The following is a 72,089-nucleotide window of genomic DNA, read 5'->3' on the forward strand; positions in this document are numbered from 1 at the left end:
CTCGAACTAAAATTAATTCGCTTAGTTATACGCCGGGAGAAGATTTTAAGACTGCAGTTTGATGTACTTTAATTCCCTGATAAATACCTAAGTTAACATCACCGTTTCCTGTCACAATCTGTTATTTATTTTAGCAACATTCTCAGCCCTTGGGTCTTCATCGATAGTGTTACTCGCCGTGGATTTGCACTCAGAATTGACCAAATACCTTTTGCCACTGAAATAAAGAAAAATAATTGAAATTATATTTGGTCTTCTTTATTGCCTACAAATAGAAATCCAACAATGAGTAGCCTATTTCTATCGGCTATTGTTCCTACAATTTACATGATTCATATGATTCCTACAATTTACATGATGTAGGCTACCATCCTGTAACTGTTATTTCAGCAAATCTATTTCAACATTGTTGGGGGTCGATATATTGGCCAAACAACCGAAACTAATTCCCCTATGGTTTGAAGGAAGATGGGAAACTGAACAGTGTATTAACATTAACCAAATAATGCCAATACCAATGGAATTACAGTTATTTGACTCTTTGGGTTAAATCAGAGCAAGAATGGTCAAATGAAGGTTAAATAATATAATCATTTTATCATATTGCAAATGAATGCAATCAATTAAGTTAACGCTTATGCCTACTTTACCATGATTATTGTAAACCAGAGATAGAAAGCATGAGGTGAGGAAGAAGGAGTAGGCCTAGGCCAAGCCAGAGCTGAGGAGAAGGTCTCAGGAGATCAAGAATCCACAGAACAAAGCTTCACAATTCAAGAACAACTACAATCACACCAGAATCTTGACCCTTACTTACCAACATGTCTAGCAATGCTACAGTAAGTTACAAAGATGTGAGAGCCATCAAGTTGAGACTCCATCCAGTAACTCCGTATTTTACCATATGAGAGGTGGGGGCAGGTGGATAGCCTTACAAGATCAGCCTTTATTCTTCTGCCCTATGTACAACATCTCTTGGTCAAAATAGAAAGTTCAGCAAATTCAACAACTCATTTACTTGTAACTGGGTATACATGAGATTACATTAGCTACATTTCACAGTTCCACATGCAAAATTCACTTGCCATTAAATGAACATCTCACTGTATACAGCATCCATGCTCTGTTCAACAGGATCAGAATGTGTAAATCGTTTTTTTAATATTAATTTTTCTCACAATGTCAGTGTAACTGACAATTCTGTACAAGCCTGTAAATAAAAGTGGATGTTGAGAGAACTACCAGTAGCTACATAAATAATTCTCTGCATCCATTTCTGCGGCAGCAGTCAATGTCTCTTCGTCATCTTAATCATCATCATCTTTTGATGAAAAACATTCTGTTGGGGGAAACTGCTACAACAAATTGAAATAGGCACCAATTGATATTTACTCAGTATCATGTCGAATATGATTAAAACTAAGGTGACATCGAGGCTACAATCACAAGCGTATAGCCTAATCAAAATGCATTACCAGTTCGTAGTATGTTTTTACATTTAATAAAACATTGAACACTTTTTCTCCTGTAATATTAACAAACAGTGGGGTTAAATGTTCAATTTATGGACTGGCTATTGCCTTCAAATGTATGCATTGACTCGGCAGCAATTGTCTCCCACGCCACTTGTATATGCTGCTACAGCCGTGTTGCTTTTTTCCTGGAATATGTGCTCGACCATAAACACGAAATACAACTTTTATCTGGAGTTTGGTGGAGTATGCAACGTTTTTTTCGCCGTGTGCCATGGTGAATCCTAGAATCGGAGCTCCATTGATGTTGGCTTTCAATAGTTCTCATGCCCGCGCTTAACTCTGAGTTGACGTACTCCGAGTTGAGTTAACAAACTCATATCAGCTTTTCTGGAACCAAATTTTCTGAGTTTCCCATGTTAGACTAACTCAACTCTGAGTTCAGGGTTAATCTTAGAGTTTTTTAAACCCGCTACCTGGAATACCCCCCTGCACTGTCTGCACTGGATTTCTGAGTTTCCTGAATGGATTTTATTTATTTGTAGGTAATTTGTTCAGGTTTTATGGAGCTGTACTGGGCCTACATCATCTGGACTGGACCTCTGAGCAACAAAAAATGTGTTCATTATATGATGCATACATTTGGGAATCCCAATTTTTAACCCCTTTTTACTACCTACAAGTATAAGTGTGAATGATAACAACTGTAGCTAACGTTTTGGGCCATGTTCCTGTACTCTGAATTGGGTTATCTACAAGGGTGTAGGTTTGGTCTCAGCTTTGGTAGGGGATTTTTTTAAAATCTAGATTAATCTCACTGTAATCTTGGAATTAATCTAGATTAAAATGGCTCATTTGAATTCCGGCGAAGGCATTCAGAATAGGTGTGCTACCCAAATAATGACTAAAGGTAAATCTTTGAGAACGGGTTTCTCAAGCCAGGTGAGCGAGGAAATTAGTTAACTTGGCTCAAAGAGCTGTGCCGACGGGCTTGAATCGGTTGCACTCAAACATTCAATTCAATTCCTTTTCATTTTCTGGTCAACTATAATTCAATGACTTTTTAACATGTTGTTTACCCGGTCAACTACAAATCGATGTTTGATCAATTAATCAGGACAACTATAAATCAATGTTATTCCAATGTACCCTATGTTTTCATCGATATTGCAATAGTGATTCAACGTTTATTTAGCATTGAGATTTCTATCTCAACCATTCTGATGATTTAGATGGAAAATCAATATTAATTCAATGTCGTCTTCCTATCTGGGGCCAACTCTCTTTCTGCAAGTCACTGTGCCACTTCAGCGAATTAAATGACATCATCTTGTCTCGTAGCATCGAGGGCGCATTGGTTAACTTGGAAATGTATTTTTCACTTTTGTGGGCGACGAACATAGTATAGATACGAATGAGTTTTGCAAATATATTGTGCCCTAGTAATAGTAGTGTTTTGGATTTAAGTCTAGCCTACAACACAGTTGAGTAGCTAGACTAGGTTTTAGTGTCATTTACAGTAGCTAGTAAGGCTGACCATCAACAACAATCACAACGCATTTATTGGCAGGTGAGAGTAGCCTACACTGCCAGGGGGGTGTTCCATCCATAGATATATATATAAACACTAGCTCCCCTATTTTGACGATCTGAAACGCAAGTATCCAAACGCAAAGCGCAAGTAACTTTGTGGGCGTGACTTCAGCTTGGTTGTTATTTTGCCGGCGGGATAAATGACTTTGCGCCTGGCGCAAATCTAATAAGGGTTGGTCTGAAGTAACTACATTACTAATGGGTGTGGTTTGGGCGTAACGTGCAATAAACCAATCAGAGCATCATCTCGCATTCCCTTTAAGAGCAGCGCTTGTTCCATGGTAGTTTGCTATTATAACGGCGGATTTGCCAGGCGCACGCCTGCGGTTCACATCCGAGGAGACCAACATTCTCGTCAGGGCCGTAAAAGATAGAGAAGTGACATTGTATGGGAAAGGCAGAGCAGTTTTGACATTGCACTAGGTTGCCCACTCACACTGCTCATTCAAATTCTTATTCTTATTTTTACATAGGCCTATATTATATTTTTTAATTGTTTAGTTCTTAGAATTAGAAGAAAAAACCTAACCAAATTAGCTTCGGTTAAATAGTCATGGAAGGAAATTGCCACAGTTGTTACAAATCAAGTTCACATACATAGACATTTCTTATGAAAATCTTTTTATAATCATTGAAGAAGTTCAACATGCCATAAATCAAAACAATGTAACGTAGCTTCGCAGATAGAAGACCCTGGCCTCGCCAGCAGTGGGCACGGACCAAGCTTGCGCCCTTAAAATAGCATCTCAACAATACGCCATTGACTTTAGACCACGTTTTTCCTGATCAGTAGCGGAATTGTTTTTCGGAAACTGCAAGATGGCACCAGGGAACGTTTGCGCCAGAACACGCCTCCTTTCTCGCTGAACCGCCCACGGGAGGGCAAAGTCATTTCGACGTGCGTCTGTGGAGGGAAAAGTCGGCTTTGCGTCGAGTACAAACTAGGATGTCGTTGACTAAGTCAATTGCGCTGGGTGCAAGATAGGGCCCTAGATGTCTTACGGCGGAGTCTAGTATGTCTTCACATGGCGGCTATCTTGCTACAGTGAACTCGCTCACCCATAACATTGGGTTGGTGCTACATGTACTTTTTAAATAGCCATAACTTGCTACATTTTCAAACGATTTTTTTACGGTTTGGTTTTTTATCAACGTCAGAGCTGTAGCTATGCCACTGCATACTTCTATTGTATTTTTGTATTACATAATTATTCATAAGTATGCAGTGGCATAGCTACAGCTCTGACGTTGATAACAAACCAAACCGTTTAGACTGTGCAGCCCAGATCAAGCGATCGTCGAAAAGAGTAGTTATGTTGCAAAAAGTAAAGCGTAAAGCAGCAGAGGGGTGTTATTTCAGCAGCGTAACTAGATTTTTGGGAGTTGTCCCCAAAAAGGGCAATGTTGCCGCAATTAACATGGCGGTCACCTGCTGTTCTAGTTCCTCTTTGTACGTTGGTGCCCTCCGCTCAACAGGCTCCACCCTTCCCATTCTGGTGGTCCTGCTCTCTCTATAGGGAGGTCCACCCTCCTCAGCCCAGGGACCCCTGCCCTCGGCCGGGTGGTGGCCCATGTACACCCCTCTCCCCCCTTCAGTCAGAGTGGAGGGATCTCTTCTGAGGGAGGCACCGTACTCTTAGGGAAGAGAGAAAAGGCTTCATGCTATGAGCTGTGATCCATTTAAAATGACATTTACTCGCTACAAATGAGGTGCCATTCACAGATGAGTATTCCTCTCACACCATTTTTTAAATAAAGCCAGTCAGCTGTCTATACTCTACTGAATAAAGAGAAACTCACCCTTGTTTCCATGTAAGGACCATCTTGTTTAAAGTTAGGGTTAAGCTTCATTCTTCAGTGAACACAAGACTGTGTTTACCTACTAGTATTTGGCAACTGGTAAGGCACACAGGTAGCCTACTTAAGGCTTCTCTTCCAACTAAAGCACACCAAAAGTTCTCACACATGATGTAACTCCCATATTTCTGACAGTGCTTGTTCTTAACTGTGCAATGACACTAATATTAGTGGTTCGCATTAAGACCTTAATTATCTCTGTACTGAGTTTCTGTTTGTGTCAGTCTTAGGTAATATCGGCTGCCAAAACGCGTCAGGCGTGACATCATAATGCAAAATAAATCAGTGATTTTCCTTCCCAAACAGTCCTTTTGATGATTGTCCGACTGCAGTCTCAGTATCAAAAATAAATACATGCACTCTAGGCCTAGTGTATCAACAGAATGATATCATCACAATGTCTAATATGTCGGCTAAGGGATAATGTTAAAATAATATCATTAGGCTACAAAATAACAGTGTGTGAATCGCGCATGGTCATTTACTTTTGTTTGTATGTTAAGTAAACATTTGTATCCCGCCTACGCAATTCATTCATTATTTAAGTAATGAATTATTTAAGTTACATCGGAAAGTCATCAATAGGCCTACTAAGTAGCTTGATTAGATCAGTAACTCTCCTGAAGCTTTAATGTATTTAAATGGTTATTATGAAGATTTTGATCTCATTAGGCCTACATCTTACAATTCTTTGTCAAGAATGGTCTGAAATAAAATCCTGTATTTACCACAGTGTATTCCCTAAATGCTTTGAGGTGTGTGTGTCATCCAAAAATACTACCAGTGGAACTATTTCTGGTGTCATGCCGTATTAATATTACAAGGGCGAAATATGTCATTAATGGTTTAACCAAAAGAAAGAATTTGCTGGAAGGAAAATAATGGAAGAAATGTGGGAAAGTTAGAGTAGAAAGTTGTGTCCAGTCAATCTTGAGTCTTATGTAATGAGTTTGTGTGACAAAGACAATTGGTTCCGTTACACCAACTAATAAGTATCCACAGTGGACCTTTTTTTATTCAGTCCAATACGTTTTCAACCAAAACGTACAACCGCAATTTAAAGGGGCAATTGACTGTGTTTTTTGGGTATTTCACACTGTTCCTTAAGGTCTCCGAATAGGGTATGTAACATTGGTTGGGTTGAAAATGGCCCGTGTGCTGTTCTATGCCCTCTGACAGATCCTCTGAAATGTTCCCGGGAAAAAACACTGGCTTTTCTCCTTTTATGGTATGCTCATTAATATTTAGATCAGCTGCAAGCTGATTGGTTGGTTATCAACGAGTGAAGCTGGGAGCAAAAACACAACACGGCCAACAGCAACACCGAAGTTGGAGACTTGAAATAAAAATGCGCAAATAAATCTATTGTGTCTACACAACACTGTTTTCAACAGATTGACTATATATCATTTGAAATGATAACATTACTTGTTTCCACTTCTGTTGTTGAAGCAAACTGGATTGATTCAGGTGGGTAGAACGTTAGGCTACAGCTTAGCAACCAAACCATATCCTGATTCTACTCGGCTTCAGTTAGTTAGCTAGGCTAGCTCTAGATATCTTGCTGTAAAATAACATGACAAAGATCTGGACAAACATGCATCGTGAATTGTAGATTTTCATTACACAGGTTATTTATTTGAATGAAACACAGTCAGGAACATGAATCAACGTTAGCCCCATTGCCAATAAACTAGGCTAAATTATCACACATTCTACCTATGCTCTTGCATTAACTAGCAAGCTAAACTTGTTTACATGCCTACAGTCTAAGTGTTACTAGTAACAGTTAATAGCAATGCTAACTATCCTGTATCTAGAACCTGCCTTTCTCCAGTTCTTTCAAATAGATTATCTAGACAGGCGTTAGCAATAAGCCAGACTGCAGTTTGTTTTCTGGCTATTTTTCGGAAGCTTCCCTTCTAATGCCGACTACAGCTAGTCTAGCTAGAGTCATTTGATGTGTGTAGAAACGTATTTAGCATTCTACCTGGTATGCTATATACAGGAAACGTTAGCATTGCTAATAACTGTTAGCACAACATCATACTGTCCTTAGCTTGCGGTTGCAATGAGCATACGGTTGGAACAGCACCTCTTTCCAGGTTCAGCTTCCTAGCATATCCTGCTTGAAATTTTCCAAGGTTGTCAAAACTGTCTTGGGTGAAATGTTCAGAGCAAATGAATGATTGAGTGTCGAACTTCGCCGGGATCTTCTCATAGACAACAGCAGCCATGCCTGTTGAATGTTTGGCTCCTTGGGAAGACTGTGAGTGTTAGCCTTCCCTGTACAGCCTGGAACACAGCATTTACGACCGTGGTCCATTTTCAATATCCTTGTTATAATTCAAAACCTTCTTCTTTGTAATTCCTTATAAGTAGCCTACACAGAGCAGCGCGCAGCTAAACTAGTATCGGAGATAGACGCTACCTCGGGCTGGTCTGGATGTAAATTCTGGGGCGTGACAAAGATACAGACCAGAGCCAATAAGAGGGCGATCACCGGTCCTACGTAGGACCGGTGGCTTTGTTGAAAAGCTAGCGTTTTACAGCCAAATTTTTGCTTTTTGAGATTTGAATAGGAAAGAGGTGTCAATGGACTTTGATATTCACGGTACGTTCAGTTTACCCTCCGAACTGTCGTTTTTCAACAATGACAAGGTAAAATCGGTTTTGAAGTCAATTGCCCCTTTAAGTAAAATGGACATTCAAATGCAAATAGGCTAATACAGACGTCAAATGATGCAGTTCTAATCAGGGCCGGATATAGCCTGCTTTGACTGGGGGGGCAGTGAACTTTTCTGGGGGGGCATCATGATTATGGAAGGGGGTGTATCATTTTTTATATAACCATTGTTATCATTTTTGAGTCTGCTTAACGATCCGAGTGTTTATCAGGCATGGAGCCGGACGTTATACACATTCGGGGCTTAACCCAAACCCATGACATTTCCTGGGTTTGATGTGATGCTGGATAGGATCCTCCACAGTGCGAGCGTGCGCAGCGCACGAGTGAAATTTTTGGCCATTCAATTGAGCACAAAATACGTTGCCCATTATCAACCAGACAATCACTGGGGAATCTTTTAAAAAGATTGGTTGAAAAAAATGCATATTACTGAAAGCACTAACAGACTTTTTCATAGATTCAACATGTAACTATTTGGGCTGAAGTCAGAAGGAGCTTGGGGGGGGGGGGGGGGGGGGGCGGCAGAAATCTGGGGGGGTGCAGCCCACCCCAGCCCCCCCCTGGATCCGGCTCTGCTGCCCGCTCATACGTGGGCCATCAGATCGCCTGCTTTCTCTTTGTTTTTTCACACACCGAATAAAACGCTACTTACCCGGCGTCATGGAGCCGACCAGTTTAATAGTTATTTAGCATTAGCGTTGTGTAACGGAGTTAGAACCTTGAAACTCGCTCCTCAGGTATGTAACAGGCCACCCGAGTCACAAAGAGCTAGCTTTTCTTTGGCATAGCTGGTAGTGGTCACGCTTGGAAAGTCTGAGGTTGTGTGTTCGAGCCCAGTGAGTGGCGAACGAGCCTTGTCGTGACGGAGCGTGGCTACAGCTGTTACATACCCGTCACAGTTGCTACCTGCATATGCAGAAATTATTTGTTTGTTGTTGTTGATTTTGTGAAGGTGTGAATTACATTTACATTTATGCATTTAGCAGATGCTTTTAACCAAAGCGACTTCCAAGAGAGAGCTTTACAAAAGAGCATAGGTCACTGATCCTAACAACGAGGTAGCCCCAAACATTGCAAGCAGCCAAAACATGAGGCATACATTGTGAAAAACCAACTAAGTGCCAAAGGGAAGAACCACAAGAGCATGCAGTTAAACAAGTTACAACAACAACATGAAACTCAAAAAAGTGCAAGTACAGTTAAACATCATGAAACCTAAAAAGTGCAAGAGTGTACCTGTAGAAGAACAATCAACAGTAAAATATTTCACAGCGAGTTCAAAAGTTTAAATCCATTATAACTAACCAACAAGAGCAACAAGTCTCTCAATAAGAGTCATTGTGAACCTGGAGGAAACTAACATCAGGTCCAGCCAGGCATTCCTAAGTGCCGTTGTACTCCCGGAAAAAGTGTGTCTTGAGCCTTTTCTTTAAGGTGGGGAGACAGTCAGTGGCCCTGATGGAGGTGGGGAGTTGATTCCACCACTGGGAGGCCAGACAGGAGAAGAGCTTGTGTTGAGACCGGGCGCTCTTGAGTGGTGGGACCACCAGACGGTTGTCAGAAGAAGACCGTAGGTGGCGGGTGGGGGTGTAATGCTGGAGGAGAGACTTGATGTAGTCGGGTGCAGTCCCGTTCACTGCTCGGAAGGTCAGTACCAGAGTCTTGAATCTGATATGGGCCGTGATGGGAAGCCAGTGGAGGGAGATGAGGAGCGGGGTAACATGGGAGCGTCTGGGTAGATTGAAGACCAGACGGGCCGCCGCGTTCTGAATCCTCTGGAGAGGCCGGGTTGCGCATGCTGGGAGACCGGCGAGCAGCGAGTTGCAGTAGTCCAACTTTGAGAGGACAAGTGCTTGGACAAGCAGCTGGGTGGAATGCTCAGACAAGTATCTCCTGATCTTCCGGATGTTGTAGAGTGTGAATCTACACGACCGGGAGACCGCAGCAATGTGGGCAGTGAGGGAAAGCTCGTCATCCACGGTCCCCCCGAGGTTCCTGGCTGGTCCCTGAATAATTTTTTATTCATATTTAACATAATAAAGTTCTGTGTAATGAATTATTAACAATGGAATTATTTAATCCCCCCCCCCCCCCCCCCCCCCCCGATCTGACATGATACAACTCCCCCCCGCCACAAATTGCTTTCTAATCTGTGGGAAACACTGAAGTTACTATGTGACTGATAAGTAAGCTAATACGCTACACTACGTTTTAATCTAAATAAACGCATGATCAGGCCGTGCATTAAAAAGTGCCATTTTCAGTTGTCGCGCATGCTCTCTTTCTCAAACACAAGTGCGTGTACAGGTTGTTTTCATGGACACAACCCTAAATCATCATTTATTGTTGTGAAGGGAGTTAACAAGATTAAGCTGATGCGAAAATAATAAAATGGATGGGAAAAAGATGCCAGGAGGAACTGAAAAAGCCAGGTAAAAAAAGAAATATCTGTCACTTCATAAATCTGGGTTCAGGGCTCTCAAGTGTCACGCATTGAGCGTGACAGTCACTAATTTCGGTCTTTTGTCACTCACTCACGCCACACGTTGTATTTCTCACGCGGAAAAACTATTTATGTTTAATATGCCGCACGGCCGCCCAACCAAAATGTCTCTGGCCGCGCCGCTCTCACTTAGCCTGGTCCTAACCAGACCCTCGTACATTTCATTTGTACAGAGGGTCTGGGATCGCTCCATTGACAAGCGTTAACTTCCTTGAAGGCGGGTACTCTGTTGAAGTTTTACTATTGGATCTGCCCAGAGCCACTCTGATCTGCCATAACCAATCGCTAGCGTTTGCCTTAGCCAACTCCTTCACCACGGAGCTAGCTGCCGTAGCTGGAAAATCAAACTTTTCCCGAACCCCGTGGGGAGTAAGTAAGTAAGACTTTATTTATATAGCACATTTCATACAGGAATTGCAGCTCAAGGTGCTTTACATCAAATCAACAAAAACAATAATACAAGTGATAAAAGTAATAGATCTAAAACATATAACAAACCAGACTAGCCGCACTCTATCTGCGGTCTCTCGAATCCATCTTGGATCCGAACTGCCTCGTGCAGTTTCCACACATATAACAAACCAGACTAGCCGCACTCTATCTGCGGTCTCTCGAATCCGTCTTGGATCCGAGCTGCCTCGTGCAGTTTCCACACATATAACAACCCAGACAAGGCGCACTCTATCTGCGGTCTCTCAAATCCGTCTTAGATCAGAGCTGCCATTTGCAGTTTCCACACATATAACAATCCAGACAAGTCGCACTCTATCTGCGGTCTCTCGAATCCGTCTTAGATCCGAGCTGCACTTGCAGTTTCCAACCACATAACAAAACACATGCACTCTTGCACAGTCTTTGTGGTTTCTCAAAAAAAAAAAAAAAAAAAAAAAGGAAAATTATAATAATAATAATAAAAACTACAGAATAACAAAATACAATAACTCAACAAAATTGATCAAATGTAACACATAAGCAATAGTGCAAGTCAAACACAAGCCGCAATCTTTGCGGGAATACAAAGAAAATCTATAAAAACAATAATATAACTACTACCAGTTGTAAGGCCCTTCTGAGATAAAAATGTGTCAAATGCTTTGGTAAAAAGGTAGGTTTTAAGCTGTCTTTTAAAAATGTCTAGCGTATTTGCTTCTCTGATATTTATGGGTAATTTGTTCCATAGTTTTGGGGCATAATTGGCAAAGCCAGCATCGCAGTGTTCTAGCTGGTGTGTAGTTTATAAGAGAGTTAGCAATGTAGCTAGGTCCTTGTCCGTGTAGAGCTTTGTATGTGAGGAATAGGACCTTAAAGTCAATTCTGAAAGTAACAGGGAGCCAGTGTAAAGTAGCTAGGACAGTAGTAATGTGTTCTCTCCTTTTAGTTTTGGTTGATAATCTAGCTGCAGAATTTTGAATGAGCTGTAGTCTTTCAGTGGTTTTTTTGGGAAGACGAGCGAAAAGTGCGTTACAGTAGTCCAGCCGGCTGGATATAAAAGCATGAATTAACTTCTCTGCATCATTTTGGTTTATGAATGGTCGTACCTTTGCTACATTCCTCAGGTGAAAGAAAGCAGTTTTGGTCACTTTATTAATGTGGGAGTTGAAATTCAAATCTGAGTCCAGGATTACACCAAGACTTGTCACCTCTGGTTTAAGCCAGGGGGTTAAACTTCCTAGATTCTTAGTAAGCATCTCTCTTTTGGATTTGGGGCCACATAGTAGGACTTCAGTTTTGTCTTCATTGAATTTAAGAAAGTTATCATTCATCCATTTGTTTATTGCCAACAGGCAGCTGGTAATGGAATTGATGGCCGTTGCATCGTTGGGTTCAGTGGATATATATAGTTGTGTGTCGTCCGCATAGCTATGGAAATTCATGTTATGTTCTCTCATTATGTCACCGAGTGGTAACATATAAAGAGAAAAAAGTAATGGACCTAGGCAGCTTCCTTGAGCAACCCCGTAGCAGTTCTCGTTTCTTAGACCTATGGTCTCCTAAACTAACATAAAACTTCCTTCCTGTGATATATGATTTCATCCAGTTCAATACACTATCCGTGAACCCAATAAGCTTTTCCAGTCTATTGATTAGGATGTTGTGATCAATGGTATCAAAGACTGCACTGAGATCTAAAAGGATAAGGATAGAGACTTTATTTGCATCAGAGTTTAGTCTGAGGTCGCTAATTATTTTGGTGAGAGCAGTCTCAGTACTGTGATATTTCCTGAAACCTGACTGCGAGACTTCCAGAATGTTATTTTCTTCAAGAAAATAATTTAGTTGGACTGAAACTATCTTTTCCAGTACTTTACTAATAAATGGAAGGTTTGATATTGGTCTGTAATTTGCAAGTAGACTGTTATCCAATTTGGGTTTCTTTAATAGGGGCTTTACAACAGCTGTTTTGAAGGCATCTGGGAAGACGCCAGTTCTAAGGGATGTGTTTATAATCTCTAGCACCGGACCTGAGACACTATCAAACACTCGCTTAAAGAATGTTGTGGGTATAGGATCAATATCTGAGGTTGTGGAGTTAGATTCACTGACAATATTTGAAAGTTCACTAACTGTGATACAGGTAAATGTGCTCATGGTTATGTTGCAGAATCTACTGATGTCAGTTTCGACCCCACTATTACTAGTACTAGCTCTGATCAAAGTTATTTTGTTCTTGAAGAACAAAGCAAGCTCTTCACATTTAAATGCTGAGGATGGCGGGGGGGCAGGGACAGTGGTTAGCAGCTGGTCAATGGTGGAGAAAAGAACTCTGGAGTTTCTGGTATTTTCTGTAATAATGTTGGAGAAATATTCTCTCCTCGCTAGACGGATGGTTTTGTTGTAGGTGGTTAGTGTATCTTTATAGATATTGTAGTGACTAGTGATCTTTGTTTTCCTCCATTTTCTCTCTGCTGCACAGCATTTTCTTTTAGTTTCACTAACATTTTTATTTCTCAGCCATGGGGAGGTTCTGCTTGTGGACTTCTTTTTGGTTTTCAGTGGTGCAACAGAGTCTAAAACAGATAATAGTGCATCATTGAGGTTCTCTACCATTTCATTCAGAGAGCAATCAAGATTAGTTGGTTCATATAGAGCAAATTGTTCAGAAAATGTCATCATAGCTGTATCATCTAAATATCTTCTTTGGACTAAGAATTCTTTTGTGGTTTTTGTTGGGATAATTTCCACATTAAAAAGTATACAATGATGGTCTGAGAGGGGTAGATCGTCCAGTCCACTAGTCCAGTTGTTATCACTATCTAGTGTGTTTCCGTGCCGGTGTGTTTCGTCTGTTATGTGTTGAGTTAGATTGAGACTGTCTAGGAGATTTAAGAGCTCAACAGTTCTTGGGTCGGCTTTTTTATTTACTTGGATATTTAAGTCTCCGTTTAAAACTACTTTGTCATATCTAGTGACACATAGTGATAATAATTCAGAGAATTCTTGTATGAATATTGGCGAGTGCTTGGGTGGCCGATATATAATGACAAAAAGTATTGATTCGGTTTTGAGCTCTATAGCAAGATATTCATATGAGGTGAATTCACCTAGCTCAGTGATTTTGAACAATAGTTCAGAGGAGAAAATAGCTGCGACTGCTCCACCTTTTTTGGATTTCCTAGAAACTTGGTGGAAGCTGTAATCTGGCGGACACGCTTCTATCAAAGTTGCTGTTGCCGTGTCGTTGTTTAGCCAGGTTTCTGTTAAACAGATGCAGTCTAATTTGTTTTCTTTGACCACATCATTAGCTAGAAATGTTTTGTTATTTAGTGATCTAACATTTAGAAGGGCCAGTTTTATCTGTGGGGTATTAACAGATAAAACAGGGGTTGATAAATCTGTTTGAAGAATATGGATAGTTCTGTGACTTCTAACACTAGTTTCAGGTTTGTAACCATGCATTTTACCATGCCATTTTCTGTTTGTGATGATGACCAGTATGTCTAATGAAATAGCATGGTGGCTGTCCTAGCGTAGCTTTTCTTTGGGAAAGTCTATGTCACTGAGCTGTTCCATCACAAGGGAATTCATCCGGGGGGTGCAGATCTGTGCAAGGCCCATGTCCTTGCAGGAGGCTGTTTGAATGTTCTGTTCGATGGGAGGTTGTTTGGGATGTGTCAGTCATCTTAGACACAACAGGGATAGGGGGAGCAACTTGATTTGTGGTCAGGAGCACGTGACTGATGTTTGCTGTTAGTAGTCGAGATCCTCTACGGTTTGGGTGGAGTCCGTCAGCTTGAAAACGGTCTGCACAGTTCCAGAACACATTGAAATTATCGATAAATCTCAGTTTGTGTGCCAGACAGACAGATGCCAACCATGTGTTGAAAGATAGTAGTCGACTGAAGGCTTCTTTTCCTCTTCAAAAGCATGCAATTGGTCCACTGATGAATACATCTTGATATCTGTTGAGTGTGTTCAGTAGCTGGGTGAAACGTTTTTTAAGTATCTCAGTGCCAGTTTTCTTGTGTAGGATATCAAACGAGCCAGTGTGGATGATAATCTTAGGGTTGTTTGGTTTATTGTTGAGGATTGTTAGTACCTCTGACGACAGTTCCTTGACAGATGTGTTGCAAAGACAAATATTTTCTGTCTTTGCCAGTTTAACACGTGCTGTCATGGCATCTCCAATCAAGATAGTGGCAATGTGTGGTGTTGTGTTTGCATTTCTAACGTTTGCCTTATTTGTAGCTGCGGAGCCAGTTCTTCGTCGTAGCAGACGATGATATGTTGGATTTGCATGTGTGTAGTAGCTACCATCATGGTGTGTCGGTAATCCGGGCTCTTCATGTTGGTTAGCTGCGTGGCTAGCACGCTAGAAGGTGAGGTGATGCGGGAAGAGTTTCTGCCTCGCTTTTTTGGCTTTTTATCCTTGGCGCCAGTCCCATCTCCGATGAAGGTAGAAGCAGCGCTAGGCCTCTTTGGTTTAGCGCCGAGAGCAGGCCATGACTCATCTGGTCGATCGGCCGGTGGAGAGAAAGCTGGTTCCAAGGGTGGCTCATTAGCCGGTAGCTTAGCCTCCGGGCAAGGTAGCATGGAATCTATAAAGTCTTCGGTCTCTCTGATATCTAAAAGGGTTCTGACTCTTAACTCCAGTTCGACTATCCTCTGAGTAAGTTGTTTGCAGTCGTTGCAAGCCATAGTTCTACAGGGAACACGCTTTACCTTGCTTGCCTGTGGTCAGTCTGGGAGAGCAGCCCAAAATACTTGTTTCCCTTGTTCTTCAGTCCCTCAGGTTGTTCCTTTTTGTGGTTGTAGTCAATTCACTTGATTTTGAATAATATCATCGAAAACTATCCAAATTACTGAAACTTCAGAGCATTTCTCCGTGAAGCCAAGCAGGGAAGCAAGCAGGGAAGGTCAGGGGGAGGAGAGGGAACGAAAATGCGACTGCCTTCGTTGAGAGTCAAGTTGAATGAGGAGGAAGGCCACAATCATGACCACCAACAAAACTCAGCAAGGATTGTTCTTGCTCCGGCTTTAACTTATGGATATTCGACAGCGTTGCCACAACCGCAGAATAGCTTCGCTCGCATCGTTCTCCGCTGCCATTACTGAACTACTACTCAAACTAGTGCACAACATCAACGTCATCGTTCTCAGCCACTCCCTCTGTTCGCTGATTGGACCTACAAAAAATGTGTTTCTGAAAACCGACTGATGCACTGAAATCCCAGACCTAGTACAGAAGCAAAATCAAAATTGAGCGGAAGTATCAGAAAATAGCACTATTGTATCTGGGTAAGATTTAACGCAATAACCAATGAAAAAAAAGCATCCTGGAATTGTTCATGTGATTCTGCTACAACGTCTTCAGAAAGTTTCGTTCATCCACAGAGCAAACCACTGGAGCTCAAGCATCACTTTGAGCACAGAGTAAGTCATGATCTCCTGTTTTAATGTTCCAACTAATTCACAACTTGTTTGACACAAACATAAAACTGTAACTAATAACCAGGATCCAGTTCCTACGGTGTGTGTTTACCTTCTAGGATGGCTGTTAGTTTAACAGACCGGTAAGAGATTAAACACAGCTGGAGAGCATATATGCTAGGCATATATCTACAAAATAAGTCAATTTTACAAGCTCAAACACAGACTCTCTCTCTCTCTCTTACCCCCCCCCCCCCCCACACACACACACACACACACACACACAAACACACAGAAATTGAATAGATACTTTGTATTTGGTTGAATTGTCAGTGCCATGTGTCAAATATGTTGTTCTGCAAGTCAGAGCAATTATTAATAACAACAACACAAACACTAATAATAACACAATTAATGAAACACCCCCAGTCCCTCGACCCATACAACCCCCCCTCCCCCCCTTTTTGACCTCCTGACGGGAAAGGAGGGGGTGTCACTCTTGCATGATGGGGCATGCAGGGCGAGAGATTTTCCTCATATCGGTCTATATAATGGGGCGTCCAAGATATTATTGCTTATTGTGTGTCTACATGTATTGCTGCTGCCGTGCTGAATAAACATCAAGCCATCTTGAGCTGAAAGATATTCTGTCTCCAAAGACTTGATCTAAATCCTTCTGAACAAAACTCCTACACGTTCGATCTACTGAGAAACCAGATACACCAATAACTACCACAGCCAGCCTGACTGAGTGACCATCACAAGGCCCTCTGGAGAAATAAACATGGTAAGAAATGTTATCTTTATGTTTGAGTTATTCCAATACATCTTACTCTGTTGAACGCTGAACAGTGGATATGTGTATTTGGGCACCAAAACTAGTTGTATTACGAGACAGTGTGTGTTTTTGTTAATAGTTTGTCATTTGTCTGCTTTGTCTTGGAAGAGTGTCTGCAGTGACAAGGTTGCTGGTATTCTCATGCTTTGCTTCTTTGGCCTGTGTTCAGCCAGTAAAGGTATGATTTTGAGCATTATGTGAAAAAGGATGATGTCGATCGGTGCCTGTGACAGTTGTAAAGGAAAACAAGTGTGTGCGTGTGTGCTAATGGCCTGTACAGTGGGTCTGGGTGGCAAGGTCCTGGTCTTCCCTTCCGAGACAGACTTCAGCTTTGTGACCCTGATCACCCAGAAGAAGATGGAGCTGCGCTCGTTCACGCTGTGCATGCGCGTTGCCACGGAGCTGCAGGGCGAGCGCGAGATCATCCTCTTCGCCTACCGCACCTCAGCCTACGACGAGCTCAACGTGTGGCGCGATATCCTTTTACATGAGCGAGGGCGGCGTCCTCTTCCACCTGCCACCCCTCTCCACCATCCGCACCAGCCTCTGCGTCACCTGGGAGTCCAGCTCTGGGCTGTCGGCCTTCTGGGTGGACGGCCGGCGCAGCACCTACCAGGTGTACAAGCCCGGCCACAAAGTGAGGCCCAAGGGCACCGTCCTCCTTGGGCAGGACCCAGACAAGCACCTGGGGAACTTCGAAGCTGCGCAGAGCTTCGTGGGGGAGGTGATCGATGTCAACATGTGGGACTACGTGCGCCACAGGAGCCAGGTCCAAGCCTGGCACCACGGCCACCTTGTCCCCAAGGGCAACATCTTTGACTGGGCCACCATAGAGTACCAGCTGAATGAGAAAGTGATGGTGGTGGATGATGTCTGACCTGGGGGCAGGGGTGGGGGGGGAGAAAGGTGTAGTGTTTGATTCCGCTATGTCCTTGGGGCATCACTCTAAACAAGTAGTTAGAAACTGTTTTTTCCAACTGAGGAATATTTCCTAATTAAGAAAAGTAGTGTCCAAGGGTGAACTGGAGATGATTATTCATGCTTTTATTTCTTCTCGATTATATTATTGTAATAGTCTTTAACCTATTCTCATGTATATGAATAAATGGTGAAATCAATCGTGTGTGTGTTGACTGAACTAATGGTTTCCCTCAGTTCAAGTGTTGGTGTTCCCTCAGACATGTTGACCCTGTAGGGGGTTAAATATTGTCCAAACAACCAAAACGAATTCCCCTACGGTTTAAAGGAAGATGGGAAACTGACACCAATTCCACTGTCCACTGTGTCTGAACACTCAGTAGTAGAATGTGAGCCAGCATGGCTGGTCTCTTCACTGCTTATGTTAGCGGTGTGTTGCCTTGTTGGACAAAAAGGGGTCGCTGCTTTGAGGACAGAGTTGAGAAGACATTTGCCAATTAAATGTACAGTAATCTTCAATGTTTGTTTCTTTTCAGCTTTTTTTAATGAACTACTACAGTTCGCCAATGTTCAATTATTTCAGCTAGCGTAAAATCAGTTTTAAGACCGTTCTTGTCTTTCTTGCTCAATTCAGATAACATTCGGTTAACGCTAACTTCTTCCCATAGGTCAAGTAATTTGTTAACTTCAGTTTCCCATTACATTTTTGTTCATTTCATGCAGGAGTTAATATCAGAAACTAGTAATAGGCTACTACCAACTTGAGCTGTGTGTGTCATCCAAAAATACTACCAGTGTAACTATTTCTTTTGTCATGCCGTATTAATATTACAAGGGCGAAATCTGTCATTAATGGTTTAACCAAAAGAAAGAATTTGCTGGAAAGGAAATGATGGTAGAAATGTGTGAAAGTTAGAATAGAAAGTTGTGTCCAGTCAACCTTGAGTCTTATGTAATGAGTTTGTGTGACAAAGACAATTGGTTCAGTTACACCAAATAATAAGTATCCACAGTGGACCTTTTTTTATTCAGTCCACTACGTTTTCGACTGAAACATACAATCGCAATTCATATGAAATGGACATTCAAATGTAAATATCCTAATACAGACGTCAAATGATGCAGTTCTAATGATGATGCTATACAAGCTAGTTTTAATTAACTCAACAAGCAATTAATTTCCAGATGTGATAAGTTGCCATTTATTCTCCACTTTTTTCTGGACCTTTTTATGATCTAATGTATTCGTAGGGTAAAGAAGGTTGCAGTCTAGAAGACAGTCTACTCTCAGAAAGCCAACGAGAGAGGGAGAAAGAGAGAGAGTGAGATGTGAGATAGAGAGAGAGTGAGAGAGTGAGAGAGTGAGAGAATGAGAGAGAGAGAGAGAGAGAGAGAGAGAGAGAGAGAGAGAGAGAGAGAGAGAGAGAAAGAAAGTGAGTAAGAGAGTGAGAGAAATAGAGAGAGATTGAGTAAGAGAGTGAGAGATAGAGAGAGAGAGAGAGAGAGAGAGAGAGAGAGAGAGAGAGAGAGAGAGAGAGTAAGAGAAAGTGAGTAAGAGAGTGAGAAAAATAGAGAGAGAGAGAGAGAGAGACAGAGAGAGATAGAGAGAGAGAGAGAGAGAGAGAGAGAGAGAGAGAGAGAGAGAGAGAGAGAGAGAGAGAGAAAGAAAGTGAGTCAGTATTTCTTCATGTTCTTTGGGTCCACCCTCTTTGACAGGATGTAGTCATCTGGCAGTCTGATAAACTCCCTGGAAGCCTCCATCCTAAGCCACATAGAGAAATTTAGCATTTCATACTTCATGACCAAACTCTGTTCTATTCTCCCCTAAACTTTGCAGTAGTGCCCCAGTCGCGAAGGGTGTTACCTGTCAAGTGAGTCCAGCTCCTCTCACTCTGAGCGCATCATCTGGCCCTCCGCCCGTTTCTGCTCTCTGAGCAGCTTTTTACGGATTGCAGACAACTTACAGAGGACTTCCCTCTCGTACTCTGGTAGGCAGCCTGACACACGTACACACACAATCACATACCAACATACCAACTAATCCACAATGTGTTGGTTCTAGCTATTTGGAACATTTAGTGTTTTTGTGTGTGTGTTACCTGCAGCTCTCAACTCCTTCCTAACAGCTGGGACAGAAGCTGTCTGGGATTGGAGCCCTGAAAGAGAACCCTTCTAAAAGGTGTGTGGGGGGGGAGAGAGACATCAGTTTATACCTGTTTTCAGACAATGCTCTCCATACTACGTTTATGGTTTATACAAGCGGTAACTTACAGACATGGGGGTGGTGGGGCATTTGCTGTCCATGCTGGGGGGACTGGGGGTGGACTGGGGGGCCCTGTGTCTCTTCTGGAGGGTGGGGATGGGGGGCGAGATCTCCCTTCGCATCTGCAGATAGACAGTAAGATGGGGATCATACTGATATTTCTGTTTGTTCAAATCTTTCTAATCAAGTTGTGTGGTCCTCTCACCTCTTGAATGCGCGCCTGTCTCTCTTTCTCGTAGCGCGTCCTCCCAGCAGCAATCTCCTCTTCCTCTACCCTTTTCTTCTTCTTGTCCTTTGCGAGACGGACCAGCTCCTTGTTTTTGTCCGTTTGCTGTTGCAAGAAGAAGACCAAACTTTATTTAGCTAATAACAGCTGAGTCACAAGAACACTCCTGAAAGAGAACATTCCTAAAAGGTGTCTGTGGGGGACAGAGACATGTGTTTCTACCTGTTTTCAGATGATGCACTCCACAGTACGTTTATGGTTTATACAAGCGGTAACTTACAGACATGGAGGAGGTGGATCGTCTGCTGTCCATGCTGGGGGGACTGGAGGTGGACTGGGGGGTCCTGTGTCTCTTCTGGAGCGTGGGGATGGGAGGCGAGATCTCCCTTCGCACCTGCAGATAGACAGTAAGATGGGGATCATACTGATATTTCTGTTTGTTTAACTTTCTAATAAAGTTTTGTGGTCCTCTCACCTCTTGAATGCGCGTCTGTCTCTCTTTCTCATAGCGCATCCTCCCAGCAGCAATCTCATTCTCCTCCACCTCTTTCTTCTTCTTCTCCACCTCTTTCTTCTTCTCCTCTGCAAGACGGACCAGCTCCTTGTTTTTGCCCCTTTTCTGTTGCAAGAAGAAGACCAAACTTTATTGAGCTAATTACAGCTGAGTCACAAGAACATGTTACACTCGCTTAAAATCAACCCTTACGTGTATTGTCCACACCATAAAAATCCAATTCTACTATCAAGATTGTTCAGCATTGTTATTCAAGAGTGTGTGGTCCACATAAGATAAGTTGTATACTGTATATTGCAAAGGCATATACAATAATGTCTGCCAAATCCCTCTTAGCCAATCAGTGCCCAGCTGACCTCCATCTCCTTGAGTTTTCGGATCTCCTTCTCCTCGTCAAACTCCCTCTTCATTTGAGCCCTCTGCTCTGCCAGCCTCCTCTCCTCCTTCGCCTCCTCCAGGCGTAGCTTCTCCCTCTCCTCTGCCTCCCTAAGGTGCTTCTCCTCAATCTGGGCAGGGCCCGAAAGGTAAACAGTTTGTTATACAACATCGTGTACCTGTGTGTGTGTGTGTGTGGGGGTGTGTGTTTGTGTACAGTACACAACATCCTTTAAATCAATGGCTTGTTGAAGCTAAAAGACCCAACAGCCACCAGAGGCCAGGGTCTTGAAATCTGTACATAACACATCCCAAACCATACCATACCACACTGTACCTGTTGTTTTAGGCCAAGCTTATACTTATCCAGTTCAGTGAGTTGATGAAGCGTTGGCTGGTTAGGAAACACATTTCCTCTGGCAAACATGGAGGTCTGGACAGGGGCAAAACCTGCAAAGATAAAGTAGAACAGTCATATGCATTGTGTGTACGTGTGTATTACATTCGCGTGAAATGATGTGATGTCTGCAGTGTGCCAGCTGGTGCATTGACTGTCTACCAGAGACTGTGTTGATGGGAGGCAGTCTGTCCTCCCTCAGGATGGGCCTGGTGGCTTCTTTCAGAGAGGTCTCGGGGTTCAGCCAAGCTTCCTCATTCTGCCTGTGCATCTGCTTCAGGTCAGCTAGACAGGCAGAGTACAGTCAGACACTTTACACAGAAATATATGCCATCAATTGAACTCCAATCAACTTATGCAATCCTGTAGGGTGAGCCAACATGGAATGTAAGTGAAACATGCTACAACGTACTAATGAGGTCCCCTTGGGTGTCTCTGAGGGGTGCGCCGCACCCTCCCCGGCCCCATGGGTCATAATTTTTTATTTCGGCCTCCAGCTTGGCCTCAGCCCGGTCCCTCTCAGCCTTCTCCAGCCTCCGGCGCTCCTGCTTCTCCTGGATCTGCAGGGATTCAAGGTTATGAAGGAATTTGGTGAGGAATACTGACTCCCCTGGAACTACATGTACCAGAGGTTTGAGGATAGACTCAGTCAGCGTACACAATGACAACATCATGAACATGAGACTTTCATCTTGCACAACTAGAATAATTCATCCTTTGTGAATAAAGATGGTCTTGTATTTACCTTTATCAGGTTATAAAAGCATAAAGATTATTTCATTATGAAACAGAGTCGCTAAAGGCTCTAAATGGGAAGGATCCCCTTTGTGAATTCAAGTAACGTATAAAAAAAAAAACACAAATCTACTTTGATGTACAACTGCTCTGTTTCATCTGACCAAAAGGCTACCTACTCCCTTTTCTCTACCCTTTCTGTCAAAACCTTACATGCCTGCCCACCATCACAAGGTCCACCTTGGAATTTCATTCACCACATCTCAATTTCAACCACCACATCTCAATTTCAACCACCACATCTCAAAGTTGATGAAGAACATTCCATGTTCTACAGTTCAGTCCACATGATGGTGAGTTTGTTCTTTCAATCCCGAAACATTATCTATGAGCAGAACTAATTGCATTTGGGGTATTTTGGTACTGTATTCCAATATCCATATAGAGGTGGGGGGGAGGAGGTCACCTGCTGTTCCAGTTCCTCCTGATAAGTTGGCGCCCTCCGCTCAACAGGCCCCACCCTTCCCAGTCTGGTGGTCCTGCTCTCTCTATAGGGAGGTCCACCCTCCTCAGCCCAGGGACCCCTGCCCTCGGCCAGGTGTTGCCCCCAGTGCGCCCCTGTCTGCTGGTTAGCAAACAAACTGCAGGAAATGTCACTGGTCTGGACATGATCAGAACCTGCAAAGATGAAATATATTACAACCTTGTGTATTCCATGCACTTTAATGTATGTGTTATCTGCAATGTGCCAGCTGGTGCAGTGACTGTCTACCTGAGACTGTGTTTATAGGAGGCAGTCTGTCCTCTCTCAGGTTGGGCCTGGTGACATTTCTCTGAGAGGTCTCGGGGTTAAACCAAGCTTCCTCATTCTGCCTGTGCATCTGCTTCAGGTCAGCTAGACAGGCAAATCATAAGAAGTGTTTTAAATACAAAATTCAAAAGTAGCAGCAGACCAGCAAACATTTTTACCCCTGACTTCAAAACTGTTTAAAATGTGGCCCTCTACAAAGTGACTATATCAAATCATGTTATTTGTATAGCCCTTCTTACAATGTCACAGAGGGCTTCACAGATCAGATGAGCACCTATATATATACAGTGCCCTCCAAAAGTATTGGAACAGTGAGGCCAATTCCTTTATTTTTGCTGTAGACTGAAAACATTTGGGCTTGACATCAAACGATGAATGTGAAACCAGAGATCAACGTTTCAGCTTTTATTTCCAGGTATTTACATCAGGATCTGATGCACAAATTAGAAAATATCACCTTTTTGTTCGAACCCACCCATTTGTCACGTGAGCAAAAGTATTGGAACATATGACTGACAGGTGTGTTTTGTTGCCCAGGTGTGTCCTATTACATACATTATTCAATCAATAAATACCACTGAATGTCTACACTCAGGTTCAGATTGGGTAAGATAGGTTTTGTCTATGCAGACTGTATTCAGAGGTGAAAACAACATGAAAACCGGAGCGCTGTCTTTGGGTGAAAAACAAGCAATTGTGAGTCTTAGAGAAGATGGAAAATCAATCAGAGCCATTGCAGAAACATTGGCCATAGCCAGTACAACCATTTGGAATGTCCTGAAGAAGAAGAAAACTACTGGTGTACTAAGTAACAGACGTCGAACAGGTAGACCAAGGAAAACATCAGCAGTTGATGACAGAAACATTGTGAGAGCTGTAAAGAAAGACCCTAAAACAACTGTTAGTGAGATCAGCAACAACCTCCAGATGGCAGGAGTGAAGGTATCACTATCTACTGTTCGCAGAAGACTTCATGAACAAAAGTACAAGGGCTACACCAGAAGATGCAAACCACTCATTAGCAAGAAGAATAGGAAGGCCAGGCTGGAATTTGCCAAAAAGTACAGAGATGAACCTCAAAAATTCTGGGACAAAGTTTTATGGACTGATGAGACAAAGATTAACTTTTACCAAAGTGATGGAAAGGCTAAAGTTTGGAGAAAGAAAGGAACTGCTCATGATCCCAAACACACAAGCTCATCTGTGAAACACGGTGGAGGTAATGTCATGGCTTGGGCTTGCATGGCTTCTTCTAGGACGGGCTCATTAATCTTCATTGAGGATGTAACACATGATGGCAGCAGCAAAATGAACTCGGAAGTCTACAGAAACATTTTGTCTGCCAATTTAAGGAAAGATGCAACCAAACTGATTGGCAGAGCCTTCATCATGCAGCAAGATAACGACCCAAAACACACTGCCAAAACAACAAAGGAGTTCATCAGGGGCAAGAAATGGAAGGTATTAGACTGGCCAAGTCAATCTCCAGACTTAAACCCTATAGAGCATGCATTTTACCTGCTTAAGAGGAGACTGAAGGGAGGAACCCCACAAAACAAACAACAACTGAAAGAGGCTGCAGTGAAAGCCTGGGAAAGCATCAAAAAGGAAGAATGCAAAAGTTTGGTGACGTCAATGGGTCACAGACTTGCTGCAGTTATTGAAAGCAAAGGATTTGCAACTAAATATTAAGTCTTATTCACTTAAATATGTTTTAAGTATATCTGTTCCAATACTTTTGCTCACATGACAAATGGGTGGATTCAAACAAAATGTGATATTTTCTTAGTTGTGCATCAGATCCTGATGTAAATACCTGGAAATAAAAGCTGAAACGTTGATCTCTGGTCTCACGTTCATTATTTGATGTCAAGCCCAAATGTTTTCAGTCTACAGCAAAAATAAAGGAATTCGCCTCACTGTTCCAATACTTTTGGAGGGCACTGTATATATATATATATATATATTGGGATGAGCCTGCATCTCTCATCAATTTAACACAGAGCCACTTATGCAATCCTGAAAGGTGAGCCAACAATGAAGGTAAGTGAAACATGCTACAACGTACTTATGAGGTCCCCTCGGGTGTCTCTGAGGGGTGCGCCGCACCCTCCCCGGCCCCATGGGTTGTAGTTCTTCATTTCAGCCTCCATCTTGGCCTCAGCCCAGTCTCTTTCTTTCTTTTCCAGCCTCAGGCGCTCCTGCTTCTCCTGGATCTGGAGGGATTCAAGATTTTGAAGGAATATGGTGAGGAATACTGACTCCCCTGGAACCACATGTACCAGAGATTTGAGGATAGACCCAGCATAGATTGTGACATCATCGGTGAGACGGTCTAAATGGGATGAATCAAACTAACTTTCAAATGATGTTAAAAATCGATATAAATCTACAACTTTTATCATTGATCTGACCAAAACGTTCACTCCTCCATTCTCTGTACCATTCATGTCAAAACATTACATGCCCACCATCATTGCTCTACTTGTTTCAAACATAGACTAAAGTAAAACACAGAATCTTAACTCAAAGTTGAGCAAGAAAATTCCATGTATCTAAGTTCAGTCCATGTTTTGGTGAGTTTGTACCTTCAATACCAGTCACTTATCTATGAGCAGAATCAATACTATTTACAGTATTTTGCGTATGTTTGTACAGTATCCCAACTCATAGAAGGGAGGGGGGGTCACCTGCTGTTCTAGTTCCTCTTGGTACGTTGGTGCCCTCCACTCAACAGGCTCCACCCTTCCCAGTCTAGTGGTCCTGCTCTCTCTATAGGGACGTCCACCCTCCTCAGCCCAGGGACCCCTGCCCTCGGCCGGGTGGTGGCCCATGTACACCCCTCTCCCCCCTTCAGTCAGAGTGGAGGGATCTCTTCTGAGGGAGGCACCGTACTCCTAGGGAAGAGAGAAAAGGCTTCATGCTATGAGCTGTGATCCATTTAAAATGACATTTACTCGCTACAAATGAGGTGCCATTCACAGATGAGTATTCCTCTCACACCATTTTTGAAATAAAAGCCAGTCAGCTGTCTATACTCTACTGAATAAAGAGAAACTCACCCTTGTTTCCATGTAAGGACCATCTTGTTTAAAGTTAGGGTTAAGCTTCATTTTCTGAAACTTTGGCCCTCTGTTGCTTGAGGAAGTTCTCAAGTTCAGTTTTCTCAATTTTGCAGATGGAAAATTGTGAACACTTCTGTGAACACAAGACTGTGTTTACCTACTAGTATTTGGCAACTGGTAAGGCACACAGGTAGCCTAATTAAGGCTTCTCTTCCAACTAAAGCACACCAAAAGTTCTCACACATGATGATGTAACTCCCATATTTCTGACAGTGCTTGTTCTTAACTGTGCAATGACACTAATATTAGTGGTACGCATTAAGACCTTATCTCTGTACTGAGTTTCTGTTTGTGTCAGTCTTAGCTAATATCGGCTGCCAAAGAGCGTCAGGCGTGACATCATAATGCTTTGGAATGCCAAGATGTGTCCGTTGCTATGTCAACTTCTGATTATGATGTCACGCCTGATGCTTCTTTGCAGGGAAGTTCCCTATGGTAAAAGTGGGGTTGCGCGCACCCCGAAGGACGCGGATCGTTCTCTTGTGTATGCAAAATAAATCAGTGATTTTCCTTCCCAAACAGTCCTTTTGATGATTGGCCGACTGCAGTCTCAGTATCGAAAATAAATACATGCACTCTAGGCCTAGTGTATCAACAGAATGATATCATCACAATGTCTAATATGTCGGCTAAGGGATAACGTTAAAATAATATCATTAGACTACAAAATAACAGTGTGTGTGTGAATCGCGCATGGTCATTTACTTTTATTCGTAAGTTAAGTAATCATTTGTATCCCGCCTAAACAATTCATTCATTATTTTCATAAGTTACATCGGAAAGTCATCAATAGGCCTACAAAGTAGCTTGATTAGATCAGTAACACTCATGAAGCTTTAATGTATTTACGTAGATGGTTATTATGAAGATTTTTATCTCATTAGGCCTACATCTTACAATTCTTTGTCCAGAATGGTCTGAAATAAAATAATGTATTTACCTCAGTGTATTCCCTAAATGCTTTGAGGTGTGTGTGTCATCCAAAAATACTACCAGTGGAACAATTTCTGTTGTCATGCCGTATTACAGTTTTTCTCAATTGCTAAAACACTAAAACCCATTGGCTGAACAAAGTTCTCAGTGGGCTGAACTCATGTAGCTAATTGGCCTGTCAGAATCAGAAACGGATTTATTCGCCATGAAAGTTTGCACAGACAAGGAATTTGCTTTGGCAGGAGGGTGCATACAATAAACATATAGGAATCTTAAATGTAGATATATGGTTTAACTATACTAAGGATACATAAACTAGCAATACTAAGTGGAATACAATTAAAATAAAATATGCAATAAAATAAAATATAAGTTGCCATAAAAGAAAATATAACTTGCCAATTTACAGTGTAAAATACAATATAAAATACAAATATTACACTGTCTGTAATCAATACCTTAAACTATTTCACATGGTAAAACACAATTTGCGGATCTCACTTAGAATTTTTTAGCAAAATTCTAAACACATTCTCATTTTTAAAACGCTTTCTGCACTGTAATGCACATGTCATCAATACTGGTAAACACAAATGGCAACAATCAAATACAAATAGAGAAAACATGTCATTGACTAAACACAACCACTCAAAATTGATTTCACTTGTTTCAAATGATGTGACACAACTCATATATATATATATATATATGAGTTGTGTATAAGCCAGTTCAGAGAGTAAACAGGATGTTGAAGGTGGGAAAATAGTGCTTGTGATGTCGACAAAGTGCTTTGGCCTAACTCAGCCCAAAGACAAGAAGAAGCACATTGATCACATTTACTCCTTTGATTTTTGTCCCTTTTACTATAGTATTGTATACTGTAGTACAGTGCATTGTAGGCCGTATACTGTACAGTGAACAAATTGTATGGCCCTGAACATTGTGCTTTCCATTGGTTACAGTAACGGTACTGACTGCTCAATAGATTTTGAGCGTAGTAGCAAAAAATGTATCAGAAATGACTACTCTGCTTTGCTCAAATTTTTGTTGGTTCTTTCTCCTCCTTGTACCCCTATACAGTACGGTACCCTGCATCTCACTACTCACAACTCACTCTTGTTCTTTGTTGATATGAACCTGCAACCACTTAAAATATATTGAGCTGTCAGTACTGTTACTGTAACAAATAGAAAGCACAATGTCCAGGGCCATACAACTTGTTTATTGTACATTAGAGTAAAAAGGGACAAAAATCGAAGGAGTCATCATGTCATCAATGTGCATCTTCTTGTCTTTGGGCTGGGTCAGGCCAGCGCACTTCGTCGACATCACAAGCAATATTTTCTCTCCTGAGACAACGGGGGAAGAAGCCTCTTGTGTGCCGTATCCAGCCCTGACATGATTCCTCACCTATGTCATCACAGGCTAATTCCATGGCTTGCAGCAGATTTACCCTGGTGTAGGGTTGTCTATCATACACTTTCCATCTCCATGAGGAGAAAAACTCCTCAATCGCATTCAGGAAAGGCGAGTATGGAGGGAGGTACAAGGTCATAAACTGACCATTGATGTGGAACCATTCCCTTACCAGAGCAGCTTGGTGGAAACTGACATTGTCCAACACTATCACATAGGTGGGAATGGGATTCTCATTTAGCTCTTGACCCTGCTGCTCTTGAACCCGCTGCTCAAAAAAAATATGTCTTAGATTGGCAAGAAATCTGAGAAGATGCTGGGTGTTATATGGCCCGAGTGTAACATGGTGATGTAGAACACCATGGTTGCTGATAGCAGCACAGATTGTGACATTGCCACCTCGTTGACCAGGGACTTCAACAACGGCCTGCTGTCCAATAACGTTTCGGCCTCTCCTTCTCCTCTTCGTTAGATTGAAGCCTGCTTCATCGACAAAGATGAACTCATGGGGTCTCTCCAAGGATTCCGAGTCAAATATTGTCTGTGTAGGAATACAATATACTGTATGGAGAATTTTGTAAGTCGTACAGACACAGTGTTATATTGTAGAGTTCAATTAGGCCTACCGTATGCACTTCTGATTCACATACATTGTATGAACTGAAGAGTAATGTCATTCACGTAGTATGTGGCAGTACTGTCCACAATCTGGATTATAGTAAATGTGTCTGAAAGTACACTTACTTGCACATACTGAGCTCGCAGTTCTTTCAACCTTTGTGAGTTGCGCTCAAAAGGTACTCGGTATACCTGTTTTATTCGTATGCTGTAACGATGGAGGACACGGTCAAGTGTGTGTTGTCTTGTATGACTCGTTCCTGGATTTCTCAGAGTCGTATCAAATATTTTGAAGGACCATGCCCACTATAATGGTCTCTGCTCCGGAGTGAATATGGCTGTCCTTCCACCTGCATGTGGCAGCCTTGCAGTTCTACAGAAAATAGATGTGCAGTTACAAAAAATATTCATGCAGTACAATACATACAGTGATGAACTTTACAAATGTCTATTGAAACAGCTGCAATAGTGTAGTACAGTAAATCTGCAATGACAAAAATACAGTAGTATACTCTACCTGTTCTCTTCTCTGAATGTTCTTACTATGGTGGACACAGAAAATCGGCTCAAATTGGGGTGCACTCTAAGTCCTGCTTCCCTCATTGTCAGTCCATGGACTATAACATGGTCGATGACTGTTGCTCTAATTTCATCCAATATTTCCACTCTTTGTCTTCCTCTTCCTCTTTGTCCTCCTCTTCCTCTTACTTGCCCTCCTCCTCTTCCTCCTCGTCGCCCACCTCGAACACGCACTCGTCCTCGTCCTCTCACATTGTTTCTTCAATCCATTCTCAGACCTTCTCCTTCCCACCTTCAACAAACTGTTTGCTCTCAAAACTGCCTTATATTGGTTGTGTCACATCATTTGACATCAAGTGAAATCTATTTTGAGTGGTTGTGTTTAATCAATGACAGGGGTTCTCTATTGGTATGGGATTGTTGCCACTTGTGTTTACCAGTATGGATGACATGTGCATTAGAGTGCAGAATGTGTTTTGAGACTGAGAATGTGTTTAGGGTTTTGCTGAAAAGTCTAAGTGAGATCTGCAAATTGTGTTGTACCATGTGAAATAGTTTAAGGTATTGACAACAGACTGCACAATTAGCTACATGAGTTTAGGCAACTGACAACTTTGTTCAGACAATGGGTTTTAGTGTTTTAGCAATTGAGAAAAACTGTAATACCCTCCATCTCCCACGACCTCTCAATCACCCTGGGATCTGCGACGGTGACCCCTTCATCCTCTGCCATGAGCCTTGGGGTCACCATGGATGACGAGCATCAAGTCTCTCCTGCAGCCTTACACCCCCACCCGCCACCCACGGCCTTTTGCAGACAACCGCCTGGTGGTCCCACCGCTCAAGACCGACCGGTCCCAACACAAGCTCTTCTCCTGCCTGGCCCCCCAGTGATGGAATCAACTCCCCACCTCCATCAGAGACACAGACTGTCTCTCCACCTTCAAAAGAAGGCTCAAGAAGAAGGCTCAAGGCGCACTTGTTCCGGGAGTACAACGGTACTTAGGAATGGTTTGCTGAACCCAATGCTAGTTTCCTCAAGGATCACAATGAGTCTTGCTTAGAGACCTGTTGCTCTTGTTGGTTAGTTGTAACTGATTTGGACTGTTGTATTTGCAGCGAAATAGTCTATTTTAGTTGGTCTTATTTTTATTTTGACTGTTGCTTGCTTTTTCTACAGGTACACATGCACTTAGAGATTCATGTTGTTTAATTGTAACTTGCTTAACGACATGCTCTTATGGTTCTTCCCTTTGGCACTTATTTTTTGGTTGTTCACAATGTGTGCTTCTTGTTTTGGCTACCCGTAATGCTTTGGGGCTATCTTGTTGTTATTATCAGTGACCTATGCACTTTGTAAAGCTCTCTCTTGGAAATCGCTTTGGATAAAAGCGTCTGCTAAATGAATAAATGTAAATGTAATAAGTATCCACAGTGGACCTTTTTTTATTCAGTCCACTACGTTTTCAACTGAAACAATCGCAATTCACATAAAATGGACATTCAAATGTAAATAGCCTAATACAGACGTCAAATAATGCAGTTCTAATGATGATGCTATACAAGCTAGTTTTAATTAACTCAACAAGCATTTAATTTCCAGATGTGATAAGTTGCCATTTATTCTCCACTTTTTTTTGATCTAATGGATTCGTAGGGTAAAGAAGGTTGCAGATTACAAGGCACTCTACTCTCAGAATGCCAACGAGAGAGAGAGAGAGAGAGAGAGAGAGATGTGAGAGAGAATGAGAGATAGAGAGAGAGAGAGAGAGAGAGAGAGAGAGAGAGAGAGTAAGAGAGTGTGAGAGGGAGAAAGAATGAGAGATAGAGAGAGAGTGAGTAAGAGAGGAAGAGAGAATGAGAGAGTGAGACAGAGAGTGAGAAAGAGAGAGACAGAGAGAAAGTGAGTAAGAGAGTGAGAGAAATAGAGAGAGAGAGTAAGAGATTGAGTAAGAGAGTGAGAGATAGAGAGAGAGAGAGAGAGAGAGAGAGAGAGAGAGAGAGAGAGAGAGAGAGAGAGAGAAGAGAGAGAGAGAGAGAGAGAGAGTAAGAAAGTGAGTAAGAGAGTGAGAAAAAGAGAGAGAGTAAGAGATTGAGTAAGAGAGTGAGAGAAACAGAGAGAGAGAGAGAGAGAGAGAGAAAGACTGAGAGAGAGAGAGAGAGAGAGAGAGAGAGAGAGAGAGAGAGAGAGAGAGAGAGAGAGAGAGAGAGAGAAAGAAAGTGAGTCAGTATTTCTTCATGTTCTTTGGGTCCACCCTCTTTGACAGGATGTAGTCATCTGGCAGTCTGATAAACTCCCTGGAAGCCTCCATCCTAAGCCACATAGAGAAATTTAGCATTTCATACTTCATGACCAAACTCTGTTCTATTCTCCCCTAAACTTTGCAGTAGTGCCCCAGTCGCGAAGGGTGTTACCTGTCAAGTGAGTCCAGCTCCTCTCACTCTGAGCGCATCATCTGGCCCTCCGCCCGTTTCTGCTCTCTGAGCAGCTTTTTACGGATTGCAGACAACTTACAGAGGACTTCCCTCTCGTACTCTGGTAGGCAGCCTGACACACGTACACACACAATCACATACCAACATACCAACTAATCCACAATGTGTTGGTTCTAGCTATTTGGAACATTTAGTGTTTTTGTGTGTGTGTTACCTGCAGCTCTCAACTCCTTCCTAACAGCTGGGACAGAAGCTGTCTGGGATTGGAGCCCTGAAAGAGAACCCTTCTAAAAGGTGTGTGGGGGGGGAGAGAGACATCAGTTTATACCTGTTTTCAGACAATGCTCTCCATACTACGTTTATGGTTTATACAAGCGGTAACTTACAGACATGGGGGTGGTGGGGCATTTGCTGTCCATGCTGGGGGGACTGGGGGTGGACTGGGGGGCCCTGTGTCTCTTCTGGAGGGTGGGGATGGGGGGCGAGATCTCCCTTCGCATCTGCAGATAGACAGTAAGATGGGGATCATACTGATATTTCTGTTTGTTCAAATCTTTCTAATCAAGTTGTGTGGTCCTCTCACCTCTTGAATGCGCGCCTGTCTCTCTTTCTCGTAGCGCGTCCTCCCAGCAGCAATCTCCTCTTCCTCTACCCTTTTCTTCTTCTTGTCCTTTGCGAGACGGACCAGCTCCTTGTTTTTGTCCGTTTGCTGTTGCAAGAAGAAGACCAAACTTTATTTAGCTAATAACAGCTGAGTCACAAGAACACTCCTGAAAGAGAACATTCCTAAAAGGTGTCTGTGGGGGACAGAGACATGTGTTTCTACCTGTTTTCAGATGATGCACTCCACAGTACGTTTATGGTTTATACAAGCGGTAACTTACAGACATGGAGGAGGTGGATCGTCTGCTGTCCATGCTGGGGGGACTGGAGGTGGACTGGGGGGTCCTGTGTCTCTTCTGGAGCGTGGGGATGGGAGGCGAGATCTCCCTTCGCACCTGCAGATAGACAGTAAGATGGGGATCATACTGATATTTCTGTTTGTTTAACTTTCTAATAAAGTTTTGTGGTCCTCTCACCTCTTGAATGCGCGTCTGTCTCTCTTTCTCATAGCGCATCCTCCCAGCAGCAATCTCATTCTCCTCCACCTCTTTCTTCTTCTTCTCCACCTCTTTCTTCTTCTCCTCTGCAAGACGGACCAGCTCCTTGTTTTTGCCCCTTTTCTGTTGCAAGAAGAAGACCAAACTTTATTGAGCTAATTACAGCTGAGTCACAAGAACATGTTACACTCGCTTAAAATCAACCCTTACGTGTATTGTCCACACCATAAAAATCCAATTCTACTATCAAGATTGTTCAGCATTGTTATTCAAGAGTGTGTGGTCCACATAAGATAAGTTGTATACTGTATATTGCAAAGGCATATACAATAATGTCTGCCAAATCCCTCTTAGCCAATCAGTGCCCAGCTGACCTCCATCTCCTTGAGTTTTCGGATCTCCTTCTCCTCGTCAAACTCCCTCTTCATTTGAGCCCTCTGCTCTGCCAGCCTCCTCTCCTCCTTCGCCTCCTCCAGGCGTAGCTTCTCCCTCTCCTCTGCCTCCCTAAGGTGCTTCTCCTCAATCTGGGCAGGGCCCGAAAGGTAAACAGTTTGTTATACAACATCGTGTACCTGTGTGTGTGTGTGTGTGGGTGTGTGTGTTTGTGTACAGTACACAACATCCTTTAAATCAATGGCTTGTTGAAGCTAAAAGACCCAACAGCCACCAGAGGCCAGGGTCTTGAAATCTGTACATAACACATCCCAAACCATACCATACCACACTGTACCTGTTGTTTTAGGCCAAGCTTATACTTATCCAGTTCAGTGAGTTGATGAAGCGTTGGCTGGTTAGGAAACACATTTCCTCTGGCAAACATGGAGGTCTGGACAGGGGCAAAACCTGCAAAGATAAAGTAGAACAGTCATATGCATTGTGTGTACGTGTGTATTACATTCGCGTGAAATGATGTGATGTCTGCAGTGTGCCAGCTGGTGCATTGACTGTCTACCAGCGACTGTGTTGATGGGAGGCAGTCTGTCCTCCCTCAGGATGGGCCTGGTGGCTTCTTTCAGAGAGGTCTCGGGGTTCAGCCAAGCTTCCTCATTCTGCCTGTGCATCTGCTTCAGGTCAGCTAGACAGGCAGAGTACAGTCAGACACTTTACACAGAAATATATGCCATCAATTGAACTCCAATCAACTTATGCAATCCTGTAGGGTGAGCCAACATGGAATGTAAGTGAAACATGCTACAACGTACTAATGAGGTCCCCTTGGGTGTCTCTGAGGGGTGCGCCGCACCCTCCCCGGCCCCATGGGTCATAATTTTTTATTTCGGCCTCCAGCTTGGCCTCAGCCCGGTCCCTCTCAGCCTTCTCCAGCCTCCGGCGCTCCTGCTTCTCCTGGATCTGCAGGGATTCAAGGTTATGAAGGAATTTGGTGAGGAATACTGACTCCCCTGGAACTACATGTACCAGAGGTTTGAGGATAGACTCAGTCAGCGTACACAATGACAACATCATGAACATGAGACTTTCATCTTGCACAACTAGAATAATTCATCCTTTGTGAATAAAGATGGTCTTGTATTTACCTTTATCAGGTTATAAAAGCATAAAGATTATTTCATTATGAAACAGAGTCGCTAAAGGCTCTAAATGGGAAGGATCCCCTTTGTGAATTCAAGTAACGTATAAAAAAACCCCCACAAATCTACTTTGATGTACAACTGCTCTGTTTCATCTGACCAAAAGGCTACCTACTCCCTTTTCTCTACCCTTTCTGTCAAAACCTTACATGCCTGCCCACCATCACAAGGTCCACCTTGGAATTTCATTCACCACATCTCAATTTCAACCACCACATCTCAATTTCAACCACCACATCTCAAAGTTGATGAAGAACATTCCATGTTCTACAGTTCAGTCCACATGATGGTGAGTTTGTTCTTTCAATCCCGAAACATTATCTATGAGCAGAACTAATTGCATTTGGGGTATTTTGGTACTGTATTCCAATATCCATATAGAGGTGGGGGGGAGGAGGTCACCTGCTGTTCCAGTTCCTCCTGATAAGTTGGCGCCCTCCGCTCAACAGGCCCCACCCTTCCCAGTCTGGTGGTCCTGCTCTCTCTATAGGGAGGTCCACCCTCCTCAGCCCAGGGACCCCTGCCCTCGGCCAGGTGTTGCCCCCAGTGCGCCCCTGTCTGCTGGTTAGCAAACAAACTGCTGGAAATGTCACTGGTCTGGACATGATCAGAACCTGCAAAGATGAAATATATTACAACCATGTGTATTCCATGCACGTTAATGTATGTGTTATCTGCAATGTGCCAGCTGGTGCAGTGACTGTCTACCTGAGACTGTGTTTATAGGAGGCAGTCTGTCCTCTCTCAGGTTGGGCCTGGTGACATTTCTCTGAGAGGTCTCGGGGTTCAACCAAGCTTCCTCATTCTGCCTGTGCATCTGCTTCAGGTCAGCTGGACAGGCAAATCATAAGAAGTGTTTTAAATACAAGATTCAAAAGTAGCAGCAGACCAACAAACATTTTTACCCCTGACTTCAAAACTGTTTAAAATGTGGCCCTCTACAAAGTGACTATATCAAATCATGTTATTTGTATAGCCCTTCTTACAATGTCACAGAGGGCTTCACAGATCAGATGAGCACCTATATATATGAAAGGTGAGCCAACAATGAAGGTTAGTGAAACATGCTACAACGTACATATGAGGTCCCCTCGGGTGTCTCTGAGGGGTGCGCCGCACCCTCCCCGGCCCCATGGGTTGTAGTTCCTCATTTCAGCCTCCATCTTGGCCTCAGCCCAGTCTCTTTCTTTCTTTTCCAGCCTCAGGCGCTGCTGCTTCTCCTGGATCTGGAGGGATTCAAGATTTTGAAAGAATATGGTGAGGAATACTGACTCCCGTGGAACTACATGTACCAAAGATTTGAGGATAGACCCAGCATAGATTATGACATCATCATGCACATGAGACTGACTTTCACTGGGTGAGACGGTCTAAATGGAATGAATCAAACTAACTTACAAATGATGTTAAAAATCGATATAAATCTACAACTTTTATCATTGATCCGACCAAAACGTTCACTCCTCCATTCTCTGTACCATTCACGTCAAAGCATTACATGCCCACCATCATTGCTCTACTTGTTTCAAACATAGACTAAAGTAAAACACAGAATCTCAACTCAAAGTTGAGCAAGAAAATTCCATGTATCTAAGTTCAGTCCATGTTTTGGTGAGTTTGTACCTTCAATACCAGTCACTTATCTATGAGCAGAATCAATACTATTTACAGTACTTTGTGTATTTTTGTACAGTATCCCAACTCATAGAAGGGAGGGGGGGTCACCTGCTGTTCTAGTTCCTCTTGGTACGTTGGTGCCCTCCGCTCAACAGGCTCCACCCTTCCCAGTCTGGTGGTCCTGCTCTCTCTATAGGGAGGTCCACCCTCCTCAGCCCAGGGACCCCTGCCCTCGGCCAGGTGTTGCCCCCAGTGCGCCCCTGTCTGCTGGTTAGCAAACAAACTGCAGGAAATGTCACTGGTCTGGACATGATCAGAACCTGCAAAGATGAAATATATTACAACCTTGTGTATTCCATGCACTTTAATGTATGTGTTATCTGCATTGTGCCAGCTGGTGCAGTGACTGTCTACCTGAGACTGTGTTTATAGGAGGCAGTCTGTCCTCTCTCAGGTTGGGCCTGGTGACATTTCTCTGAGAGGTCTCGGGGTTCAACCAAGCTTCCTCATTCTGCCTGTGCATCTGCTTCAGGTCAGCTAGACAGGCAAATCATAAGAAGTGTTTTAAATACAAGATTCAAAAGTAGCAGCAGACCAGCAAACATTTTTACCCCTGACTTCAAAACTGTTTAAAATGTGGCCCTCTACAAAGTGACTATATCAAATCATGTTATTTGTATAGCCCTTCTTACAATGTCACAGAGGGCTTCACAGATCAGATGAGCACCTATATATATGAAAGGTGAGCCAACTATGAAGGTTAGTGAAACATGCTACAACGTACATATGAGGTCCCCTCGGGTGTCTCTGAGGGGTGCGCCGCACCCTCCCCGGCCCCATGGGTTGTAGTTCCTCATTTCAGCCTTCATCTTGGCCTCAGCCCAGTCTCTTTCTTTCTTTTCCAGCCTCAGGCGCTGCTGCTTCTCCTGGATCTGGAGGGATTCAAGATTTTGAAAGAATATGGTGAGGAATACTGACTCCTGTGGAACTACATGTACCAGAGATTTGAGGATAGACCCAGCATAGATTATGACATCATCATGAACATGAGACTGACTTTCACTGGGTGAGATGGTCTAAATGGAATGAATCAAACTAACTTACAAATGATGTTAAAAATCTATATAAATCTACAACTTTTATCATTGATCCGACCAAAACGTTCACTCCTCCATTCTCTGTACCATTCACGTCAAAACATTACATGCCCACCATCATTGCTCTACTTGTTTCAAACATAGACTAAAGTAAAACACAGAATCTCAACTCAAAGTTGAGCAAGAAAATTCCATGTATCTAAGTTCAGTCCATGTTTTGGTGAGTTTGTACCTTCAATACCAGTCACTTATCTATGAGCAGAATCAATACTATTTACAGTACTTTGTGTATTTTTGTACAGTATCCCAACTCATAGAAGGGAGGGGGGGTCACCTGCTGTTCTAGTTCCTCTTGGTACGTTGGTGCCCTCCGCTCAACAGGCTCCACCCTTCCCAGTCTGGTGGTCCTGCTCTCTCTATAGGGAGGTCCACCCTCCTCAGCCCAGGGACCCCTGCCCTCGGCCGGGTGGTGGCCCATGTACACCCCTCTCCCCCCTTCAGTCAGAGTGGAGGGATCTCTTCTGAGGGAGGCACCGTACTCCTAGGGAAGAGAGAAAAGGCTTCATGCTATGAGCTGTGATCCATTTAAAATGACATTTACTCGCTACAAATGAGGTGCCATTCACAGATGAGTATTCCTCTCACACCATTTTTTAAATAAAAGCCAGTCAGCTGTCTATACTCTACTGAATAAAGAGAAACTCACCCTTGTTTCCATGTAAGGACCATCTTGTTTAAAGTTAGGGTTAAGCTTCATTTTCTGAAACTTTGGCCCTTTGTTGCTTGAGGAAGTTCAGTTTTCTCAATTTTGCAGATGGAAAATTGTGAACACTTCTGTAAACACAAGACTGTGTTTACCTACTAGTATTTGGCAACTGCTAAGGCACACAGGTAGCCTACTTAAGGCTTCTCTTTCAACTAAAGCACACCAAAAGTTCTCACACATGATGATGTAACTCACATATTTCTGACAGTGCTTGTTCTTAACTGTGCAATGACACTAATATTAGTGGTACGCATTAAGACCTTATCTCTGTACTGAGTTTCTGTTTGTGTCAGTCTTAGCTAATATCGGCTGTCAAAAAGCGTCAGCGTGACATCATAATGCTTTGGAATGACAAGATGTGTCCGTTGCTATGTCAACTTCTGATTATGATGTCACGCCTGATGCTTCTTTGCAGGGAAGTTCCTTATGGTAAAAGTGGGGCTGCGCGCACCCCGAAGGATGCGGATCGTTCTCTTGTGTATGCAAAATAAATCAGTGATTTTCCTTCCCAAACAGTCCTTTTGATGATTGGCCGACTGCAGTCTCAGTATAAAAAATAAATACATGCACTCTAGGCCTAGTGTATCAACAGAATGATATCATCACAATGTCTAATATGGCGGCTAAGGGATAACATTAAAATAATATCATTAGGCTACAAAATAACAGTGTGTGTGTGAATCGCGCATGGTCCTTTACTTTTGTTCCTAAGTTAAGTAAACATTTGTATCCTAGACAATTCATTCATTATTTTCATCGGAAAGTCATCAGTAGGCCTACTAAGTAGCTTGATTAGATCAGTAACACTCATGAAGCTTTAATGTATGTATGTAGATTTTTATCTCATTAGGCCTACATCTTTGACAATTCTTTGTCAAAAACGGTCTGAAATCAAATCCTGTATTTACCTCAGTGTATTCCCTAAATGCTTTGAGCCGTGTGTGTCATCCAAAAATACTACCAGTGGAATTATTTCTGTTGTCATGCCGTATTAATATTACAAGGGCGAAATCTGTCATTACTGGTTTAACCAAAAGAAAGAATTAGCTTGAAGGGAAATAATAGCAAGTAATTAGCAAACATGTGTATTCCATGCACTTTAATAGCAAGTAGCAAGATGGCGCCGACGACGGCAGCCGCTGTAGCTCGGTGTGCTCTGTTTTGTCTTGTGTCTTGTTTTGTCTTTTAAGTCAGTGTCACAATCTGCACAATGACACCCTGCACATTTCAATTTGCACTATTGTATTGTTTGCACTATCTTTATTTTTAGGTTAGATTGTAAATTAGGGCTACTTAAATTTTCTTTTTTATTCCCCTTAGTATTAGCTAGACCCCCCTTAGTATTAGCTAGACCTTGCTCCTTTTGTTAGTCCACATATTTAAGTTTCAATATTCCTATATGTTTAATGTATGCACCTCCCTGCCAAAGTAAATTCCTTGTTTGTGCAAACATTCATGGCAAATTAAATCCTTCTGATCTGATGATAATGGTAGAAATTTGTGAAAGTTAGAGTAGAAAGTTGTGTCCAGTCAACCTTGAGTCTTATGTAATGAGTTTGTGTGACAAAGACAATTTGGTTCAGTTACACCAACTAGTAAGTATCCACAGTGGACCTTCTTTTATTCAGTCCAATACGTTTTCAACCGAAACATACAACCGCAATTTAAGTAAAATGGACATTCAAATGTAAATAGCCTAATAAAGACGTCAAATGATGCAGTTCTAATGATGATGCTATACAAGCTAGTTTTAATTTCCTCAACATGCAATTAATTTCCAGATGTGATAAGTTGCCATTTATTCTCCCCTTTTTCTGGAACTTTTTATGATCAACTGGATTTGTCGGGTAAAAAAGGTTGCAGTCTAGAATACACTCTACTCTCAGAAAGCCAATGAGAGAGAGAGAGATAGAGAGATAGAGAGAGATGGCCGTGAGAGATATAAACCATATCTTTCACAATGCTGCAAAAGAAGCTGGCCAGCAGAAAGTAAATATTAAACCTAACAAAATTAAAAAAGAGAAATGGTTTAACTATGAGTGCAAAAAAAGAGAAAGGAACTGAGAAAATACTCAAACTTGAAACACCTCCAGCCAGAGGACCATGTCCTACGCCTGAGGTACTGCGAAATCCTCAAACAATATAAACTATTAAATACAAAAAAAAGCTCAATTACATGTATAAAACACTGAATGATATAGAACAGTCAATTGACCAAAACTAATTCTGGGAAAGGTAGAATAACATGAACACCTCAAGAGCAGTGGTACCACTGTAATAGAAAATTACTATTCTTTAAGATGTCTATAATATTCTTTGGCCTAGAACAATTATTGCAGAGGTTTTAACTTCTGTAAAAATGGCATAACCTTTTAGCCTAAGACAGTATTGCTTAAGTTTCCGTTTGCTGACAAACGTCTAACAATTTGACTGTTTGACCCTGGTTGTTTTGCCCATACTCCAGGGGTGTTTTGCTGACAAGTTCTGCTTCTGTCGTCTCAAGCTCTGTTTTTTAATATTGAGCATCTGTATCCAGTTCTGCAACCTATTTCCCTTTTTAACTTTCTGTTATTGAAGATTCCTCTTTTGATAGACATGAACTATTGAACTAATGATGTAACTGTCTGGAATTACTGTATAAAAGAGTGTTCAGATCATGACACCTTTAGAGAGCCCTTCTACTGCAGACATCATTTATGATACTGTTTTGGAACTGCTCCTCCTTGATTTCAAGAATAAACAGATAAAGACAAATTCTTCTGACTTCAGACATTCAATCATAGAAAATTCCACCACAAACTTGGCGTCACGAACAGGATTCCACGAGTGATCGTCGGGAGCGACGCGGACGGGGACTGATCATCCCAAACAAAGGTGTTTGGTCTCCAAAACCTCAACATTTTCAAAGAGAGGGGAGGACCGGCCGTTGCGCCCCCGATTGTCTCCGCTGGAATTTTGACCTGTTATGATGCTGGATGATTTGCATTGTACTTCTCATATTAGTATTGGAGCAGATACAGTTAATGAAACCGGCTGGTTTCAGGCTGTAAAATCAGAGAGTTTGCAGATTGTTAATTTGTATTATATGGATTTTTGTTGTGTTGCTGAAGTATTGTTAAAACAAGATCAACAGAGTTTCTTTGATGCTTGTGATTCTACTTCTCATGTCTCTTTGGTCAAGAGTTCCGACATGTCTTGGCGAGATTTGGGCCCGTTTCTGGCTGAATGCTTGAAGGTCTCTGACTGGGTCAGTACAACAGACCCCAACGTTTCTTATTCACTTATTATGAATTGTTTCAAGAAGTCTTTCCTTGCTGATGTGCCTGTGGTCCGTCACGTACAAATAGTAAAGGAGTCTGTTCACTTGCCTTTTCTGACAATGACACAGTCTGATTTATCACCTGACCCAGCACTTGACTCAGTTCCTAAAACTTTGTGGGCCACTGGCAAGTATGATGTTGGTTTGATCAAGAACTGTGAGCCAGTGGTTATCGCTCCAAAGTCTGATTTCCGGCCTTGTCGAAAACAATACCCACTTAAACCTGAAGCTCTTGCTGGTATCAGACCTGTTTTTGAGTCTCTGCTCAATGCTGGAGATATTGTGCCTTATGAGTCATCTCCTGTCAGATCCCCTTTATTTCCTGTTAAAAAGATTTGTGACGTGGGCCTTCCTGTTGAGTGGCGCCTTGTTCAGGACTTGCAAGCTGTCAATGCTGCCGTGCAGCCACGTGCTCCACACGTGCCTAATCCTTACACCATTCTATCACAAGTCCCACCCACAGCAAGATTCTTTTCTGTTGTTGACTTGGCCAATGCCTTTTTCAGTGTTCCTGTTCATAAGGACAGCCAGTATTGGTTTGCATTCAACTTTGACGGAAAGGCTTACACTTTCACCAGGTTATGTCAGGGCTACTGTGAAAGTCCTACAATCTACAACGAGGCCATAAAGACCAGCCTTGAGACACTTGAACTCTCTCCAGGAACAGTTTTGCTGACCTACGTCGATGAGCTCATGACCTGCTCGCCAACTGCTGACCAGTGCAGAAAAGACACCATCACCTTGCTTAAACATTTGGCCTCAGAAGGCCACAAAGCCAGTTTGTCAAAACTGCAGTTTGTTAAAGAGTCTGTAACATTTTTGGGACATGTGATCACAGCTGAGGGCAAATCTCTCTCTCCCAAGAGAATAGCAGCAATTCAAAACATCCCAAAGCCAATTACAAAAAAGCAAGTCATGTCATTTGTTGGAATTTGTTCTTACTGTCGACAGTTCATTCAAAATTATGCAATCCTAGAGGCCCCACTCAGTGCACTGATTCATGGGCAGAGCCTCTCCTCAAATGACAAAGTTACATGGACACCGGAAGCGTATGACAGTTTTGGTGAACTGAAACTAACCCTACAGTCTTCACCCACTCTAGGTCTTCCAGATCCAACTAGGCCTTTCATTCAAGCTGTGGATGAGAAAAATGGGTGCATGACTTCTGTTCTCCTGCAGGAGCATGGGGGAGGGCAACGTCCGGTTGCTTACTTCTCTGCTAAACTTGACCCAGTTGCAACTGGACTTCCGCTTTGTCTGAGAGCCGTGGCTGCTGCAGAGAAAGCAGTCATGGCATCAAGAGACATAGTAGTTTATTCACCTATAACCCTTTTTGTCCCACATGCTGTTTCATTAATTTTGCTCGAACAGAAAACTTCTCATCTGTCCGCCGCTAGGTGGTTACGTTACAATGCCTCATTGTTGAATATGCCTAACATCACCATCAAGCGTTGTAATGTTCTTAACCCTGCTACCCTTTAACCCACAATTGTGGATGGTGAACCCCATGACTGTGTGCTAACCCTCCAGGAGGCCTGCACTCCCAGACCTGATCTCCAGGAAACACCATTATCCAACCCCGACTTCATTTTGTTTGTGGATGGGTCCGCCTCTTGCGACCCCTACGAGTGTTAACAAAGTTGGATATGCTGTTTGTTCTGCACATGACACTCTTGTTTCAGGCTCTCTTCCCAGCCACCTCTCAGCCCAGGCAGCTGAGTTGATAGCCCTAACTGAGGCCTGTCATCTGGCTGCAGCTCTTCAGTCATTCGCCACCCCCCAGGAGAAAGCCCTGTGGAAGTAATCTGCCTGCACCCTAACAGAAGAGACGCATTGCCCCAGCCAGCTGAAGGTACTCTACACAACCTTAAGCCAGGTGATTGGATCGTGGTGAAAGATCTGCGCAGGAAGAACTGGAGATCGAAGAGGTGTTTAGGACCGTTCCAGATCCTGCTAACTACACACACTGCTGTAAAGACGGCTGAAAGAGCGACCTGGATCCACGCCAATCACTGCAGAAAGGTTCCTGAGCCTCCCGAGTAACCACACACCTCCCACACACTTACACGGCAGGGCTGCGCTGACTCGTCACAGTTCTAGAGTGTACGAAGAACGCTGCTCTGAACTGCACCGGCGAAATACATAATGCACATACACGGTCCAGAGAATACACCCACATCTGTTGTCACCAAGCAACCTCCAAGGGACAACGTGGGACCGCCGACCACCATGAGAACATCCTGCAACCGTTCCAGATTAGGTACCATGATGGGGCTGGCCTTGATCCTCACTCTGATCCTATCTCCACTGGTGGTATCTCACTCATCGTACAGTATATCAGATGGTGAGACTCCCAAGGGAACAGACTGATCAGCGCGTGGCAATATATGGCCCGACCAACATAACAGAAGGAGATTGTCCTGTGACACTCATGTCTAGCCAGAATTGAGACTGTTCGATATCTAAGAGTAGTAAAAAATTCTCGCAACATTGCTTATGTTCGTACATACCCACCCGCCTTGACTAAAAGCTTTCAGAACTACAGACGTACTGTACGTGGGGGGAGTTTAGGGACAACCATGAAATTCACAATGTATTTTCCCCGGTTAGGATGGCTGACTCTGGCTGATGATTGTTAAGGCCATTGACAGATCTGTTAACACTCAGTTCCTCAATCTTGTGGCTACAGACCGCAACCCCACTTTCGCTCCTCTGCCGACTGACCTTTGGAGACCCTGGGCAAGTCCATCTGATTTAGATTTTGGTTCTGATTCCAACTCTGATGATGCCTCGGTCATAGTCTAATTTGTTTTTGATCATGATTGTGTCACATTCTGATTTGTTGGAACGTTTGCCTATTGGTGCTTGGACATTTTACCCTTCTGAATTACGATATTTGCATTTTGGCCCGTATGAAAATGTTGATATTACATTACATACTGTATCCTCTGATGACACTTACATTTCTTTGTCTCCTGATAGCTCTGATTTTCCCTTGTCTCCTACAATTTGGGTAGTATATCATCAGGCTAGGGTACGTGCTCTCATCAGTTTATCATGACCAACTTTTATTTGGAATATGATTATAATAGGTGACTGTCCTTTTATTTCCATTTTTGTTGGACACCTTTGTGTCTTCTCTGCCCTTCCGGGTAGATGGTAAAAATTGTTCTGTATATTTTTCTGCTTGCTCAAAAACTCAGAGACGTCCATGTCTCGCAAAAACAGCTTTTGCTTTTTCTACTGGTTAATGATGAAGTGTTTTCAACTGTAACAAGGGTAACACATTTGATGTATTCCATGTAGTTGTATTTTCTTTGTTTTATATGATTTTTATGTTGATCAAGGGTTTGATCAAAAGGGGGGAATTGTAATAGAAAATTACTATTCTTTAAGATGTCTATAATATTCTTTGGCCTAGAACAATTATTGCAGAGGTTTTAACTTCTGTAAAAATGGCATAACCTTTTAGCCTAAGACAGTATTGCTTAAGTTTCCGTTTGCTGACAAACGTCTAACAATTTGACTGTTTGACCCTGGTTGTTTTGCCCATACTCCAGGGGTGTTTTGCTGACAAGTTCTGCTTCTGTCGTCTCAAGCTCTGTTTTTTAATATTGAGCATCTGTATCCAGTTCTGCAACCTATTTCCCTTTTTAACTTTCTGTTATTAAAGATTCCTCTTTTGATAGACATGAACTATTGAACAAATGATGTAACTGTCTGGAATTACTGTATAAAAGAGTGTTCAGATCATGACACCTTTAGAGAGCCCTTCTACTGCAGACATCATTTATGATACTGTTTTGGAACTGCTCCTCCTTGATTTCAAGAATAAACAGATAAAGACAAATGTGGTGGAAAATTCCACCACACCACCTATCCAAAATGGGGAAATCTAGAAAAACCACTTTGAAAGCCTATACGAAGAAATCCCACTAGAAAGTATGAACCAAAACCAAAATCTAACAATCAAACAACTAAGAAAACTAGAAGCAACCATTAAGAACAACCAAAACTCACTTGATTTCCCGATTACAAAGGAAGAATTGGTAACAAAGATCCAGTCCCTTAAAACTAAAAAGGCCTGTGGTCCCGACCTCATTAGAAATGAAATGCTTAAAAGTAGCTCTCTAGAAATGCAGACACTCAAGTTACTCAACATAACACTCAAATCTGGACACTTTCCTAGCATTTGGAATCAAGGCATAATAACACCTATTTACAAGAGTGGAGACAAATGTGACCCCAACAACTACAGAGGTATCTGTGTGAGCAGTAATCTGGGGAAGTTATTCTGTAGTATCTTAAACAACAGAATCCTAAACTTCCTTAATGAACACAGTACACACAGCAAAAATCAAATAGGGTTCCTTCCAAAATATCGCACCACAGACCACATTTACACCCTACATACACTTATTGAAAAAAATGTACACCACACGGAAAATGGCAAAATCTTTACTTGTTTTGTGGACCTTAGAAAAGCCTTTGATTCCATCTGGCATGAGGGACTCTACTACAGACTCCTCCAATGTGGCATCGGAGGGAAGACATTTGACATCATCAAATCTATGTACTCAGGCAACAAATGCAGCATTAAAATTGGAGACCAACACACAAATATTTTCTCTCAAAAGAGGGGTGTCCGCCAGGGTTGTAACTTAAGCCCCACTCTATTTAACATCTTTATCAATAAACTAGCAGAGACCCTTGAACCATCAACTGCACCCGGCCTCCCTCTCCATGACACAGAAATCAAATCCCTGTTTTACGCAGATGATCTGGTTCTGATGTCACCCACAAAAGAAGGGCTACAACAGTAATTGGTTTTACTCGAAGAATACTGCCAAAATTGGACCATGGAAGTCAATATAACAAAGACCAAAATCATGGTCAAACAAAAAAAGCCCAAATGTCAGGAAAAGAGGCACATATTCACACTGGGAAACAAAACTATAGAATACTTAGACTCAAATACCAAGACTCAAAACAAATTACACTGCTATCGGGGCCTGAATAGAAAGTATAAAATGGCTGCATACCTATATACTGTCAAGGACATAAAGCAGACACAACTGCTCACTAAATACAGAATGACCACAAGTGAGTGACCACACCCTTGCAATTGAAAAAGGAAGATATCAAAAAACATGGTTACCTAAAGAGTACAGAATCTGTGGGCACTGTACATCAGGGGAAATTGAAACTGAAAAACATTTCCTACTTAAATGTTACAAATATAGAAGTATAAGAGATCAATACCTGGAAAAAATGTAAGGAGTTAATTGAAAACTACACAGAGCTTTATATAAACGAGAAATTAAGGATATCCCAGTGACTACGAGTTGTTGTCAAACAAATCAGAGCTATCAAAACAGGCAACTAGTTAGACTAGCTAACTGATAAAAGTGAAAGACAGACAATTGAATATCCTCTGAAATGTACTAGAATATGGATTCCCTCCCCCCTGGTATGGAGGTAATATCCATAGTATATCCGAAGGATATTACCAATGAGAATGGCCGAAAACAATACAAACAAAAGCTTCTAAAAAATAACCCTGAGATACTATATGCCGACTCCTACAAAATTGGAGATGTCAGCAACCTAATCTTCTACAGTGATCAGCCCCTCGCTTGGCACAGTGCTATTAAAGCGCACTACCCCTTAACTAAAAAAGAAGATATTTGCAATGGCTGGAAACTAAGAATAAGAGATGAGGAAGAACCAGAGAAAGACATACCCCACATTAACCTGTACAAAACTGGAACAATAATAGTGCAAGGAAAAGACATTAAACAATTCCAACAAGAGTTTTTAAATATTAAAGAGAAGGCACAACAGGAGAAGACTGAGAACATCCCCCTCATCCTGGCTGGGGCAGACGATGCAGACGATGCCCCCCCCCCTCCTGAAGGCCTTATAGAGACCACACAGACTCCCGTGGAAGTCGACCCCAGTGACGAGCGGACGTCAAAACTCTGCGCCTCCTTAATGGACAGGAGAGAGAGATTCACAGGACTAGAAATTGAACTTGTTGAAATGAGAGAACTCATCAACATACTACAATCATCACAGACAAAAAACACTGTAAAACAGAGAAAAGTGCCTTTAAGCCAGAGGTCGCCAACCTGTCGATCGCGATCGACGTGTCGATCTCGGAGACTTTCCCTGTCGATCTCCAAAATAATTTCAGAAATACTGATCTCCGACTAATTCATGAACGCGGAGGATTCTTAAACTGAACGCGCGTTCTCTTGTACCTGGATTTGCATATTGGCCTGTGCGTGTTGCAAAGCAATTCACCGACAGAATAAATGGGCGTTTTTTCCCGAAGACGACCTTTGAGAGACCTGCTATCCCAGGATACCTGTGGGCGTGGTTGCCGTTGGTTTGTTTATTTACCCGGCCGTGTTGTCCACATAGTGTTAGCAAGCATGGCAGAGGCACCACGAAAGAGGGCAAAAAACTACAGTTTCCATCATGAATGGGAGGAGGAATTCATCTTTACCTTGGTAAAAGACAAGAGTGTGTGTATGTTGTGCCACCAGCCACAGGCACTGTCTAAGCGAGGGAATTTGGAGCGGCACCACAACACTAACCATCCGAAATTCAAAGACTGCTATCCACCAAAGAGCGCAATCCGCGCCAAAAAAGTTCAGGAGCTGAAAGTGGAGTTGAAGGCTCAACAGTCGCTTTTCTCACAACCTACGTCTCAAAGTAAGGCTGCAACTGAGGCGTCATTTCGTATTAGCCACATTTTGGCTAAACACAAGAGACCTTTTACAGATGGGGATTTGTTTAAGGAACTATTGACCGTCACCGCAGAGACTGTTTGCAGCACCTTCAAAAACAAAGAGGACATAAAAGCTGCATTCCGTGCTGTGCCTCTTGGTCCTACAACAGTGACACGAAGGATCGAGTTACTGTCGGATAACGTTGGTCAACAGGTGTTGGAGGACTTGTCTCTCTGTGAATATTTTTCACTGCAGTTTGATGAATCGCTGGATGTAATGGACACGGCTCAGCTTGTTGTATTTGTCAGAATGGCTTTCCAGGACTTTACAACAAAGGAGGACTTCCTCACTCTTCTCCAATTAAAAGAGAGAACGAGAGGTGAGGATATTTACAACGTTTTTAAAAGCTATGTCCGTGAAAAGAACATCCCCATTCAGAAACTGGTGGCAATCACTACCGATGGGGCACCGGCAATGTGCGGTGTGCACGCTGGTTTTATAGCACTGTGCCGTAATGATCCGGATTTCCCCGACTTCATGAAGTATCACTGTGTGATTCATCAGAAAGTTGTGGACTTTTCTCATGTCATGTCACTGGTGGTCAAAGTGGTAAACTCAATTCGAGCAAAAGCGCTTCAGCATCGCTTATTCAAGGCGTTATTGGATGAGCTCGATTCGGCGTATGGAGACCTGCTTCTGCATGCTGATGTCAGGTGGTTGAGTCGCGGAAAAGTGCTGCAGCGATTTGTTGACTTGCTGCCTGAGATTAAGACGTTTCTGTCGAAAAGGAACGAGGAGCACGAGGAACTTTCAACGGATGCGTGGCTACTGGACCTGGGGTTTCTGACGGACCTAACCGGAAAACTGAACTCGCTCAACCACGAACTCCAGGGAAAAGACCGGCACCTCCTCCACATGATCAGCGCAGTGAATGCGTTCAAGGCCAAACTCTGTGTCTGGACCACGAATCTGAGGAAAGGGACGCTGACACACTTTACAAACCTGGAAAAAATGTCACAGTCCATCAAAGACTCTTCTGACTTTCACCCTGAGCAGTACTGTGTGCACCTGGACAAACTGGCAGCGGAGTTCAGTCGACGTTTTGGTGAGTTAGAAATCATGAAGGATATTGCTGCATTTCTTTCAAACCCATTCCTGCCTATTAATACAGAGGAGGTTGCAGACCAATTCGAGAAAGCATTTGCTTTGCCAAGTGGAGTGGACATGGAGATGCTTGATTTGCAAAATGACATTGAGCTGAAAGCCAGGTCAAGGGACAGTGACTTTTGGGGACTTGTCAGCCGAGAGAAGTTTCCTCTCCTCAGTGCATGTGCACTAAAAGTGAGTGCCTACTTTGGATCGACCTACCTCTGTGAAATGGCATTTTCACAGATGAAAATCACCAAATCCAAGTACAGGAGCCGGCTTACTGACAGACACCTCACAGACTGCCTCAGACTGGCTGTCTCTGCTTATGAGCCAAACTACAAGGCACTCACAGACAGTGTTCAGTCACAGCCATCACACTGAGATGTCACATGAGAAATTTGTCAGTGTTGTGTTGTAACTTCAGTTTATAAATAAAACCGTTCATATCCAGCCTGCTCATTGCAAAAGTGTTTTTTCTTGTTCATATTGTTCACAAAGTGTTTGATTTCATTCAATTACAATAAGGCCAAATATAAAGTTAAGTTGTAAGTTCAGTCTGGAGTCTGTTCTGTCTCTCAACGCCTCAATAGGTAGATCTTCGGGTCACCAAGGCAAAGGTCGGTGATCTTTGGCCTAAAAAGGTTGGTGACCACTGCTTTAAGCAATCATCAAGAATCAGAGGAAAGAAGGGACGACCTCAAGAGAGAAGTGTCTGCACTAAGGATAGAAATGAAAGAACTACAGGAAGAAAGGTTGAGCTATCAGGCCCAGCTGGCGGCAATGAGTGAAGAGATAAGAGAGCTGAGGCATGAAAAAGAGCAAAGAAAAAAAAACAACCCACCTCTGACCTCGACAACAACCTCGACAATATGGGACAAATCAATCAGGACCAACTGAACTCCGCCCCTTGCATAGTAAATGACAACCATACCGAGGCCACACCACCTACAGAGGACACACACATTCCAGAAATAGTGCTCCTAATCGACTCGAATGGCAAGTACATGGAAGAAAAAAAGGCTATTTCAGAGACACATAGTTACAAAACTCTGGTGTCCAAACATCCAAGGTACCCTTGACCTGCTGAATGAAGAAAAGATAGGATCCCCCAGTCACATAATTCAGTGTTTCCCACACATAGACTAATTTGTGGTGGTGCGCCACAGAATCAACACCGACCGCCACATATTGCGTTTCGTAAAACTTTTTTTTTTTATCGCTATTTAGGTTAAAACACGCAGCGTATTCGTTCAGCTGCATTTCCTTTCCCCTGCTCTCCCTCCGTCTCTCTGTCACTCATGCGTCTTTCTCACATATGCACACAGTCACAACGTCAGCACACGTTAGCAACAATGCATACATATGCCGTTCTAGTAAGACCGACAGCTATATCAGCGAGCCTTCAGCATTAGTAACATAGCTAAAAGTCGAGGAAAGTTGAGGCTACTTTTCGCTAGGTACCTTACTCACATTTACATTTAGCAGACGCTCTTATCCAGAGCGACTTACAGTACTCGAAGTTACCCCTTCGTTCTTTTGGTGAGAAGTCTCAAGAGCTAGCTACTGACCCGGCGTCATGGAGCCGACCAGTTAAATAGTTGTTTAGCACTAGCGTTGCAACATGCATAATGCAAAAATGATATGTTAGATGTTGTTAATTTTGTGAAGGTGTGAATCATTTTGGATTAATATTTAATGTAACAAATTATTAACAAATTAACTGTGTAACAAATTATTAACGAAGGAATTATTACGACCCCCCCCCCCCCCCCCCCCCCCCGGTCTGACAACCCCCACCCCTCCCCGCCACAATAAGCTTTCTAATCTGTGGGAAACACTGTAATTATTCATACGGGTACAAACGACTGAAGAGTACTGCAAGATAATTGTGGCCACTGCACTCAAAGGTGTGATAGAGAAAGCCATACACACTTTCCCTAACTCAAGAGTAGTGATCTCTACGCTGCTACCAAGAAAATACTTCCACCCTGCCACCATCCCGAGGATTAATGCCAGATTATCCAGAGATTGTACACTCAAGCCTAACGTCCAACTGGCCCACCACCCCACACTTGATCTCAACTGTCTGTATAACCAAGTAGTATACCTTTACAAATCAGTAATCCCTACCTTCGCCAAGACACTCAAAGATGTAGCGCTCAATCGAAATCCGAACAACTCCCATAGGAGAAGCGTAAGGTCACACAGCCCAACCAGAGAAAGGAGAAGTCTTCCTGGAGCTACAACACACACGCTGCACACAGAGGACCTACATCCAGAAACCCCCCCACAAGACTACAGCACCACCAGACAGACAGACAGACAGACAGACAGACTCCATCAGGACCAGAATACCTACCGTCACAGAGTCCCCACCTCCCAATCCATTCTACCCAAACCAACCCTGGTCAGCCCCAATATCTTCCTGAACCTACCTGATCCTCCCCAGTGCACCCTCTACAACCAGTCCACAGAATGACAAGAGCCCAATCCTGGCCGCCATAGCTACGCTCAAGCGGTGAGTAGAGCAACACACCATAAGACATAATTATCCTACAGGAAACTTGGAATAGAGGCGATGAACCTACTGGTTGCCCCCTAGGTTATAAAGAACTAATAATCCCATCCACTAAATTACCAAGAGTTAGACAGGGAAGAGACTCAGGAGGTGTACTCATTTGGTATAGGTCAGACTTCAGTCATGGTATTAAATTGATCAAAAAAGGAACATTTCACACTTGGATAGAAATAGATTGCAAAATACTCTCAAATGAGAGAAATGTCTTCTTATGTGCCATTTATATACCCCCAGTAGAATCCCCCTATTTTAAAGAAGAGAGCTTCTCCATATTAGAAGAAGAGATAAGCAACTTCCAAAGCCAGGGAAATGTAATGCTTTGTGGTGACCTAAACTCCAGAACTGGAGAACATTCTTAGCAACCAAGGGGATAAGCATCTACCTGGTGGAGACAGCCTCAGCTTCCCTAGGTGCCCAGTGTGACTGAACTACGACAAAATGACTAACAGAAACAGGTCTCAACTACTACAACTGTGTTGCACCCTTGGTCTCTATATAGTCAATGGTAGGCTAAGAGGGGACTCTTACGGAAGGTACACCTTCAGCTCATCTATTGGCAGTAGTACTGTGGACTACTGTATCACACAGACCTCAGCCCAGAGTCTCTCAGAGCATTTACAGTAAGCCCATCCACCTCCCTATCAGACCAAAGCAAAATCACACTGTATATGAACAAAGAATTAACTAATCAAGAATCATCTAAAACAAGCAATCAACATAGCATTAGTAATTGTTACTGATGGCAGAAAGATAGCCAAGAAACCTATCAGGATGCTATCATCAGCCACAAGTACAATCTCTATTGGATAATTTCTTTAACAAAACATTCCCCTATAATAGTGAAGGTGTCAACGTAGCAATAGAGAACATAAACAACATGTATGATTTATCTGCCTCTCTATCTAATCTTAAAACCTGTAACAAAATGACTAAATGTAACAACAATCCCAAAAAGGCCAATAATTATAAAGAAAACTGGAACAGACAATATAAACAACATGAAGAATTACCCATTCAAAATGGGGATATATGGATTAACCACTTCTCCAAGCTTTTCATGTACATAGATAAAAACCCAGAACAAAAACACATACACGATGAGCTACAATTATTTGAATCTGAAATTAAGAATGACCAGAACCCTCTTGATTTTTCAATAACATTGAATGAACTACAAGATAAAATACAAAACCTAAAACCCAATAAAGCCTGCGGTGTTGATGGTATACTAAATGAAATGATCAAATTTACGGATTACAAATTTAAATTGGCCATACTAAAACTTTTTAACATCATCCTCAGTTCTGGTGTATTCCCTAAAGTCTGGTCTGATCACCCCAATATTAAAAAAAGAAGAACAATTCGATCCCAATAATTACCGTGGGATATGTGTACAGCAGACTGGGTAAAATCCTCTGTAGTATTATTAATAACAGACTCCTGCACTTTCTCAGCGAAAACAATATACTGAGCAAATGTCAAATTGGCTTTCTACCAAATTTCCATACATCAGATCATATATTCACTCTACAAACAATTGTCGACCAACAAATTAACCAAAACATGACTAAAATCTTCTCTTGCTTTGTTGATTTCCAAAAAGCATTTGACTCAATCTAGCGTGAAGGCCTTTTATATAAACTGATAAAGAGCAGAGTCGTTGGGAAAACATATGACCTCATAAAATCAATGTACACAAATAACAGGTGTGCAGTCGAAATTGGACAAAGGCACACAGACTTCTTTGGCCAAGGTCGAGGAGTAAGACAGGGATGCAGTCTGAGTCCCACCCTCTTTAATATTTACATAAATGATCTGGCGAGGGAACTAGAACAGTCTGCAGCACCTGGAATCCCTCTCCTGGACACAGAGGTCAAATGCCTCGTCTTTGCAGACGACCTTGTGCTTCTGTCCCCAACCAAGGAGGGACTACAGCAACATCTAGACCTGCTGCACAGATTCTGTCAAAATTGGGCCCTAAAAGTCAATCTAAAAAGACTAAAATTCGAAAAAGAACCAGAAATCAGGATCCCAAATATTGATTCCTCCTGGGAACTAACAAATTAGAATACAACAAAAATTATACTTACCTAGGTCTAAACATCAGCACCACAGGCCACTTCCAAAAAGTTGCAAATTACCTGAGAGACAAGGCACGAAGGGCTTTTTACGCCATCAAAAGAAATGTTAAAATTGACATCCCAATCAAAATCTGTCTTAAAATTATTAAATCCATTATATAACCCATTGCGATATATGCCTGTGAAATCTGGGGCCCACCTACAAACCAAGAATTTGCCAAGTGGGACAAACACCCCATAGAAAGGCTGCACACAGAATTTTGTAAAAACATATTAAGAGAGTTCAACGCAAAACCCCAAACAATGCCTGCAGAGCTGAATTAGGAGTGTATCCTCTCATCAAAATACAAAAAAGAGCAACTCAATTCTACCTACACCTTAGCCAAAATGATGAAAATACCTTCCACCACAAAGCCCTTCTATGCCAAAAGATGAAGCCAGATAAGAGTCCCCTCATCCAGCTAGTCCAGAGGCTCTGCTCACCAAACCCCACAGAGCCTCAAGACAGCAGCCACATAATTATTCCAAAATAACAAAACAGAATGCTATTTAAATCTAAAAAGACAGTACACAATGGAAGAATACCTGATCACTTTGTCTGAACCAAAAATAAGGATGACATTAACTAAATACAGACTCAGTGAGCACAGCCTGGCCATAGAGACCGTCACAGGCAGACATGGCTGCCCAGAGAGGAGAGGCTGTGCTCTGTCTGCTCACAGGGAGAAGTAAGTAAGTAAGACTTTATTTATATAGTAAGTTATATAGCACTTTTCATACAAGAAGTGACAGAGCTCCACTTCCTAACAGAATGTGACCACTATAAAGACATTCGAACCAAATACTTCCCCCAAATTACCAACATATACAAGGAATTTGAAAATGTAACAAATAGAGAGAGACTGGTTTATTTATTGGGAGAAAAACCTAACTGCTGTATTTTAGCAGCAAAGTATGTATCAGCCTGTCATGGCCTTAGAGACAGCCACAATGAGAAAAATGTATAATATTGCAAACATAACATGTTTTCATTTTTGTTTTCATATTTGGTAAAAATTTGACTGTAATTTTTCAAAATGTCACACCTATTATTTGATTATTACTATTATTATTATCATTATAAAACCTGGTATATGTGTGTATGTATGGGTGTATACGTGTGTATATACGTGTGGGTCAACGTGTGCTCGCCAACCAGATATTGAGTGTGGAGCATGAAAATCCCGATTCCTTGGTTATTGTGCTCAAAGGCAATCTCACTCAAGAACTCCCCAAATACAGACAATTCATCAAATGCCCTAGCAGAGAAGAGAACACTTTGGATCACTGCTACCATGCGGTTCCCCGAGCAGCACTGGGTCATTCAGACCACGCCATGGTCCACCTGATTCCTGCATACAGGCAGAAGCTTAAGCGCTGTAAGTCTGCTGTGAGGACATCGAAACAGTGGACCAGTGAGGCTATGGAGGAACTGCAGGTGTGCTTGGACTGTACTGACTGGGACATGTTCATGACTGCTACCAATAGTCTGGATGAGCTCACGGAGGCTGTGACGTCATACATCAGCTTCTGTGAGGACTGCTGTATACCAACACGCACCAGGGTGAGCTACAACAATGACAAACCCTGGTTTACAGCTAAACTAAGAAGGCTGAGGCTGGACAAAGAGACCGCGTTTAGGAGTGGGGACAAGGACAGATTCAAGGAGTCGAAGAACAGGTTTAGCAAGGCGGTGAGAGAGGCTTAACGACTGTACTCATAGAGGCTGAAGCGTCTGTGCTAACGACTGCTTCTGTCTGGAGAGGGCTCAGGCTGATTACCAACTTCAAGCCAAGAGCCCCCCACTCCACTAACGACTCTCGTCTGGCCAACGACCTGAACGAGTTCTACTGTCGTTTTGAAAGACAATTGGACTGCCCTGAACTATCCCTTCCCTCCCCCCCGCTCCCCACCAACTCAGTGACAACACTCTCCATTCAGGAGAGAAAGTTAACAGACTTTTCAAGAGGCAGAACCCCGCAAAGCAGCTGGGCTGGACGCTGTCTCCCCTGCCACCCTCAAGAACTGTGCTGACCAGCTGTCTCCGGTGTTCACCTACATCTTTAACATCTCATGCCATGTGCCAGCCTGTCTCAAGTCCTCCACCATCATCCCTGTGCCCACAAAGCCCAGGCCAACTGGACATAATGACTACAGACCCGTCGCCCTGACCTCTGTGGTAATGAAGTCTTGTGAGCGCCTGGTGCTGGCACACCTTAAATCCATCACAGACCCTATACTGGACCCCCTGTAGTTTGCCTACAGAGCCAACAGGTCTGTGGACGACGCAGTTAACATGGCCCTCCACTTCACTCTGCAGCACCTGGACTCTCCAGCATCCTACGCCAGGATCCTGTTTGTGCACTTTAGCTCTGCCTTCAATACCATCATCCCAGCCCTGCTCCAGGACAAGCTCTCCCAGCTGAACGTGCCTGATTCCACCTGCATGTGGATCACAGACTTTCTGTCTGACAGGATGCAGTGCGTTAAGCTGAGAACACAAGTCTCTGACTCCCGGTCCATCAGCACCGGATCACCTCAGGGCTGCGTCCTTTCTCCTCTGCTCTTCTCCCTGTACACCAACAGCTGCACCTCCAGTCATCCGTCCGTCAAACTCCTGAACACCACCCTTCCGCTGTTGGCCTCTTCAACAAGGCCATGGGTCCACACTGACTCTAAATGAATTCCTGCTAAAAACACATTACATCTGCACAATTCTACCTTGTACATTTGTATCTTTTGTAATATTTGTATTTTTTGTATTTTCAGATTGTAATTTAGCAACTTATATTTTATTTCTGGCAACTTATTTTTTATTTTATTGTAGATTGTATTTAATTCTAGTTCCACTTAGTACTGCTAGTTTATGTACCCTTAGTATAGATAGTCCACATATTTTAACTTTAGGTTCCTATATGTTTATTGTATGCACCTTCCTGCCTTCCAAAGTAAATTCCTTGTCTGTGCAAACTTTCATGGCGAATAAATCCCTTTCTGATTCTGAGAGAGTGAGAATGAGAGAGAGAGAGAGAGAATCAGTATTTCCTCATGTTCTTTGGGTCCACCCTCTTTGACAGGATGTAGTCATCTGGCAGTCTGATAAACTCCCTGGAATTCTCCATCCTAAGCCACATAGAGAAATTGTGCATCTCATACTTCATGACCAAACTCTGTTCTACTCTCCCCTAAACTTTGCAGTAGTGCCCCAGTAGTGGAGGGTGTACCTGTCAAGTGAGTCTTGCTTTTCTCTTTTTTTTTCACAGGTACACCCTTGCACTTGTTTTTGAGGTTCATGTTGTTAAATTGTTAATTGTAACTTGTTCAACTACATGCTCTTATGGTTCTTCCCTTTGGGATTTCGTTTTCACAGTGTATGCTTCATGTTTTGGCTATCCGCAATGTTTGGGGCTATCTTGTTGTTATGATCAGTGACCTATGCACGTTTGTAAAGCTCTCTTTTGGAAGTCGCTTTGGATAAAAGCGTCTGCTAAATGAATAAATGTAAATGTAAGTTGGTGCCCTCTCCACAGGCTCCACCCTTCCCAGTCTGGTGGTCCTTCTCTCCCTAAAAGGAGGTCCAGCCTCCTCAGCCCAGGGACCCGCGCCCCTGTCTGCTGGTTTGCAAATGTGTACATATTTATTCCTTGTTTTTATGTTGGGATAACTACACTGTATTAGTATTGCCAGAGAATGTCTAATATAGGGAGAACTGCCACTGTCGAGAAACTTCCGGGTTCTGAACTGGTTGCAGTTCCACTCAAGTTCCTCGACCGCGATCACTCCCAGTGGAACTCTGGTGGAAGTGCAACAAAATTCGGTACAATGGGGCTTAAAAGGGAGTGACAAGGCTCTCCTTAAACAGGCTCTGGTATTGCCGTGGGTGAATGTGCATCTTCTGGGTTGCAGGCGGGAAAGTTAGGGGTCTAGCGCTATCTCGCGCCGAGAAAGGGAGACTAACTGAACCAGAGCCTGTTTAAGGAGAGCCTGCCCACTCCCTATTAAGCCCCATTGTACCGAATTTTGTTGCAGTTCCACTAAAGTTCCACTGGGAGTGATCGCGGTCGAGTGCAAAATGAAGTGATTCTGCTAATGAATGGTGATTGGTTAGTGAAGGACTGGCTACGACCAGAGATCCCGCTAGATGGCATCCGAAGCAGAACCAGAATGTCAGAGCATTAGCAGCATTATCAACAGCACTCTTTATAGCATGTGTATTGACAGGGAGAACCTGTCAGCTATGTTGTCGATGTCTCAAGAGAAAAGTGGAAGTTGGGGGGAGTCAGGTGGCTGAGCGGTTATGGAATCGGGCTAGTAATCTAAAGGATGCCAGTTTGATTCCCGGCCATGCCAAATGACGTTGTGTCCTTGGGCAAGGCACTTCACCCTACTTGCCTCAGGGGAATGTCCCTGTACTAACTGTAAGTCGCTCTGGATAAGAGCGTCTGCTAAATGACTAAATGTAAAATGTAAGTTACCAGAGCTTGCCGTCAAGCAGTAGCTCTGGTCGTACGATGTGTATGACATCAATTATATTTTCAAAGGCCTTTTAGAACGGAAAGGCGACTTTAAACAAATCTAACACCCAGCGGTGTGTATTTGTTTTGCCTCCCCCTTTCGAATTCAGAATTCAAATTACTGGACAAAAAATTATTTCCTGAGAAAAGTGAATTTTGAGGGGTATAGCTCCATAGGCCTCCATTCATTTTGCACTCGACCGTTAGCGCCCTCATATGGAACTTGAGTGGAACTGCAACCAGTTCAGAACCCGGAGGTTTCGCGAGAGTGGGAATTCTCCCTTTATTAGGCATTCTCTGACTGAACTAAGAGAGGACAGACGAGACGAGAGATACAGCTAGATTACAGTTACTGAAAATAAAGAAAGACAAACTAAAATATTAGTCCTGTATGTGTGTGAAGATATGTAGAGTAGTTGAAGTGTGATTGAGGAAAAAAAAGATTTGTTATTTTACCAATAGCGACCGTTTCTATACATTGGTTTAGTTGTGATTGGCTAGGCTAACTGTAACCGAAGAGAAGAGAAGTCCCGTCTGCTAGACTACGATTGGTTGGAGAACTGTAGAGATACCTCGGCCGTGTTCTCCTCCTTTTCAATGGTTTGTGGGAGATTTAACTGAACCATCAATTTAACTGAACCATCGATCTGAGTGAACCATAGTCCTGAGTGAACCATCGTCTGCGGCGTACTCTTTCTCGGAGGAGTGGAGTGCAACACCATCATCAACCGTTCTACAGTAGCAGATCGAGGTGCTAGCAATCTCTGTGAGAGAGAAAGAGAACAACTTGTTACGACTGGTAGGACAAGGACCTGATTTTATTTGATTGATCAATTGTATTTTTTTCTACCCTAGAGCAATTTGCCAGACACTTGGACCTGGACTGATCACTTTTACATGTTTTTGTTTTGAAAGACTGGTACTTTAAATTGTTTGTAGGTGCACGTGAGTTCATGCTGCCTCACTGTTTGTACATGCTGTAATTCATTGATGAGGTTAGATTGAGGGTTTCTAAATTTGGTTGTTCTATTACTTGATTTGTGTATTGTTATAATTGTAGTTTGTATACCTGTACTTTCAAACAAATCAATAATCCCCTCGTTTAAATTAGAGTAAAACAATATCCAAAAAGTAAAGCCTGTTTTCCAGAATAAGAGTCCCAAAATAAAATTAGTATAATATAGTGATAACCCCATAGATATTTTAAAAGCAGAAAAAAACCTAACTAATATGAATAAGTAGATAAAACGTAAGGAAATCAGAGAGGAAAATTAATTGCCATTTTGTTTGATTTGGGGAATTAGTATTTTCTTATTTTAGTTTTTCTTGTCATTGAGGTAATTGCCATTGTTGTTTGTTTTTTATGTTTTATTACTTGAAAAAATAAAATAAACAGAGGTAATAAAGAAACCAAATATCCTAAATAACAACAACAACAATTCTATTACCTCTGAAATATAGGGTTAGGGTTGTGGTCTGTGTGTTCCATTCTATAGAGAAAGCAGTAACATCTTTCCAAAGAGCCACCCAAATAAAAGTACCCCCCGGAATGAAATTACCCCCCGGTCAAATCCTCAAAATCTAATTAAAGTACCCCCCGGAATAAAATTGCCAAATCAGCACGCAAACTGTGTCCATATGCTATCAAAATGTGTTCCTACCAGTGTAAGTGCGCATCTTTTACTGTCACTTGCAATCAGGAATAGAAATGGACAGTAAATATACCATTGCTAGGAAAAAACTTCAATATTGTAGTTTGGAAATACATAATCATTGTTAGAAAATGTCTAAAAAGAGGCTGTCTGGTTACAAACATATGGTAGTACTTTTCCTCAAAAACTTACGGTCAATGTGACTGCAACATAACATGAAAACCAATGGAAATACAGATTATTACAAAGTAAAAAAAAGAGGCTGTCTAGTTACAAACATACATGTACAAGTACTATCACTTTTCCTAAAACAGCTTACAGTCAACATGACAACCACTACCAAATAAAGCATTGCTAGGAAAATACTTCAATGCCTGTAGCTTGGAAATACATAGTTACAAATCTGTCAGATAACAAACATGCCATGACTACTGGTATACCTCAACAAACTTATAGTAGACACGACTGCAGCGCAGCACAATTGCAGGTGCTCTGATATTTCTAATGACATAATCTCGCAGCACCTCATATTTCGCGTCTTGTGCGGCATACAATCAGTGTTGCCAGGTCCGCGGTTTTCCCGCGGAATTGGGCTACTTTTGAAGTGTTGCCGAAGGTTTATTTGTTTGTCCGCTGGTTCGGGTAGACCTATTTAGCATGCAAAATACATTAATATCTTCAAATAAAAATGTATATTTTCAATGAAATAATTTATTTATGCCCAAATCCTACCAAACTGACTCCAGATCAGCACATACACACATGGACATGGGGCACGCACACATGCACACACGCACTGTGCGTGTGCACACGTGCCTAATGCACTCAGTCTCTTGAGAAAATTTCCTGAAAACTGGTTTTAATGCTGGCATACTAAACATTTGGTGTTACTTTGTAGACATTATAATAGATTTGGCAATGAAAGCAATGCTGTTGGACTTTAAAAGCAGTGTATGTGGTTTGGCAGGGGCATATTTTGAGTTCTGATATTGGGCTGGTTTTTGGGCTGGTTTTATTGGCCATTGGGCTGATTTTGGGCTGGATTTGATTGGCCATTGGGCTGGTTTTGTCACACAGACCTGGCAACCCTGCATACAATCCTGAACTTGCACCAGTACTTGTTACACAACCTTCAAAGTATCTACTGTACTTGAGTTCGCAAATATGAAAAAGTAAATACTCTGGGATTTTTATTTGACGATGAGAGGCTCGTTGTCTATAGGTTGTGACTGTCATGCTGGTGTGCTGAATGGGAACCGTTATGTGAGTGTACAGTAGCTAGAGCTAACATCAGAGCCATAATGAGCTCTGGCCAACATTTACTAGCTTGCACTGACAACCTTCAGTTGGTAGCTAACGTTGTTTGCTAATGTAAGCTACTTGCCAGTAGCTAGCTAGCTAAGGTAGCTAACGTTTGCACATCAAAGAGTTCAAATGTATCTTCCCCTCCGAAAAAAATGCATGGAATTTTCTAAAATCACGTCTGGATTTTCCCCCAATAAATAAACGTACAGTCCAAAATAAGAACGTGCCGGGTGGATTTTTCTGATTTTTTTAAATATAAACGTATCGGTACGTTTATTAGGGAGATAAGAGGCATCTTCTGATACATTTTCCCATTAATTACATCATTATTCTCTTGTAGCGGTGTTAAAGTAAGACACTCATTACACATGGTGCTGTATCCCAACCAATAGAGGTGGGGGGAAGGTCGCTAGATCTGGCAACTTTCTAAACCCTCCTGGCGAGTTTTACTGTCAAAAGTGACTAGCGACAATTCTAGCGACTTTTTTCAGTGTTGTTGGAGACTTGTTGATGTTTCGGAAACTGACATGAAAGCACGGATAGTCTTAAACCCAATTTATACTTAGGTCGCAGACACTATTGAAAAGGTCGCCAACAGAAATGGCCTCACGGTCGACACTTTTAACCGCCAAAATACAATAAGGAGTGGGAATCAAACACAAAGTTTAAAGGCTGGTTGAAACCGTTTATTGGTAATGATACATGGGCATACTGTCTGTATTGTAAGGCTGAGTTATACGCCAAACTTTAAGACATTAAAAAGCACTTGGCAACTATTTTAAATATATCCATATCTTAATAATCAAATTCCCCAGAGTTTTCCTTGTTTCTTGCCTCTCAAACCATTCAAATAGCCAATCTTGTTGCGACTCAGCGAAACTCAATAGTATATTTAGTCATCAGCAGCTCTCCTCCGGCTCTGCAGGTAGCCTAGATACAGCCATTACAAATATGCAAATTAGGCGATGATGTAATTTAGCGACTTTTAGGAAAACCAATAGCTACTTTCTATACTGAGGAGTTGGCAACACTGGTTCAGTCCAGTTCATCATGGTAAATTGGTGCCCTCCTCCACAGGCTTTACCCTGCTCTCTCTAAAAGGCAGTCCAGCCTCCTCAGCCCAGGGACCCCTGGCCTTGGCCAGGTGGTGCCCCCAGTGTGACCCTGTCTGCTGGTTTGTAAATATGTACATATTTATTTCTGTTGGGATTTTTGTTTATTTATGTTGGGATAACTACACAGTATTAGTGTTGCCGTGGGTGAATTAGCATAATCCGGGTTGCAGGCGGGAAAGTTAGGGGTCTCGCACGGAGAAAGGGAGACTAACTGAACTAGTAGAGGAGAGACGAGACCAGAGATACAGCTATAGATTACAGTCACTGAAAAGAAAGAAAAACGAAAATATCGATTTACTTTATTAGTCTTGTGTGTGTGTGAAGATATTTACAAGTTTTTGAGCCGTTTCCGCTCTACTTCCTGAACTGTTCCCCTATATGCAATCCACTTCCGTTCTGGCGGGCTGGGTTTGTTTGCTAGCTAGCTCCGTTGTGTCCGACAAAGCACTGATATTGCAGTGGCAAAGAGGATGTTAAATTTACAACATGAAGAAAAGTAGTTCGAGAACGACGTGTGCGGTAGTTGATTGCAAACACTCGAGAAAGCACCTGAATGAGCGGTTAGATAGAGAGTGCTGCGACCAGTTTTAAAACCTAGAATCGCCTCTAGAATCGCCTCTAGCCTGTTACAGTTATACTACAGTATATGCTTATTGTTTGTAGGCTATTCACATTTTGTTGGCGTTCCTTTGACCTATTGTTGCAGTGGATTTAATAATTATACATTGATATGTGGATATAATAATTCAAACCTTTCAAAGTGCCAATACACACATCTGTATAAGCCTGAGGTGTGTAGCCAACCGGTACTTGTTTAAAGCAGTCATAACCGGGTTCATAGGAAGAATAGATAACTTCTGTCTGATACGTGTGGCATCCTTAACCAAATAATTAGCCTACATTTTGCTGAGATATTGAAGAGCTAGACAACAAATGTTCTAATGAATCACCGACTAAAGTCATCTTCTGACATTGCCTTTGCTCCGTGTTAAAAGCTACAAAATGATGGACTGGCAAAAGCTTTATAACTATAAATCTACTCTAAAATGTACTTAAAAGTATGGCAACAACGTTATTTACATTTACATTTAGCAGACGCTCTTATCCAGAACGACTTACAGTAAGTACAGGAACATTCCCCTGAGGCAAGTAGGGTGAAGTGCCTTGCCCAAGGACACAACGTCATTTGGTGTGGCCGGGAATCGAACTGGCGACTGTTAGATTACCAGCCCGATTGCCTGACCGCTCAGCCACCTGACTTGTTATCCACAAGTACATGCGACAACGTTGGCAACTTATCCAGTAGTAAATTTCAAACGACAAGTATGTCAAAGTAGTAGAACCGTGATCCCAAGCTAGCATAGACATCTTTGTGTTTACACCGGCAGACGCTGTCCAAGCCACAGCCGGCAGAAATGAAGTGCATATGTGTAGAGTTATGGCGGCCCCCTGGTTTTGGCGCGTAAACTTGTGTATAGAGAGTAGTTGAAGTGTGATTGAGGAAAAAAAAGATTTGTTATTTTACCAATAGCAACCGTTTCTGTTCATTGGTTTAGTTGTGATTGGCTAGGCTAACTGTAACCGAAGAGAAGAGAAGTCCCGACTACGATTGGTTGGAGAACTTTAGAGATACCTCGGCCGTGTCACTCAGAACCAACTTGCTACGACAGGTAGGACAAGGACCTGATTTTATTTATTTATTTTTCTACCCTAGAGCAATATGCCAGACACTTGGACCTGGACTGATCATTTTTATATTTTTTTGTTTCGAAAGACTGGTACTTTAAATCGTTTGTAGGTGCGCGTGAATTCACGCTGCCTCACTGTTTGTACATGCTGTAATTCATTAATAAGGTTAGATTGAGGGTCTCTAAATGTGGTTGTTCTATTACTTGATTTGTGTATTGTTATAATTGTTGTTTTTATACTTGTACTTTCAAACAAATCAATAATCCCCTCATTTAAATTAGAGTAAAACAATATTCAAAAAGTGAAGCCCGTTTTCCATTATAAGAGTCCCAAAATCAAATTAGTATATTATAGTAATAACCCCATAGATCTTTTAAAAGCAGGGGAAAAAAACTAATAGGAATAAATAGATGAAACGTAAGGAAATCAGAGCGGACAAATAATTGACATTTTCATTGATTTGGGGAATTACTATTTTCTTATTTTTGTGCTTCTTGTCATTGAGGTAATTGCCATTGTTGTTTTGTTTTTTTGTGTTTTATTTGTGTTTACTTGAAAAGAAAAAGGAAAACAGAGGTAATAGAGAAACCAAATATCCTAAATAACAACAACAACAATTCTAGTACCTCTGAAATATAGGGTTAGGGTTGTGTTTTATGTGTTCCATTCTATAGAGCAAACGGTACCATCTTTCCAAAGACGTTATTATTCTGATACATTTTCCCATTGATTACATTATTATTCTCTTGTTGCAGTGTTAAAGTAAGACACTCGTTAGACATGGTGCTGTATCGCAACTGATAGAGGTGGGGGGGTCACCTGCTGTTCCACTTCATCATGGTAAATTGGTGCCCTCCTCTCCACGGGCTGTACCCTTCCCAGTGTGGTGGTCCTGCTCTCTCTAAAGGGCAGTCCAGCCTCCTCAGCCCAGGGATCCCTGCCTTCGGCCAGGTGGTGCCCCCAGTGCGCCCCTGTCTGCTGGTTACTCCTGCATTTGTCAGTGGTCTGGACATGATCAAAACCTGCAAAGATCAAATATATTACAACCATGTGTATTCCATGCACGTTCATGTATGTGTTGTCTGCAATGTGCCAGCTGGTGCAGTGACTGTCTACCTGACACTGTGTTGATAGGAGGCAGTCTGTCCTCTCTCAGGATGGGCCAGGTGACTTTGGCCTTTCTCTGAGGGGTAAACAGTTTGTTATACAACATCATGTACCTGTGTGTGTGTGTGTGTGTTTGTGTAGAGTACACAACATCCTTCAAATCAATGGCTTGTGAAGCTAAAAGACCCAACAGCCACCAGAGGCCAGGGTCTTGAAATCTGTACATAACACATCCCAAACCACACCACACTGTACCTGTTGTTTTAGGCCAAGCTTATACTTATCCAGTTCAGTGAGTTGATGAAGCGTTGGCTGGTTAGGAAACACATTTCCTCTGGCATACATGGAGGTCTGGACAGGGGCAAAACCTGCAAAGATAAAGTATAACAGTCATATGCCTTGGGTGTACGTGTGTATTACATTTGCGTGAAATGATGTGATGTCTGCAGTGTGCCAGCTGGTGCAGTGACTGTCTACCTGACACTGTGTTGATAGGAGGCAGTCTGTCCTCTCTCAGGTTAGGCCTGGTGCCTTTTCTCTGAGAGGTCTCGGGGTTCAGCCAAGCTTCCTCATTCTGCCTGTGCATCTGCTTCAGGTCAGCTAGACAGGCAAGAGAGACAGTCAGACACTTTACACAGAAATATCTGCCATCAATTGAACTCCAATCAACTTAGTTTTGAGTGAGTTTGTTCTTTCAATCCCGAAACATTATCTATGAGCAGAACTAATTGCATTTGGGGTATTTTGGTACTGTATTCCAACTGATAGAGGTGGGGGGGAGGAGGTCACCTGCTGTTCCAGTTCCTCCTGATAAGTTGGCGCCCTCCGCTCAACAGGCTCCACCCTTCCCAGTCTGGTGGTCCTGCTCTCTCTATAGGGAGGTCCACCCTCCTCAGCCCAGGGACCCCTGCCCTCGGCCAGGTGTTGCCCCCAGTGCGCCCCTGTCTGCTGGTTAGCAAACAAACTGCTGGAAATGTCACTGGTCTGGACATGATCAGAACCTGCAAAGATGAAAAATATTACAACCATGTGTATTCCATGCACGTTACTGTATGTGTTAACTGCAATGTGCCAGCTGGTGCAGTGACTGTCTACCTGAGACTGTGTTGATAGGAGGCAGTCTGTCCTCTCTCAGGTTGGGCCTGGTGACTTTTCTCTGAGAAGTCTCGGGGTTCAGCCAAGCTTCCTCATTCTGCCTGTGCATCTGCTTCAGGTCAGCTAGACAGGCAAGAGAGACAGTCAGACACTTTACACAGAAATATCTGCCATCAATTGAACTCCAATCAACTTATGCAATCCTGTAGGGTGAGCCAACATGGAATGTAAGTGAAACATGCTACAACGTACTAATGAGGTCCCCTTGGGTGTCTCTGAGGGGTGCGCCGCACCCTCCCCGGCCCCATGGATCATAATTTTTTATTTCGGCCTCCTGCTTGGCCTCAGCCCGGTCCCTCTCTGCCTTCTCCAGCCTCCGGCGCTCCTGCTTCTCCTGGATCTGCAGGGATTCAAGGTTATGAAGGAATTTGGTGAGGAATACTGACTTCCCTGGAACTACATGTACCAGAGGTTTGAGGATAGACTCAGTCAGCGTACACAATGACATCATCATGAACATGAGACTTTCATCTTGCACAACTAGAATAATTCATCCTTTGTGAATAAAGATGGTCTTGTATTTACCTTTATCAGGTTATAAAAGCATAATGATTATTTCATTATGAAACAGAGTCGCTAAAGGTTCTAAATGGGAAGGATCCCCTTTGTGAATTAAAGTAACGTATAAAAAAAAAACACAAATGTATTTGGATGTACAACTGCTCTGTTTCATCTGACCAAAAGGCTACCTACTCCCTTTTCTCTACCCTTTCTGTCAAAACCTTACATGCCCACCATCACAAGGTCCACCTTGGAATTTCAGTCACCACATCTCAATTTCAACCACAACATCTCAAAGTTGATGAAGAACATTCCATGTTCTACAGTTCAGTCCACATGATGGTGAGTTTGTTCTTTCAATCCCGAAACATTATCTATGAGCAGAACTAATTGCATTTGGGGTATTTTGGTACTGTATTCCAACTGATAGAGGTGGGGGGGAGGAGGTCACCTGCTGTTCCAGTTCCTCCTGATAAGTTGGCGCCCTCCGCTCAACAGGCTCCACCCTTCCCAGTCTGGTGGTCCTGCTCTCTCTATAGGGAGGTCCACCCTCCTCAGCCCAGGGACCCCTGCCCTCGGCCAGGTGTTGCCCCCAGTGCGCCCCTGTCTGCTGGTTAGCAAACAAACTGCTGGAAATGTCACTGGTCTGGACATGATCAGAACCTGCAAAGATGAAAAATATTACAACCATGTGTATTCCATGCACGTTACTGTATGTGTTAACTGCAATGTGCCAGCTGGTGCAGTGACTGTCTACCTGAGACTGTGTTGATAGGAGGCAGTCTGTCCTCTCTCAGGTTGGGCCTGGTGACTTTTCTCTGAGAGGTCTCGGGGTTCAGCCAAGCTTCCTCATTCTGCCTGTGCATCTGCTTCAGCTCAGCTAGACAGGCAAATCATAAGAAGTGTTTTAAATACAAGATTCGAAAGTAGAAATCAGCAGACCAGCAAACATTTTTACCCCTGACCCTAACTGTTTAAAAAGTGGCTAATACAAATCATGTTACAGGGTATCCGCGGGGTCTTCAAAATATTTAAAGTTGATAAATCCATTTAGGGAAAATTAAGGCCCTTAAAAGGTATTAAAAAGTCTTAATCAAAACTCAGAGTTAAAAAAGTATGCATGAATATATTCATTTTCCTCCCCATGACTATTATAAACAACGACGTGCTCGGTCAGAGAGTCACGTATATTGCAAAATGCACGGTTAGGTGATGTGTTGCCCTCCACCTGTCGCGAAACAGACTCCAAAATGGGGAAATGTAAATTTGCGGACTCTTGGTTGGAGAAGGATGAGTTTATACAATGGCTGAAGCCTGTCCCTGAAAACAGTCTGCCGACATCAGGGTGGCTACGGGTGTTACATCAACGATACGCGCGGACGTTAACAGGTGTCTCAATACTGCGGTGAATCTCCGCTCACTGAACTCAAACATTTCTATAAACCTTGCATTTTATTCTTTAATTTATTATTTTGAGCTTTATTTCTTCCGAGGTTATCCGAGTTATGTTGTATAGTTGTGCTCTATAGATGTATTTGCAAACCACAGCTGTTTATTAAGTTTAAGTTTTTTTGCAGAAGTGGCGATGAGGTCTTAAAATATTTTGAGAAGGTCTTCAAAAAGTCTTAAAAGGTATTGAAATTAACTTCAGGATTCCTGCATATACATTTACATTTATGCATTTAGCAGACGCTTTTATCCAAAGCGACTTCCAAGAGAGAGCTTTACAAAAGAGCATAGGTCACTGATCATAACAACGAGGTAGTCCCAAACATTGCAAGCAGCCAAAACATGAAGCATACATTGTGGAAAACTAAACAAGTGCCAAAAGGGAAGACCCATAAGAGCATGCAGTTATACAAGTTTACAAATTAAAACAACATGAACAACACGAACCACAAAAAGTGCAGGACTGTACCTGTGGAAGAACAATCAATAGTAAAATATTACAAGACTTGTTACACTGTGTTAGCGGATATCATTTACTGCGCTTATCGTGTGGGGCATTTGTCGGTCTTTTCCCTGGAGCTCATTGTTGAGTGCATTCAGTTTTCCGGTCTTCTGTCAGAAAAACCCCACACTAAGGAGTGCAGTTTTTATGTCGTCTTTATTTTAAATCTTTTAAAATAGTCTCGGCAGTAATAGCCATTGCTTCCAAATCGCCATCGGTCAAAGGCTTTTAGTTTTAGCCAAAAGATGACTTAAACGAAATGATGCTTCAGTAGCAGCCTCATTTTGAGCAGAAGATTTGGTAAAAAGTGATTGCTGGGCCTTAAACTCAGATTTCAGGTCATCAACTTTCCTTGCACGTATTGCGCTCTTGAGTGGGTAGCACTAGGTTAGCTGTCTTTACATTTGAGGTGGTTGGTGTTGTGGTGCCGCTCCAGATTTCCTCTTTTGCATAGTGCACACACACTTATCTTTCACCATGGTAAATATAAACTCCTCTTCCCATTCTGGATGGAAATGGTATGTTTTAGCCTTCTTTCGTGGTGCCTTCTCCATGTTAGCTTAACAGTTAGCCTACCTCTATCATCATCAACCGAAACGTATTGAATTTTGCGACAGTTAACTTATCGGCGCTCTTCTCTCTCATTGGTCAATTTGAATATTTTGATAAAATAACAATGTTTCACAAATAAATTAATCAGATGGATCAAGAACAACTAAGAGGTGCTTGCAAAACTGAACATTAAACAGACATTATGTATTTTTTTTTGCAGTATTCTTATTTTATTTTCGGGAGCTACCGGGACAGTCACAAAGATCTACCAGTCGATCGCGATCAACGGGTTGGCGACCACTGCCTTGACAATCAATAGGTGCATTCGACATGGACTACGGCTGTATGAAACGACCGGCGAGAGTAGCCGCTTCCAGTTGGGGAGGAGTTAAAAACGGCTTTAGGTGACCGGCTGACTTGAAGCAGCCAATGGCATTCTCAGTTTCAAGGCAGTCGACTGCAGCCGGCTGTCGGCGCCGCCGGTGCTGCATGAAGTCGAATACACCCTCTGTGAAGTCGAACCAGAGCCTCTTTAAGGAGAGCCCAATTTATTTGCCTACGTCAATAAAAGTTGCCTGCAACACAAAGCTTAAATAAATGACTAATTATATAATGTAATGCCTAATTGACAGACAAAATATATAAATTACTAATTAAATGTGACACTAAATATATAAATGTTTTATGTATTTGTGTGTATATATATATATATATATATATTTACGTTTTAATGTGTTCACATTTATTTATTTATACTTACATTTATTTATTTATACTTACATTTATCCATGGTGTAACTTTCTGCAGCAAAATAAATACGTCGTCCCCCCGTCATCAAGTCAGGGGGCGGGTTAAAGCCTCTGATTGGTGAATGAACAGTATTACACACCAGGCAGACTCCACCAGTCGATCAAGCTCTCTTCAATCTAGAGGGATCCTCTAGTCTATCGCCTCACTCTACAGCTGCTAGGGGTGTGCGACACTGCACGATGTGGTATAGATCCGATACCAAGGAGTAAATACAGGGCCAGTATTGCCAATACCGATACTTTTGGCTTAGAAAAGCAGTTTTATCTACTTTCGTGTCGGGGAAAGCAATGCCTCATAATTGATTAAGTGAATGCATCATCAATATGAATATTTGAATGAACATTTAAAATGTTTCCTTTAATTAATTGTTCATGATTATGATCATAATAAAACACAGGACAACGAGTTTTGTCAAAAATACTGTTAATGTGTGCCGCTGAGTCGTGTTACTGCACGTACACGGCAACAACTCAGCCTAGCAAGGGAGGGACAAAGTGAGTTTGAGCGAAGTTAGACGGTGTTTGCACAACCACTATGATGTAAAGGGAGTTGTGTACTCAGTGTGGAATGAAACTAAAGTATCAATCTAATCACGCTATCAATCAGGCTATTGATACCAACGTTGGTATCGATAGTTGCCGGGTTTCCCAACCCAGCCACTGTCGGTCTTGAGATCAATTTGCCCACCCCTATGCTGTATCATCTCGCTGAGGATCGTGAACACATTTTCATTGATGTCTGTGTCAGTTAGGGCCAATATAATTTCTATAATTTCAGCGAAGCTCTCAATATGATGTAAAAAAGAAGTGAATTGGCAGGTGCCTACATCTCTTCAGCAACCGCTAACATTTCAACCACTGTAGCATTCAATATTTCATTCATTGAATCCGTACAAGGTAAAAAAACAAAACAAGGTGCTGCCATCTTGGAATAGTCAAAAGCAGTCGATTCAAGTTGAACCACCAATCAGAGGCTTGAATCCGCCCCCTGACTTGGTGACGTGGGACGACGGATTTATTTTGCTGCAGCGAGTTACACCGTGGATGAGGATAAATAAATAAATGTAAGGATAAATAAATAAATGTAAGTATAAATAAATAAATGTGAACACATTAAAACGTAAATATATATATATACACACAAATACATGTAACATTTATATATTTAGTGTCTCATTTAATTTGTAATTTATATATTTTGTCTGTCAATTAGGCATTACATTATATAATTAGTCATTTATTTAAGCTTTGTGTTACAATATTTATTTATTTAGTTTTGGCCCGTTTTGGCCCCTACAATCCTCCATAACTAACCGGGCACGAGCGCAAAAGTTCACATTGGCCGATAGCCGATTTACATTGAGCTGAATGAGCCATAGACTTACAGTGAATGAGCACAGGGAGAAATGGCTTGAGTTGCCTGCCTTGTTGTAGCAAATTTAGCAAATCGTTGTCACACATACATGAAATGTTGTTAATATAGTTTATTCCCGTTATTTAAAAAACAGATTTGATTTTTCGTAAAAACCTTCATGACATGATGGCAAATATATTATGTTAA

At 42.4% G+C, this 72,089-nt stretch overlaps 1 protein-coding gene and 4 long non-coding RNA genes across 5 annotated transcripts; 1 reads left to right on the forward strand and 4 right to left on the reverse strand.

Moving 5' to 3' along the window:
• The first annotated feature begins 15,823 nt into the window (after window positions 1-15,823).
• LOC124475695 (pentraxin fusion protein-like) lies at window positions 15,824-17,925 on the forward strand. Its single transcript, XM_047032484.1, is given in 5 exon segments — window positions 15,824-15,985; window positions 16,642-16,769; window positions 16,929-16,998; window positions 17,101-17,293; window positions 17,295-17,925. Coding segments are annotated over 4 exon segments (669 nt in total). The 5' UTR covers window positions 15,824-15,985; window positions 16,642-16,766; the 3' UTR covers window positions 17,698-17,925.
• A 2,367-nt stretch (window positions 17,926-20,292) lies between these two features.
• Window positions 20,293-20,744, reverse strand: LOC124475801. The gene is made up of 3 exons (XR_006956972.1): window positions 20,703-20,744; window positions 20,508-20,621; window positions 20,293-20,332 (listed from the first exon to the last, which is right to left on the reverse strand). It is a non-coding gene; the product is annotated as an uncharacterized LOC124475801 (long non-coding RNA).
• A 61-nt stretch (window positions 20,745-20,805) lies between these two features.
• Window positions 20,806-22,030, reverse strand: LOC124475800. Its single transcript, XR_006956971.1, has 4 exons — window positions 21,926-22,030; window positions 21,676-21,798; window positions 21,098-21,566; window positions 20,806-20,846 (listed from the first exon to the last, which is right to left on the reverse strand). It is a non-coding gene; the product is annotated as an uncharacterized LOC124475800 (long non-coding RNA).
• Window positions 22,031-32,775: 10,745 nt separating this feature from the next.
• LOC124476134 lies at window positions 32,776-33,227 on the reverse strand. Its single transcript, XR_006957009.1, has 3 exons — window positions 33,186-33,227; window positions 32,991-33,104; window positions 32,776-32,815 (listed from the first exon to the last, which is right to left on the reverse strand). It is a non-coding gene; the product is annotated as an uncharacterized LOC124476134 (long non-coding RNA).
• A 61-nt stretch (window positions 33,228-33,288) lies between these two features.
• On the reverse strand, window positions 33,289-34,513 carry LOC124476133. The gene is made up of 4 exons (XR_006957008.1): window positions 34,409-34,513; window positions 34,159-34,281; window positions 33,581-34,049; window positions 33,289-33,329 (listed from the first exon to the last, which is right to left on the reverse strand). It is a non-coding gene; the product is annotated as an uncharacterized LOC124476133 (long non-coding RNA).
• Window positions 34,514-72,089: the final 37,576 nt, after the last annotated feature.

This window comes from Hypomesus transpacificus, chromosome 13 (genome assembly GCF_021917145.1).
Source record: "Hypomesus transpacificus isolate Combined female chromosome 13, fHypTra1, whole genome shotgun sequence".
NCBI classification, from domain to species: domain Eukaryota; kingdom Metazoa; phylum Chordata; class Actinopteri; order Osmeriformes; family Osmeridae; genus Hypomesus; species Hypomesus transpacificus.